This window comes from Onychomys torridus, chromosome 12, assembly GCF_903995425.1.
Source record: "Onychomys torridus chromosome 12, mOncTor1.1, whole genome shotgun sequence".
NCBI lineage: Eukaryota > Metazoa > Chordata > Mammalia > Rodentia > Cricetidae > Onychomys > Onychomys torridus.
The window spans coordinates 71,322,478-71,384,698 of NC_050454.1; the positions used below are offsets into that span (position 1 = coordinate 71,322,478).

At 50.6% G+C, this 62,221-nt stretch overlaps 1 protein-coding gene across 1 annotated transcript; it reads left to right on the forward strand.

Annotated features, from left to right (window-relative positions):
- Window positions 1-16,727: 16,727 nt before the first annotated feature.
- On the forward strand, window positions 16,728-60,748 carry Sim2 (SIM bHLH transcription factor 2). The gene is made up of 11 exons (XM_036203991.1): window positions 16,728-17,476; window positions 25,798-25,880; window positions 28,555-28,644; window positions 36,787-36,895; window positions 38,376-38,461; window positions 41,144-41,343; window positions 46,326-46,432; window positions 54,011-54,158; window positions 55,898-56,066; window positions 56,695-57,103; window positions 59,174-60,748. Exons 1-11 carry the CDS (start codon window positions 17,302-17,304, stop codon window positions 59,596-59,598), a joined length of 2,001 nt encoding a protein of 666 aa, XP_036059884.1. The 5' UTR covers window positions 16,728-17,301; the 3' UTR covers window positions 59,599-60,748.
- Window positions 60,749-62,221: the final 1,473 nt, after the last annotated feature.

Below are 62,221 nucleotides of genomic sequence, written 5' to 3' on the forward strand. Positions count from 1 at the left end.
GGAACAATTGAGGTGGGGCACACAGTGGGTCAGGTGGGACCCAGTGCACTGATCTAACACAGGAACAATTGGGGTGGGGCACACAGTGGGTCAGGTGGGACCCAGTGCACTGACCTAACACAGGAACAATTGAGGTGGGGCACACAGTGGGTCAGGTGGGACCCAGTGCACTGATCTAACACAGGAACAATTGGGGTGGGGCACACAGTGGGTCAGGTGGGACCCAGTGCACTGACCTAACACAGGAACATCTGGTGGGACAGACAGGAGACAGAGCATGTCGACAGCTATATTTGAAGGCTTCATCATTGGCTACTTTCCTAACACTGTGATAAAAACTCCATGGCCAAGGCAGCTTAGAGAAGAAGGGTTTACGTGGGTTATGTTCCATGGTGGTGGAGCAGAGGTAGTGGGCAGCTGGGCAGCAGCTGAGAGCTCACGTCCCAAACCTCAAACAGGAAGTGCCCCAACTAGGGTAAGCTGACAAACCTCAGAAGAATCGAGAAAAGAAAAGGTACTGTCTTAGGGTCTTCAAGGTCATTTTCTCTTGCCTTTTGAACAAGGACCTCACATTTTTATTTTATTTTGGACTGGGTGCAGAAATTACAGGATTACCTGTTCCTCGTTGGGACTTAAAGCAGAGCTCAGGAGAGGTAGATTTAAAGGAACAGAAGTGGGGTGGCTGGAGAGACGGCTGGGCGGCTGAGGCACGGCAGAGGACCTGGGTTGGGTTCCAGAACCCACATGGCTGCGCACGACCATCTTTAACTACAGTTCCACAGGATCAGGAGCCCTCTTCTGACCTCCCTGAGCACCAGGCATGTACCACATACATACAGGCAAAACACTCACATATGTAACATAAAGCAAATAAATCTAAATAGTGAGTGTAAATGGAAGCTTGCAGCTGAGCTGGGAAAGGCTTTTTCTACCCAAGATGCACTCTTCTTTATTTAAAAAAAAAAAAAAAAAAAGCCGGTAGATGGTGGTACACACCTTTAATCCCAGCATTCATGAGGCAGAGACAGGCAGATCTCTGTGAGTTCAAAGCCAGCCTGATCAAAAATTGAGTTTGTCTCAAACCCTGTCTCAAACAAACAAACAAACAATAAAACAAAACAAACAAATAAATAAATTTTTTAAAAATTTAAAGGAAAGATTTATTTTATTTAAATGTACAAGTGTGCCTTGTTCCTAAGGAGGTCAGAAGAGGGCTCTAGGTCCTCTGGAATTGGAGTTATACATCAACAGTTGTGAGCTGCTCCGTGGGTTCTGGGAATCAGTCTCCAGACTTTTGCAAGAGCATCAAGTGTTCTGAACCATGGAGCCATCTTCCCAGCCCCCTATTATGTATTACTAAACAGGGTACAGTCTGAACAACAGACCCACGTCAGGGGTGAGGGGTAGGGCTGTTTGTGAAAACTAAATGTTCTCATAAGTTCTTAGCATAGACTTTGCCTTTTAGATTTTTTTTTTTTTCATTTGAAAGTCATTTGGGAGTCTGGGGAGACAGTTTAGTTAGTAAGATGCTTACAGATGAAGAAGGAGGCCCCAAGTTCCACCCCCAGCACCTACATAAAGCTGCCCCTGCACTGCTACATGCTTCTAATCTTAATGCTGAAGGGACAGAGACAAGAGGCTCCCTGGAGCTCCCTCACCAGCCTAGCCTACTTGGCAATCCTCAAGTCAATGCTTCTGATCCCCGCACATGTGCACACACACGTGCACACACATGCACCATCATCTTTGAAATCCCCGCCCCCCTCACACTCACTCAAGACAGCTGCACCTGACCAGGTGTGACAGTATGGTAGGTACTGCCTCATCACTGTGACAAACCGCTTGACTTGAACAAGCTAAGGAGGGAAAACAATGGTTCTGGCCTCTGGCTGCCTGGCAGCAGGGGAATGTTCACATCCTAGCAAACAGGAAGCAGAGAATGGGACAGGAAGGGAAAAGATGCCCCCTCGAGGCTCCATCTTCAGAGACCTACCTCCTCCATCAGGGCATCACCTCTGAAAGCTTCCAGAACCCTCCCAGACAGCGCAATCAGCTGGAACCAAACCCCCAACCCATGAGCCTTTGGGGGACATTGCATTCAAATCCCAGGTGAGTGTTTTATGGTGCACATGAGGGTGCTGGGCTCACACAGGAGCAGCCTTAACCACGGATGTGTAAATGTGTGTCACCTGGAACACAAAGGGGCAAAGTTTCACCCTTCTCTCGGAAAGTGTGTGGGTCTTCAAGCACCAAAGTTGTCCAATCAACCCAGGCAGCCGAGACCTGATTGCAACAATATCACAGGTATCCACCTGCGGCGGCACAGGACTATGTCCCCTAGCGTTAACGGAAGTTCCAGTCAGACCCCGAGCTGAGCTTGGCCACCCCTCACCAGTGAGTCAGTCAAACACACAAGCAATAGTAACAAGCAGAGAAAGATGTTTTCAATGTGGCCACACATGACAGAGCAGTGAAAAGCTCCAGTGACCTCTCTCTCCATGTGAATGAAATTGTCCCTGTGGGCTCAGGCACTTGAATACTTGGTCCCCGGTTGGTGGAACTGTCTGGGGGAGGCTTAGGGGGGGTGGCCTTCCTGGAGGAAGTATGTCACTGAGGGCAGGCTTTCAGAATACATAGCTTCACCCTATTTCCAGTTTGCTCTCTCTGCTCCGTGCTTGTGATGGAAGGTGTGAACTTCCCGTCCCTGCTGCCACAACAGCCACTTGCTGCCAGGCTGTCAAGGCCAGGATGGACTCTTATCCCTCTGGAACCATAAGCCCGAATAAACCCTTCCTGCTACAAGTTATCTTAATCAGCACGTTTTGTAGCAGCAGCAGCAGAAAAGTAACTGATTCATACCCTCCCCCCCCCTGTCGCTGAGGTCTTGCTATGAGGTTTAGATTTAAATAGAGAGCAAGAAGTATGCAAAATTAAAGGTCCTGGTCAAGGTAACCCCCATAGATCTATCATTGTATAGGCTTCTGTGGATCCCGCCGCAAGGGTGTGACAAGTTAAACTGGGTGACATCTCCGTCTGGGAGATGGGCTTCTCCTCTCTGGACTCCGGGCTTCAAGCCTTTCCTTCTCCCAGCATGAAATCCATAGGGAAATGCTGGTTCCTTGGGCCTGTTGTCTCGATGCAAAGGAAGGACACAAGTGTCTCTCCAAAGTAGCTTCATCGCTATCAGGACGGTTGTGCTAGGGGCACCCAAGAAAGAAAGAAAAAAACACGGAGAAATATGGAAATCCCTGGAGATGTTTATGTGCATCACTTGGTAGTGGACCTCTGTCTGTCAACCCAGAATATGAAGGCCTTCAAGCATTTGTGACGATTGCTGGAGCCTTCCAGCGTGGGACACCTGGAGTTACAGTCTTGTTTAATGCACGGCCTCTAGAGGTACTTTAGTGGCAGGACAGACACCAATACCTTCATGGAATATCCCACAGTCCCCAGGTTCCAGGATTTTCCAAATGGCAGGAATCTCTCCAAGGAAATGTACAGAGAGCTGGTTTGCACTCACCCACACTCTGAGGGAAAGGAGAGCTCTCTGAGTGTGTCATCCTTGACTGTGGCTCCTGCTCCTCCTGACCCACTAAATTATGCAAGCGCATCAGGCACCAGTCCCTGGAAGCTAAAATTATCATTTCACGGGCCTTGCCAGAGAGTTCTTATGTCTCTGGTGGAAATTTTCCTTGCTCTTGTGACAGTATCCACTGATGTCCCCATCAGGAGAAGAAGAAAAGAATTGAGTTTCTTGCTTTGTTTTGTCCTACTGCATGGAAAATTGACACGTGGACAGCCCACTTGTTTTTTGGTGAGAATCCCACATTCTCTCAACAACTATTTATTGGTCATCTGTGATGTGCCTGACTCGAAGCAGGGTGCTAAGGGTGAAGACACAAGATGGGCAACATCATGTGCTGGAGCCAGGAGCCTGGGCCTCTGGGGCCAGCCCGACCTCCTGGCCACACGGTTTCCAGCCAAGCCTTGATAATCACATCTTGAGTATGCACTGGAAGAATTCTGAGGGAAAACAGTGCCCTACCCCATCAGGAAGAACATCAATCCCCAGCTCTCTTCCTCCTCAGCTGTGTGGCAGGAGCCAGAGGCCATTTAGATGTGATCAGGAAGGGAAAAGCAGCATCGGAAGAGGGGTCCACAGGCAGGATCAGAGGGAAGACACACGGCTCCTGCGTCTCCCGCGCTCTGGTGTAACTTTCCTTCCTGGAAACATAGTGTGATCAAGTTGTAATAGGACCACTAGATGAACAGCTCATCACGTGGCAGGGGCCTTGTGGCAGGATAGAACAGATCCAGCATCCAACTGCTAGAAGTTGTAATGTGAAAATACCATTGAGCACTGTAGAGCTGCTCCAGAAGACCCTATAGGTAAGTTTCTAGCAGCTGTGTCGGAGATCTCACAGCTACCTGTAACTCCAGCTCCAGGGATTGTGATGCCCCTTCCTGCCTCTAAGGGTGCCTACACATATCTGTGTACACACACACACACACACACACACACACACACACAGAGAGAGAGAGAGAGAGAGAGACAGAGAGAGAGAGAGAGAGAGAGAGAGAGATATTTAAGAAGAAAAAGGAGCTTCGTCTATGATCAGCTGTGCGATCAGGCAGAGGAAGCAGGAGACAGTCAAAAGCACGAAGTCCAGGGTGCCTGGGCAACAGGTCACATGGCACAGTCGCCTTCCTAGAAAGTGCACAGATTTCCTTGTGCATCTGGCTTGTTTCCAGAAACTCCATCTGAGCCTAGAGTTCAGCATGTCCCCAAATTACTGGCCAGTGATGTGAGGGTGGAATCTGCAATCACGTCTTCCATTCAGTACACTAGCTAGCCTGGACTTCTCTTCTTTTCTTTTTTCCTTTGAGACAGGGTTTCTCTGTGTAGCCCTGGCTGCCCTGGAACTCACTCTGTAGACCAGGCTGGCCTTGAACTCACAGAGATCCACCTGCCTCTGCCTCCTAAGTGCTGGGATTAAAGGTGTGCGCCACCACTGCCTGGCTCATACTTTCATTATAGTCTAAAAATTTCCTAACTTGTTTTCATGTCATTAGTGCAGGGTTAGGAAGAGTTGGGGATGTGGTACTTTAAACGAGAGTGGCCCTCATGGCACATATGTTTCAATGCTTGCTCCTCAGTTGGTGGAACTATTTGAGAACATTAGGATCTGTGGCCTTGTGGGAGGAGATATGGCACTGGGGTCAGGCTTTGAGATTTCAAAAGACCACTCCACTCAGTTCTCTCTCTCTCTCTCTCTCTCTCTCTCTCTCTCTCTCTCTCTCTCGTGTGTGTGTGTGTGTGTGTGTGTGTGTGTGTGTGTGTGTGTGTGTGTTGTGGTTGTTGTCTCAAGAGGTGAGCTCTCGGCTCCTGCTTCAGGTCCATGCCCACCTACTCTAAGTAGCCTTGGTCTATTGGCCTCACGACAATAGAACAGTAATTAAGACAGCAGATATATACACGAAGATACACAGTGCATGCATGTTCACACATGTACACATACACACATATACATATGCATGCACACATGTACATGTGAGCAATCTCAACCATATGTACCTACACATATGTTATGTGACACCATTTCTCGGAAGACATGAACCAATGTCGTCTACTCACTATAGATGGGAAATAGTGACAGCCCACAGGAAGGGCACCAAGTCCAACCTGTTGAGCCAATGAGTTTTATTGGGGTTATTTATAGGAGTGGGAGTGAGGGGTCACTTACAGGAGCAGACATGACTCAAAGACAGCCATGTTACCAAAGCCCCAGCTAGGGTGATGGGTCCTGAAAACTGGAAGTGTGGAGAGCCCAACAGCAAGCCCCCAGCTAGACAAGAATCTCTTCCAGGCAGCTCAGCTGTTCTGAGCCTCTCCCAGGTGGCTCCATCCATTTGAGTGTCTCTCATCAACCCTGACTGCTCACATAGGCTTGGGGAGGGCAGGGCCTAGTGAATCTGGTCAGTTTCAGGAACTTCCTAAAGCTTTTGAGTTGTTTACTCCTGGCTTTTAAGGAGCTTCCATCCACAGAACTTGTAGCTCAAAGGACACAGTTATACAACAAACAAGTACACACATGTACAGGTGTGCACACATGCACAGGTGCACACACGTTTGCATTCATCAACACAGAGTGTTTACCAGTGGTCCCTACCAGAAGAAACCAAAAAGGCAGCAAAAGTGTGACTTCTGTCTCAGTCCTTGAATAAGCACATCCAATTGGCCATACCCGATCCATTCAGGAATGCTGGCTACAGGGGAGTCTGGGAAACATACGTGTATATGGGAAGGCATTTATCATGCCATGTTGTTGAAGACTATAAAAATCTTTTATTAGCTGCATATCTTTTCATTGAACAATTACCAACAGCTACCCACTCCCACCCATTTAGGATAGTTCATTTTTAGAGCTTAACTGTATAAAGGTCCTAATGTTAGTGTTGTATTAATAATACTGTAAAATGATGCCAATAATAACATGTACAGTTTACTAAATGCTTCCTTCTCGTGGGTAGGGGGCGAGGCCCTTTGTCATTCATTATATCGATCAATCTTTCTTTTTTTTTTTTTTCTTTTGAAACAGGCCTATGTAGTCCAGACTGATCTCCAATTCATGATGCTCCTGCTTCAGCCTCCTGGGTACTGGGTTCACAAGTGTGTGCCATCACACCTGCTTTATAAATCATTTTAAAATGAAAACTTGATCTGGGCATAGTGGCACACACCTTTAATCCCAGCACTCAGAGGCAGAGGCAGGAGGATTGGAGGATTTCTGTGAGTTTGAGGCCAGCCTCTGTGTGTGTGTGTGTGTGTGTGTGTGTGTGTGTGTGTGTCCTTAACTGTCACACAAATACAGGTGCAACAAAAGTTGCTGTTTTGTTTGTTTTACATTACACATGCTCTCCACCGGTCACACAAGAGAATCAGTGATTCAAATGCTGCGAGCCTCGTCCAGGTCCTCTGTTTACAATATGTACAATCAGGCCAGAGTTGAAGTTGAAGTCCAGGCCAAGACTAAGAATGTTCTCAGCGGTAGGAACTCAGTTTGTCTTGTAAATGCCTGGCTGGGATCCAGGCAAACCGCTGAACAGATCCTGCCTGGGTCATAGCGTGAGCGAGCGAGCAGCCATGCTGAGGATTTCCCAATCTGAAGGGCTCCATTCCTTCAGGCCTCAAGCAAGTGTCACTCTGGACTGCTCATGAGAATGAGGAACGTGCCTGAAACATGCAGCCCTCTCTCTCTGAAGCCGCCTTCACACGCTAGGTGAGTCACAGCAGGAGACTAAAGCCATCTGGCAGGCCCGAAGTCATGCAGCCCAGGCACAGGGCACTGATTGGATAGTTTAAAATTTTTATTTTTAAATATATAAGGGAAGGGGGGCGGTGCACATGAGTGCAGTGCTTGAGGAGTTCAAAAGGGGGCGCCAGAGCCCCTGAAGTTGGAGTTAGAGGCTGAGTGCCGGAACCAAACTCAGGACCTCTGCAAGAAGACCTTCACTGATCAGCTGTCTCCCAGCTCCTGGATGGTTTGACCTTTGTTTTGTTTGTATTTATGTTGGTAATGAAAACATTTTTTCCCAGCAAGGGCAACTGCTTCAGTGTGGATTATTTAATAAGTTAATTGCTCTGTCATAAGCTAGTTCTCCACATAAACATTAGCCACTGACATAGTGTTACTCTCCACCAGAGCCTAAGGCAATGAGACCCTAACCTTACACTGCCACAGCCACTTGCAGCCTGAATTCAAGGCTTGCCCCTGTGCCTGGCAGTCATGGGGCAGGGAGGCAGAGGCAGGAGGATCTCTGAGTTCAAGGCCAGCCTGGTCTACAGAATGAATTTCAGGACAGAGAGGGCTGAACAGAGAATCCCGGTCTTGAAAAACAAAACAAAACAAAATATCACAAAACTTGGCCTACTCCTTGCAGGAAGAAGTAGAATCCTAAGCAGGGATTGCTAACATCAATCTTGTACAGCTGTAGATCATATACTGATTGCTTCTGTCTGCAGAGCCAATGGAGCAGCAGCAGGAGTGTTACTACTTACAGGCACTGAAGTTGCAGATTGCTACCTGAAACATCATGTGCCTGTGTTTCAATGAGTCCCTTCTGACTTCCTGTTTCCCGTCCTCCTGATAAAAAAAAAAGAAAAAGAAAAGAAAAGAAAAGAAAAAAAAAATCAATCCTGTCAATGATGGTGCATGCCTTTTAATCCCAGGCAGAGTCAGGCAAGATTTCTGAGTTCAAAGCTATCCTGGTCTACAGAGCAAGTCCCAGGACAGCCAGGGCTGTACAGAGATACTGCTGTTATTAAAGACACTCCTTTTTGAAATCATATCTACCTTCTTGGAACTTTTGAAGAAAAAATTAAAAAAAAACAAAAAACAAAAAAACAAAAAACTTGTCTTGATGAATGAATTCTTGAGCAGAAGAGATGACTGATGGGTAGAGGCACTTGCTATCAATCCAAACCTGGTCTGGTCTCCAGCATAAAACCTGAAAGTATAAGAGGAAACAGAAGGACCCAGGATTCATGAGAGTTGGGGGCTATCTTGGGCTACGTGAGACTGTCTCAAAAAACAAAAGGAATGAGAAGCTTCCAAGGCCGGCCTGGACTACACATCAAGGCTGTCTCAAAAAATAAAATAAAATAAAACCTAGAGAAAATCTCTTGGTTCCTGTACTCAGGCTAGTCTGTGTGATATCTGTCTATATCCGCTCCTCCTACCACAAGGACTGGGCTACTGGGAAGCAGCATCACCCAACCAGACTGTGGTTTTATGTATTCCACATGGCTCCAAAACATGCTTGAACACAGCGTGCTATAATTTTTCTGGTGATTTATATGAATCATTTTTTTAAAATTCTGGATAATGTTTTCAGAGACACTCCTGCAAAATTTTACCCAAAGTTCCCTTGATAGCCCTCACACAAAGCACCTCCAGTGAAGTGGCTTCCATGACCCACACAGAAAACCAACTTCAGAGCAGAGACTCCTAAAAGATCCATCAGCCATCTCCACCCTGTCACCACCTGCCTCACCATTTCCACATGCAAAGGGACCCTGAGAAGTGGGGGCCACAAACGGAGCTAGGAAAATGGACTCGCTCACGGCCAACTGGTGGTTCTAAAGGATGTTTCTACAGATATCAATTTCCTAACTTAATCTGGAAGCTCTGTTCTTCCCTCGTGGCTCAGAACTGTCCTTGTGTTTAAATGGTTCCCCTTTCTGTCACCCCATATTTTTTGAGTTTTCAAGCGATCCGCGGTAGCCACAGGCCAGCTTCCTGCCCCTTTGCTCAATTCAGGCTGCTCAGAAATTAGAACGTTTAGGCCAGACGGGGATCTCCACTTCCAGTCTTACTTCAGAAACCCAGACTGATGGATCTCCAACATCAAGGACGGTCCAAAGGCGGTGGGGCTGCAGCCAGAGCCTAGGTTTAGCCTGTAGGAAGCCCTGGGTTCTCTCTCCAGCAATGCAGAAAGCCAGGGAAGGCGCGTCGGTGGTGTCTTTAAAGACCCGAGGGTGGGGTTAGTCCTGGAATTCCAGAGCTGTCAGAATTGGCTTCTAAATAAATAAGTAAAATAAACAGAAATATAAATAAGACAGTCAGCTGTTACTGGGACACCAGTGCGGCTTAAACGGGGAAGGGGGTCCTTCCGGTCAGTTACCTTTAGCAGACATCAATAAGCACTATATAAATTATTTCTGTGTGGGTAACAATTGGCAACCCCCCAAAACTCCAGGAATAAAGGCAGGTCCGCACGCACGTGACCTTTCCAGCCTGCATAGCTCGGCTTAAATTATTTTAAAGCTATTTGAGACTGTTCCTTGGTCCAGACGCTGTACAGAGCTATCTGCTCTCTGAACGCGGCTCTGGACACCGGCACGCCTGCCCCCGCCCCCAGCAGGATTTACTGAGAAATTGGGGCATCTCAATAACCACTTCTAGAACTCTCTATCCCGGTTTCCCTGCGCCCAGCGCTGGGCCTGGCAGATGGAAAGTCTCCAAAAACAAACAAGTCTGAAGGTTTAATTGGCGTCCACTCGCTGATTCCGTTCCACTGCGCGGCTTTGCACCTGACCTCTTGTCCCTATAAAAGGACAGTGACCCGCAGCCTAGGTGACAGGCCCAGAACCCCGCCTGGTTCCAACTCATTTGGGAGAGAAACAGAGAACACTGTGATCCATAAACGATGCCCACATCCGCGGGTGCCAGGAACACCATCCAGGCAGTGAACACAATTAGTTTGCTTCTGTCCTGGGGGTGGGGGTGGGAAACGAAGGCGTCGGAGTTGGGGACCAAAAATATCCATAAATCGAAAGTCACTTGTCAGCTAACCGACGCTTCCACCAGGAACAATATTCTTTAGTTGAGGACGTGTCAATTTAAAAAAAAAAAAAAAAAAAAAAAAAAAAGACTCGGTTTAACCGAAAACTTGCTACCTCCGTGCCCGCCCGACTGTTCCAGGGTGCTCCTCTGGCATCTAGAGAGATCCCTCTCTTCTCTTGTCTCTCCCTCCCTCTGTATCTCTCCCCCCCCCCGCCCCCTCCAATTCAAACTTGGAGACGATTTGGATGTACAAGGCGCATTGGATTTAGTTCCTTAATCCGGAGCCACTCCGGAGTCTAACCCCAAAAGACTGATCCTTCAGCTCGAGCAAGAACTCTATGTAGGGCAGGGAACGTAAGAGCTGGGGACCGGTGCAGGGACCTCACAGACGCTTCAAAAACACAAACCAAAATAAAACAAAACTGGCTTCGAGTGCCACCAGACAGGCTCCCACCCACGGGACCGGCCTCACCCTCTGCGCCCACTCGACCCGAGTCTCAGCTGTCCCAGGCCACTGCTTCCCACAGAGCTTTAAAGAACTTGGGGGCGGGGGTCGAAGCGGGCCCGAGTGACCCGAATTTGGAGGGAAGATGCGTCCAGGCAGCTCACATCGGGGCCTCTGCCCACGCAGGAGAGACCCATGCAGGAGAGCCGTGGGCTAGCGATCCGGGCTTGCATTTGTTAACGCGAAGGTTTTCCGGCTTTAAAAGGCCAGAGACACCCAAGGATTTGGAGAAAAACCTCCTCACCAACTTGCTCCCGCCAGGAAGGCGGGCGTCCGGGAGCTGAGCCGCTTCCCCGGAATTGAGAACCCTCTGCGGGGCTCCTGCTCCCCTCCCACACCCTCACCCTCACCCCAATCCTTCCAGCCAACCCTGCGGCCCCCCAGTGTGACCCACAGCTCAGAAGCCCGCACACATCCACGTCCAGCTCTCATTGGTCCTGGGGTGCGGAACTTCTGGCCACCTCTGGCCTCAGGTCCCCTCCTCGAACGAAGGTAGAGAGTGTTCTAGACACACACCCCTTAGGAATCCTACCTTTCACGTTAGCCTTTAAAAGAAAGAGAAAAACAAAATGAAAATCTGAGCAAGTCAAGGAGAAGCCCGGCGGGGCTTGAGATCCGCTATGGCCGCCTAGGCCAGGCTGTGGCACGCCAGCCTTGCCTACCCGCCTTCCTGTAACTTTGAATGAATCCAGATTTGTTTAGAATAGGGAAGAAATTCCTCGCTGGCAACTTGCAAGTAGATAAAGCATGTTAATTAAACGAAACGACTTTCTAGTCTATAAAATACTGCGCCGTAGTCAGACCTACCTTAAGCCTTGGTGGCTACTATCACTTACGCGGTGGGGGCGGGGGAGCATCGTATCTGGCTTTCTTTGATGTCCAGAAATATTTATCTCAGGTGGATAGGTTTTGTTAGGGCTCTTAAAGGGGATTTTTTAGGTTGAGGTTTTTTGAAGGGCTGTTTCAGCGACGTCATAAATGAACTAATCGGTTTTCAGATTTCAAGGCGGTGTGTAATTGATGTAACCACTGAGGAATTTCAGTACACAGCCTACTAAGCCTCCTCCCACTTAGGGGTTTTCAAACGTGATCCAGGCCTCCCTGAAAGCCGTTTGTAGAGGAAAAGCGGGGCCTTGCCTAGTAGCAGGTGGGCTTTTGAGGTGGCTGTTTCTGTTAAGCCGCTCCAAGAGTCCTTTAGGAGAACCCAGCGGGTGGTGGCAGGTCAGGTGGCTTCCACTCTTGGACCAGGACTCCCCCCCTTCCTGTGCCGGAGCGAGCCTAGCTTGAAGCCTGGCAGCTAGGTGTGCCCGCAGCCTAGGCCCCCCAGGAGGTCACTGCAGGTCAGCGTCCCTCAGTGGAAGTCCTCACCTGCTGGTATCCTCCCAGGGACCAGGAAGGAAGCAAGGTCTGGCTAAGAAGACAGAGAGGGAACCGTTGGGGGTGGTGAGTGGGGGGCTCCCCCTTCATCTCCAGACAAAGTTGAAAGGATCCATTTATGTTTAGGAAAGACTCCTGATGATAGTATCCGCTCCCCTAAATGCAGCTTCTTGAGAGGAGGGCAGAGGAGGGCAGCACCTTCTCCAGCCTTTAGATGAGAGTAACTGGAACCCTCTGGAGTCACCATCCTGGAATCTGGAATCCTCCTGGATGACCAAATCTAAGGAGAATTGCTCTTCTCAGAATCCTGACACCACCCCCACCCCCCAGCAGGTGCCCGGGGTTTAGGAATACCTCTTTCCTCGGGGCCAGGAAAGGCTCCCAGGAACAAGAGCTGGTGTCTGACTGCCCGTGTGGCTGCTTTCTCCGGCTCTAACCTCAGACTCTGCAAGCCTGACCCCTGAACCCGGTGTGAGAAGACGCACCTGTCCCATTACTGGGGTCTAGTTAGAGAATTAGTGCCCAAAGCTAAGGCAAACACTTTCTCCCGAGAAGCCACTCTCAGTGAGGGAGGCAAGGGGGTGGGGGAGGGAGAGAGGTTTTACACTAGTTGGGAAGGAACAGTGTTACTGTCTTGACCTCTGCCAGAATAAATTACTCTGAAATTGCTCTGGCTACCTGTAATTATTTTTTAGACAATGTGCTTGTTGATACTGTAATTGGGAATAACAGTGACCCCAAGGGGAGTTAGTGTAACTTATACAAGGAGTGAGGACAGGGAGCTGAAGTGTTCTTTTTGGGTAGCTCCTACCAGAAAAGACTTCCAGTTGTGAGACAGTCACATCTGTGAGGCTGGACGGGAATGAGGCTTGCTGAGTAAGCACATCCCACTGGTTGCCTGTGTAGACAACGGCTTAGAAATCAAAGTTTCCTATCTCTGAGGCGTCAAGATTTTCTGTTTCCTCTGTTAGCTTGGGAGGTTGAAGTTCTTAAATTTCTCTTTGGAGACAAAGCCAGGGAAAGGCCGGTTCTCCTGCCCCACACACCTGGGTGGTGGCCAGCTCTCCCATCTCTGATCTCCTGGTATGCACCAGCTTTCCCAGAGCCCATCTTGAGATGACTGTCTGTGAGGGCCTCGGTCTCACCCAAAAGTTGATTTTTGCTGGGGATGGGCCTCAGGTAGGCACGGGGCGTGCAGCGTGGCAAGAAGGGTTGCAAGCATTTGAAGCGGAAAATCCAAACAGATGTGGGGCAGCCTGGCCCACCCCTTTCTTCTTGGGGCCCAAATTTCATCCAGATTAGTTTCCTGATGGAAAATTTCTAAGAGGTGGGGCTGGTGGGCTGTGCTTCTGATCTGGCAGATTGAGGGTGTGGGTGCCCTGCCAGCAGGCGGTCAGTGGGATCTTCACACCCGCCCTGTGCAGGCTCCTTCCAGCCAGAGGTCGGAGAGTGGCTTCTCGGTGGTACCTGGGATCCCAGGGTCTCTGCATTTCGGCTTCTTCCTTAGGGCCCAAGGCTGGTGCGGGCATTGTTGATTAGCTTTAGCCCCAATCTGTGGACCTCATTCGTTTACCATCATTCTACACTTTTCCCCCCATCAATAAGTCCCTGGTGGGGCAGAGGTAACTTCGGCTAATCTAACTTTGTTCCTGTATACGCCACACAAAACCCTGAGTGTATATATAGTAGGAAGAGGCTGGTAATCTGATCTTTGGCCAACTCCGGTCGGTCTAGGGGTCAGAGACCAGTAGTGCCTGTACTAAACTACACTCAGCTCCAAACAAAACTTGTCCGGAGCCTGATGAGACGGCCCAGTAGGTAAAGTGCTTATTACACAACGTGACGACCTAAGTTTGGATCCCCAAAATCAATGTAAAAAGTGAAGAGGGGACAGGAGCTCTATACTGTCAGCACAGTGCGCTGGAGACAAATGCGCAACCGGGGCTCTCCAGCCCGCGGTCTAGCTGAAATAAGGGGTTCCAGGTTCCGTGCAGAAACCGGTTCAAAAAATAAAGTGGCAAGCCATTCGGGAAGACATCCCCAGTGGATCTCTGGCTTCCTCATGCAGGGGGGGGGGGGGGGAGACTCTGACTGACTCTTTTCCACCTTAGACGGAGTTTCTAACTTAATACCGTCTCTCACCCACGTTATGGACGTCTAAGAGTCCTGTCTCAGGAGAGCTCTAGCCCGGGCCCCAACTACAGGCTGGAGCTCTTCATTATTCCGCATGGACCGTACACTCCATCCCAGATGAGAAACCTCTAGTACTGAGATCCCCGCCCAAAGACTTGTACTTTGGCTAGTTGGCCCTGGGGACCCTAGTTCCATAGCCCTGTGTGATGTTTGGGTGTCCGTTGAGTCGGGCTCTGGGCCTGGAGCTACCCCATGCCCACTTCAACCGCGTTTACCACCTCTCAAAGCCCGATACCCGAAACTGTCTTGCAGATGCTTGAAGATGCTTGAAAATCCCAGTCGCAAGAATTCAAAAGCGCCTTTCCTGTTAAAAACTGGGAAATTCGTTTGAGAAGTTTCAGTTCCTGTTTCTTGCCGGGTTTCTCCCACCTCCACTTAACCATGTTTCCACGATCTGGGTAATCCTTTCAAGCGGGAAAGGAATTCTCCGGAGTCCTTAATTGAGGGTCGGGAATCCTGGGGGTGGGGAAAGCCTTAAACCCTTCCGGTAGCCGCAGAGGTGCAGGAGCGCGCTCCAGGGAGGCCTGCGGAGCGGCGGCAGGGTGGGTCGGCAGCCCGGAGCGCCCGGAGCGCCCGGAGCGCCTTCCCGGCGAAGCCCAAGCCCGGGGCGGCCAAAGGCACAGCGCCGCCGCACCGGACTCCCGAAGACGGATGCAGGTTTGGACACTGGGTGCCCGTGCCGCTAGCAAACTGCCCCAACCCTACGCTTGCACCTTACTGCAGGACCCAGAAAGTCTCGTCCAACTCCGAACCCGCAAACGCAAAGCGCCAGGTCTTCTTCGCTCCCGCCTGGCGCGACTTCGCGCCACCCCGCCGCGCTGTCGTTTTAGCGGGGTGCCAAAGGCCCGGGTGTGTGCATCACCGCGTGAAGCCACGGCAGTCTACTGCGGGCTAGTTTATGCCTAGAAAGCCTTCGGGTTCTCAAAGGAGGTCCCAGGAAAAGGCCCGAAGCATCTGTCTGCGGCAGGCACAGCGGATCGGAGCTCAGCTCTCCCGGTGCGGAGGAGGGAAATGTGCAGGTACCAGGAGCCGGTCGACTGGCAAGCTCCTCTCAGACTGGAGTGGAGGCTAGAGAGAGAGGAATGGGGCAATGACACCAGGAATCGAAAATCCCCGTGTGGGGCACCGGGGCCCCAAGGTCAAACTCCCTGCAGCCCACAACTCTACAGCCGCCAAGAGAGCCATGAGGACCGTGGCTGCAAAAGGAGACCTGTCTGCGTCTGTGTGGGATCCAGGACGCCTGGGAAGCTGGCGTCTGACCCGCGTCGGAAGGCTCAGGCTCCAAAGGGGAGCGAGGATTCACGCGACCGCCACCGGCGGCCTGCACGACAGCGACCGGACACCTAGCCTGGTCTCACCAGCCCGGGAGACGCCACGGGATTGTTTAACGTAGTGTGACCCGGTGGGAGAAAGCTTCACTCTTGGCGACCGAGTCTCCCTTCTCCAACGGCCTTCTCCTCCATCTCCGTGGGTCGCATCCGCATCCCCGGGTGACCCTGGCTCTGCTAGGATCGCCCTGAAGCCCTGGCCCAAAGTCGGTTGCCCATATTCCCGCCGCCCTCTGGGTCACCAGAATCAGGGCGCTTGGGCCCTGTTTGCGCCAGCGCCGGGCAAGAGGCTTGGCCCTTGGGCCCAGCTCCCCCACCCCACCCCGTGCCCTCGGGTCCTCCCTGTGCACCCACGGCCTCTCGATCCTCTCTCGGGAAAGCGCCAGCCTCCCTTTGCCCCGACGAGAAAGGGCGGAAAGGTCACTTCGGTGCATGTGTGCCAGTGGATGAGGGGAAGGGGGTGACTTTCCCCCCCTTGGTGACCCCCTTTAGGTTTGCAGGCCTGTGACCCACGGAAGGTACGAGTGTGGGACCAGCTGCAGTACGGGTCCTCCCTGAGGGGCCCTTGGCCAGCTGTTGGCGCCCGGGGCTGACCTGCTTGGAGCCACCGCGGACTCCACCGCACCCCTCCCTCCTGGCTCCTTCGCCGCACCCCACCGCCCATCCTCTGGCCGCAGCCCTGCCACTCAGCCTCCGGAGCGAGCAGGCGCCGCGAGCCCTGTGCGCTCACTCACCCCGACTTACCCCCAGCACGGGAGCGCGCGGCTCTCCGGCGGGACAGTCCCTGGAGGCGGCGACGCGGAGGCGCGCGGGCCACTCCCGGGCCGCGGCGGGGTCGGAGGCGAGACTCAGCGCCCCCGCTGCGGCCCCTCCCTCCCCCCCCTCCCCCGGGCCGCCCCGCGCTCCGCCCGAAGGCGGGTCCGCCATAAACAAACGCCGCTCGGTCGCACGTGGAGCGCCGAGCCGCTGCTGCGCCTGGCCACAGCTCGCGGGCTCCGGACGCCCGGCCTCAGGCACCCGGAACCGCCGGGGAGGGCAGGAGAAAGCGCACCGAGCCCAGGCTTGGCCCCCGCCGCCGCCACCTCGCTCGGCTCGGCTGCCGCCCCATGGCTCCGCTGCCGCCGCCGCCCGTGCCGCCCCTGCGTTCCGAGGGCCTTCGCCGCAGCGGGTGCAAGCCCTCCTTTAAGGACTAAACAGGGTCGCCGCCAGCTCTTGCACACACAGCATCCCCGGGAAGGTCGAGGCCCGAGAGACTGGAGAAGAGGAGGAAAGGCGAGCAGAAAGCCAGGACTCGGGTCCACAGCGGACGGGCCATCCCCCGGCCTCGGGCGGAGAGCGGGGCTGCGCAGCTGGTTGGCGACGGATTCAGGGCTGGCGACTGTGCAGAAGCCGCGCCGTGCTCCGGGCCGGTCCCTCGCACCTGCCGGAGCCCGACAGCCTCGGACTCACCTGACCCCTGGCATCCCGATCCCCGTCCCGGCGGCTGCAGCCCGAGCCGGATTCCGCGGGCCTGGAGCGCGGCGAGGTCTAATATGCCCAGAGCCAAGGCGCGATGAAGGAGAAGTCCAAAAATGCGGCCAAAACCAGGAGGGAGAAGGAAAATGGTGAGTTTTATGAGCTGGCCAAGCTGCTCCCGCTGCCGTCGGCCATCACCTCGCAGCTGGACAAAGCGTCCATCATCCGACTCACCACCAGCTACCTGAAGATGCGCGCGGTCTTCCCGGAAGGTGAGGCTGCCGGTGGGCGTCTGGGGACGGGTGGGGGGGGAGGGGTTGCTGCAAAAAGGAGGCTCCGACGCGCGGGAGAAGCCCGCGAGGGCCCCGGCTACTGTGGCCGCGCCTGGTGCTGCGGCCCGGGCTAAGGGAAAGGGACATGGCTGCTCCCAGCCAGGAGTCAGTCACCTCTTCGCTCCGGGGCAGAGTGGGGGAAAAGCGTTATCCCTAGGTTGGTGTTTGCTGCCAAGCTGGCATGCTACTTTATTTGGGTTCTTTCCCCTTCCTTCCCAGCCCTTCTCACCTTCTCTTTCAGTCCTTCCTCCCAACACCAGTTCATTCTCTTCTCTTCTCTTCTCTTCTCTTCTCTTCTCTTCTCTTCTCTTCTCTCTCTCTCTCTCCCATTTTAATTTTATTTCCTTTTCCTTACTTCTTTTCTGCTTTGGGTTCTTCTTCTTCTTCTTCTTCTTCTTCTTCTTCTTCTTCTTCTTCTTCTTCTTCTTCTTCTTCTTCTTCTTCTTCCCCCATCTCTTCTCTCTTCTGCTGGCGGTAAAGGATCTCGCGGCTCTAGCATCTACAAGCGGTTGGATGCAGAGCAAGACCCAGGCACCGCAGGCCAACGCTGCCGATCCGAGCATTTGTGAGCAGCCGCCGGGGCCTTCCAAGGCTTGGATATCGCTTTTTCCAACTCTCCTCCCTTTGCTCTGGGAAACGATGACATGGAAAGGAGACAAGAGATTGGATGAGCCAGGACATAGCCGCAAAGAAAAAAGGGATTGTTTCAAAAGTGGCGGGCGGGCCTGAGTGTAACATTTCAGGATTTAAAAGTGCTAGGGTGCGCGAGTGTCCCTGGGCCGCAGCTCTCCTGCGGACTCGGGTTTGCAGGAAATAGCGGCCTACTGGGTGGGCACGCTCCAGCGGGCTTCCGAGGGTGACCAGCGGTTGGGTCAGGCACCACAGAGAATCAGGTCTCGGTCCGGGGCACTGTCAGGAAGCGCAGCGCTCCGAGGCCTGCTGCCTCCAGGACCTCCGGGCTCCAGGGCCGGCCGTGCAGAGCAGGCCTCTTGGAGAGCCAGCCGGGGAAGGAAGACAGGCTTTGGAGGGTCGTTGCCCCGGTGGCGACAGGTGTCCCTCGGCCACAGGATTGCTCCGTTAGTGCTGTTCACCGCCGGGCGCTGCACCCGAAATCGGCAAGACCCCCCCCCACCCCGCTGCTGCCACCCGCTGTTTTTCCTTTGTCTGAGTCTTAGCTGAATTTTCCTCCACCACCCTGGTGGAGCTCCGGCTTAGCCTCCAGTTCTACGCCCCGGAGCGCGGCCGACTCGGAGCAGCCCGGGGCGGAGGTGGCCGCAGGCGCAGGCTCGGCCGGGCCTCCCAGCCCCGCTTCGGAGCGCTCTGCTCCCGCCCCGCCGTCCTGAAACCTACCTAACTGGGCCCGAGGAAGGTTCCTCGGGACTTCTCTCCTTGTGCGGGAAGCTCTTGGTCTGGGAAGCTCTAGTCTTGACGGCCAACCGTGAGCCCCTTGGCCCGAGAGGTAGAATTGATTCCCGGCTGCCTGAAGTTTCTGTGGAAGTTAAACAACAAAAACAAGCAAACAAACACGAACTTGGTTTTGCAACGGCAGATTTTCTTCAGTCTCCTTCCCACACGGGAAGAGCAGTGTTGTTAGCTACTGTCCTGCGATCCGCCTTCATGTCCGCTTGCTACAAAATAGGTGTGGAGCTCGGGCCTCCTGCCTCGCCCAGCCATACTGGGTTTTAAAAAATAGAAAGAAATTATCAAAAAAGTAAATGATCTGTTGTCAATGAATTCGAACAAACCAGAGATTAGCTGGCAGGGAGGGCTAGGGGCAAAGGACTAACTGTAAGCCAGTCTTGTTTGGGAGCTGGCCAGCAAAGACTACAAAAACCCGGACAATGCTGTGTGTGCCACACAGCAGCCATTTAAACGAGCTCTGGTCTGGGATGCCCGAGAGGGCACTTGGCTGGGTCTTGCGACCCTGCGGGAGTGGGTGCTCTGTGGGTGCTGCCCTGAGCAGCTGGGGCCACCTCTACCTTATAGCCGGTGACTCTAAAGGTTGGCATTCCCTGAAGGGGTCAGCCTGGAGCTATTTGGCTCTAGAAATTTTTGGAAATGGCTCTGAAATTGTGGGGCCAAGGCGAGGAAGGGGGCAGTGCCCTAACTCCATCCCCTGCAATGCTGGCTTAGGAATACAGTCGAGAAGGGGTAGTCTACCCCCAAGGAGCTTGCCCACCCACTCACCCTCATGGTAACCCCCATCTTCAGGTGAGGAGTTAGGGAGCTGGGAGTCTCTCACCAAGAGCGGGTCCTGTGTTTTGAAATATCTCTGTTATACAAAATGAAGTACCCCCTCCTCCCTGTAATTGCTTGAACCTGTTTTGGGGGAACCCAGGTCGGCTGCTTTGATGCCAGTCAAGACTGTGGCTTTCAGGAGACTTGGCCAGGGCAGTCCTGGGCACTAACAAGACCTTTAGATTAGTTCTCCCTTACAAAAGATGCTGAGCAAGAACCCAGCTGCTGAATACAGGTTTGCTCTGAGCAAGGGTGTTCACTGGGTAAAGGAGAATCTAGAAGGCCAACTTAGGAAAGGAAGTAATGTCTTAGAGGACCCCTTCCTAGCTGGGGAAATTGAGGCCAAAGAGGGACAGGCCAGCGGCCAGCTAATGCTGGTAACTGGGAGGCCTGTACTCTGGCAGTGCAGAGGCCACCAGAAAGAGAAACCGGGAAGGGCCAGGCAGCACATTGGAGAAGTCCTGCAGCTTTTGAGGAATGCTTTCCATTTTTGCTGAAGGCTTGAGGGTAGGTGTTCTGAAACATTGTCTCTGTAAAACCGGCCCATCGAGGACTCCGTGTTCACACAGCATCGTTGTAGACCAAGTGAGAGAAAGCACAGAGGAACCTTGCAACAGACGTGGAAAACCACCCTTTCTCTGTGCCCAGAGACACTTGAATAGCGGGGAGGCAGGGGCAACACCTCATGTCAAAGGCTCTCCAGTTTCTACCCTTGTTCCCATGCTAAACTGATATGGAGGTAAACAGGGTGGGGAAGGCATCTCAGCAAAGCTAGCTTTGGAAGAAGGCCTAGAAATAGGGAAAAGGGGGCACCTTAGTGGGTGATTGGGGGTGACATAGCCTGAGCTCTGTTGAGTAATAAGGCCCAGCCTCTGGAGGGGCTTTGAAATATGAGGCAGACCCTACAGAGTGTACCCAGTTTCTACCCGCCAGACCCAGAGCACCCCTGCTGTGGATTCCACCAGTCCATATCCTCTAAGGGAGCTCCGATTGGGCTTCCTGTTAGTGGGTAAGGGTGGTTCGGACCCAGCACACTCATTATTCCTGGCAGGAGAGACTGGCCCAAGGCTAGGTTCAGGAATGGAATCTCCTCTGCTCCTTTTTCATGTTGGAAGGCGAGAAGGCATAGGCGTCTTATCCCAGTGTACTTCAAAGAAAGCAACACACACACACACACACACACACACACACACACACACACACACAGAGAGAGAGAGAGAGAGAGACAGACAGACAGACAGACAGAGACACAGACAGACAGACACATACACACACACACACACACAGAAAGAGAGAGAGAGATACAGACAGACAGACACAGACACAGACACACACACACACAGAGAGAGAGAAAGAGAGAGAGAGAGAGATACAGACAGACAGACACACACACACACACACAGAGAGAGAGAGAGAGAGAGAGAGAGAGACAGACAGACAGACAGAGACACAGACAGACAGACACATACACACACACACACACACACACAGAGAAAGAGAGAGAGAGATACAGACAGACAGACACACACACACACACACACACAGAGAGAGAAAGAGAGAGAGAGAGAGATACAGACAGACAGACAGACACACACACACACACACAGAGAGAGAGAGAGAGAGAGAGAGTGTGTGTTAGTTAGTTAGTTAGTTAGTTAGTTAGTTAGTTAGTTAGTTAGTTCAAGGCCTGAATTACACCAGCAACTGGATTCTTTGGAGTTAAATTCAGTTGCACACAGCCCCTCACCTCTTCATCAAAATACCCAGCAGGATTGGACTGACTTAGGTCATGCTTCCTTCCGTGGATCAAAATGATTTGATTTTGACACTTTGGTAAGGACACTCTTGCCCTATGCTTGTATGGAATTATAAACCCAGGAGGCGCTTGCTATCGAAATCCAAAAACATGTACTTTTTTTTTTTAATAAGACTAACATTTTAAGAGGTGTGTGTGTGTGTGTGTGTGTGTGTGTGTGTGTGTGTGTGTGTGAATTGTTGTCTTTACAACCTTCTCCCTCTCTCCACTTTGGAGCCTGGCACTCCCAGGTTGGTGCAGTCTCTGCCCCCATGCAGCTTTGGACGGGGAACTGGAGCGCTGGGGTACTGCGAGGGGCATGCAGCTGGTGGCTGCACCAGTGGGCATGGGCGCCTGGCTCTTCCGGCCGCTTTCTCCCGAGTGTGACGATTTATCTGCTAAGTACTTTTCAGCCCTGGAGGCTGCTGTCTTAGGGGCCTTCGCCTTGATGTCAGAGTGTACACTCTAGGCCAGGTGTTGTGGGATGCCCAAACCCTGAAGCCAACCCCTTTGTCCCACCAACCAGTAGGTGACAGCCCCACCTTCCGGACCCACCGTCTACAGATACATTACACAGTCCACCTTTGCCACCCGCTTTGAAATGGGGGTGCCAGAAGAGGCTTTTTCAGGGACTTGAGAGGGCGCAGAAGGACTCTGGGGGGGGCGCTGGTGAACTGGGGACAATTTACTGGCTTCTTGTCTACAAAGGAAGTGCATGAGGTGTACTAGCTGTTGGCCCTTCTGGGGAAAACAAGCCAGAGGGCCGGATAACAAGTCTGGCTTTTATACCCCTGCACAGGCTGAGGCCCTAGCAACTGCCCAGCCCGATTCAGGGCAAGGATTCCAGGTGGTGCTCAGATCCAAGTGGTAGATAGGGTCCAGGGGCAGGAGGTTGGGGTGGTGGTGGTGTGGGAGGTGGTGGTGGAGGGATGGACCTGTGTGCTCTTGGATGAAGACTACCAAGGAGCTGGCTCCTTGCCCCCACCCATTCTGACTGGTTTGAAGTTGCCTTCCCCAGAAACGAGGACAAGGACAAGGGACCATGGGATGTAGTAATGGTTTGCATGATGGCGCTCTCTAACTTAGTCCTAAAACAGTGTGGTTTTGAGTGGAGAAGGTCAGAGCTCCTGGGGTAGTCTGAAGAGTGGGAGATGACACCCTAAACAATGGAGGAAAAAGGAGGCCAGGTCTCCACTGTAGAGGAGGCTCCCTAACTGTGTTTTCACACTCTCTTTTTCTCTGCAAGGTAGGGGCCAGGCAGGCCTGCCCCCAGAAGGAGGGGGTATTAATTTCATTACATTTTCACTAGATCCCCGTGTTGGTACAGTGGTATCTGAAAACCCAGAGTCTCTGCACCTGAGTTGCAAGTGGGCAGCCAGCCTCCCAGGGAGAGATTAATTTCTCTTCCTGTCCTAAATCTCTTGGTTTGTGGTCCAATGTGTTGTAGTCTGTGGTTTGTCTGGAGGTACCCCCAAGAGCCTGGCTGAGACCCCCATAGTTACTCCTAAGTTGTTTGTTGACCCACTGACCAAGAGGCCAAGAGAGGAGGGACCCTATGTAGCTTCTTGATGTCAGTGGCCTGCTGGGGTTTAAACTGAAGAACAGGCAATACGGTGGGGGGTGGGGGGCAAGTACCGTACCGGCCCCAGGACAGCAGAGGAAAAACCCCTAGAAATGGACATGTGGGCTTGGCTCCCTCCCCAGCAGTCTCTCCCTGGGGTCTCACCATGTGACCTGGCCTTCTAACTGGGGGCTCCCAGCTTGTCTGTAGAGGTTAATAAGTTGAGGATCTCGATCTTAAGCCTGGGACACTGCTGATGAGGGTGGGGCCTCAGGCTCCCTTCCTGGGAAGAAGCCGGTTTAGGGTCCAGTGTGACCGACCACCATTAACTATGAATTCTGGGGCAGCCCAATCCAGTCTTCAACTCTACCCTTACTCTTCAAATAAATACGTAAATCCCTTGGGTGGGTCTAGATAAGGGCCATTCGCCTCTTCTTTTCATGACAAACCTTACTTTATTCCGTCTCTAAGTTCAGCCCAAAGTATACTTTTATGGGCTGAGTGAAAAGACCTCTCCCATAGCAGCTCCTAATGGAAGAGCTGGCAGAGTCACTGCTGTGGGATGAGGTGGCTGTGTGTGTGTGTGGGGGGGGGGTGGTGAGTGGAGGAATTGTCCCATGGAGCCCAGACACCTCTGCCAGATCCAAAAGAGGCACATTTTCGAGACGTTACAGGAAAATTATAGTGATGTACAAAAACATCCGGGTATTTGAATTATACCGAAAATAGTCCTATGTGCCCAGGGGCTCCCCTGGTTGTGGAGACAGGACCTTCCACAGGTTTCCGGGGAAGCCCGATTATGGAGGTGGCTGGTTTGGAGGTCATTCCCAAATGGGAAGGGTCCCTGGAAGATTCTGGGAGAAGTCAGAAAAGGGGGGAGGGGGAGAGGCAACTTTTCACTGGGGGGTCAAGAGTCAAGGATGACTTCATAGCCATAGTACCACTCAAACGAAGGAAGGCCCCAGAGGCAGGGGAGGGGACAGTCCCTAGTACCCATCTGTCTGACTTCAGCAATTAGATTTCCTAGACCCTTACTAAATTCGTTCTTCTGGGTGAACCTCCTGGAATTTTACACCGTGGTTCTTTCCAAGGATATTCCAAAGGGGACAAAGGCCTGGTGATGCCCAGCTTTCCTCTCCACAAAACAAAGGACCTAGCCTGAAGCGAGGGGTGCTGGGCTGGGGTTAGGTGGGGGGCGGTGTGTGGCTGCTTGGAAGCAGCTGATTTAGAACCACCTTGCTGTAGACAGAGGCTCAGGGGCCGGGATGACAAGCTGCATCCTTGCAGGGCACTGGGGGTGAGGTGGGGGAGAGAATGTGTGTTAACTAGCCACTTCTCCCTGAAGTGAAGACCTGGATGGGAGCAGAAATTAGAGGTTACCCTTTCCTTCAGTTTCCGAATGGTTTCCGGGAAGCTGTACTGGACTTCGGAGTACGGTTTCTATTTCCTAGGTTGGAGGCTCAGAGACCACGTGTAGGTAGGGAACCATACAGAGGGGGGTTGTAGCCACGCTATTTGCTAAGGCTAGCCAGGATGCCTGCTCAGTGTCCAGCCTTGTCAAGTGGCCGCTGACCTGTAGCCCCACACTTAAGGCACACGGGCAGGAGGAGATCTGGACTAGCCTACAGTTCACCAGAGGACGCGCCTGCTGGGTCCCAAGAGTGAACGCCATGGGTTCGAACTCCTGCTGAGAACTGGTCACCTGCCTTTGGAGTGGACAGAGGAAAACCTCTGCGGGACCACAGCAGCTAGCGAGGGTGGGGTGGGCTGGGGTGAGGGACGTGGGGAGAGGGAGACTGGGAAGGGCCGGGCTCTCTTTTCCCAGCTGCACTCTGGGGTAGAAATCTCAGATCTTAAGGGATCCCTGTAGGTGGAGAGGATGGGAGACCCCTGATTGTGTGAGAACAGACAAGTGCCCTGAAAAGCCACCTGAGAGTGCCTGGAGCTCTGGGATCGAAGAGGACCGAGTTCCGGAGAAGCTGTGGGCGCCCAGAAGACAGAGGGTCACGCGACCTGATGATCTTTGCGGGCTGCACAGGGTAGGGGTGGGAAGAGGGCGGGAGCGCAGGGGGAGTATTTACTGGTCAAATCAATACCCCCGTTTGGCTCCCAGGATCACCAGTTTCAAAGCAGATTAGATTACTTTGTGGCATTTCAAATAAAACCGCAATTTCAGAGCCACGAGCACGTGGGTGACCCCCGGGAGCGGTGGGTCAGGCAGGCTCAGGGAGCAAAGGCACGGGACCCCGGACTGGGCTCCCCACCCCGAGGAAGTTTGTCCTCGGGCTTGGGGGGGCGTTGTTTCTGTTTATTTGCTACCCCTTTGGTGTTTTTGGTTGGTTGGTTGGTTTTTATTTGAGACAGGGTTTCTCTGTAGCTCAGGCTGTCCTGAAATCACTCTTAGACCACCAGCCTGGCTTCGAACTCAGAGACCCTCCCTAGTGTTAGGATTAAAGGCACGCGCCACCGTGTCCGGCTGTGAAGCTTTGGGTTTTTAAACCCGGGACACCCGGCTGAGTCTGTGGGGACTCGGGAGCAGGGTGACGGATAGAGGTCGGAGCTGGGGGTGGGGGGAGCGCACGCAGCGGGGGTTCCACGTGTCTGGCCTGGAGCCCTGGCGTCTGTGGGTGCTGCGGCTAAATGGTTTGCTTTATTCCCTTGTCCCAGGTCTAGGAGACGCGTGGGGACAGCCGAGCAGAACAGGGCCCCTGGACAGCGTGGCCAAAGAGCTGGGATCCCATTTGCTGCAGGTAGAGCCAGTGTCGCGGGGCGGCTGCTGTGGGGAGGGGTTCCCCGCGGCGCCTCCAGGACGCAGAGGCGCGGGGCAAGGGGACCTGGGGTGTCTCTGGTCGGGAGTGCAGTCAGGCCTGCGCTACCCACACCCAGCCCTCCTCCAGCTATACCGGAGAGTCAGGCACAGGGCGGCGTCCGGAGCGGGACTGAGTCCTTGGCACTCTGCTTCGCCCTGTGGCAGACCCGGCCGGGCACTGGAGACCAAGCCAGTGTGCCCGCAGCTCGCAAGCAATGCGCCCCAGCTGTCGCTAGAGAAGTTGAGATGGCCGAGGCAGTGCGCGAATCTTTGACTCTCCAGGGTCCCCGATCCCAGGCTAGATTCTTTTAAAACCTTTTCATCTCGCTGCACCCCAACCCCCTATCCCCTGCACTCTGCATTTTATTCTGAGCGGGGAAATTGAGGACGTGGAAGTTATAAGTAGCATCCACGAGGTCGTAGCAAGAGTTGGTCCAGCTCTGTGGCCCTCATCAATAACCCAGATATGGGGCGTCCTCCAGGGCCATCGGTCTTAGAGCTCTTCCTTGATTTGGGGTCAGGCACTAGGTTCCCCAGAACCCTACCCCAACTTGCGGTTGGGGCTGGGCAGCCCCGGCGCCCGCGGCCACTTCCAGCTCAGCGGCTGGGGAAGCTGAGGACAGCGCCACCTTCCTCTCCTCTCAAAGGCGGTTCTCAGAGTCTGGTCAACGACGCGATTCATTCCCTCCCAACTCCTGTCATTTGTCTCTGCCACCGAAAAATGCCCACGGATGGCTATTCTGCATTTCCTTCTTCTATTTTGTGTTTTCTTAAAAAACAAAACAAAACAAAACAAAAGTTCGCGGAAGGCCCTACTGGTGGGAGAGCCAGCGTTGAGCAAACAAAACAGAAACTCCCATCTCTTTGAAAACCTGTGCTCCAAACCCCGGGTGTGACCTAAAACCTGCACTCCCTGGAGTTGGAGAAGGTGGGGGAGCGGGGGCGGTATTTGGAGCCTGGAGCCTTCACAGCCTTAGCGAAGGAAGTAGCAGCAGAGCCCGGTGACGGTGGCCGGGTGAGCCTGCGCCCTCGAGGTCGCTGGGAGCTCACTTGCAGCCCGCAGCACGCTGTTTGGCCGTTGGCTTATTTCAACCCCTTGCTACCGTGACCTTCATCCTCAGTGACAACTGAGACCTAGGCACCCAGAAGAAACCCGGTGGGTAAAGTGAACTCCTTCCGACTGGGTAATCCCTGTGGGGGTGATGCCCCACACTTCCCTTTAAGAACAGGATTTTTATTTATTTATTTATTTATTTATTTATTTATTTATTTATTTATTTATTTTTTTGAAGCTACTCCTGACAACTTTCAATTTTTAATCGTAACTCCACTCATTTCCTTAGACGCAGTGAGAGATCCGTTTAGTATTTCTTAAATGAATTTGAAGTCCAGCATCCAGATCAGAACGTTAGAAATTGACTTTTGGTTTTCATATCTGAAATGTCACCTATTCTGTCAGGAAAATACTATATAGCTGAGTTAAAAGTGGAATGATGTTTTTAAAAGTGATTTTACCTTTAATGTAGACAGGTTAGATGACAAAGAATTTTGGTAGCAAACTATGTGATAAAGCAAATGTAAGGGGATCTTCAAATTTCGTTTCTACGTCGTTCTTTTTACATCTCCTCCCCTTTGAAGGAGTGTTTTGAAGAAACTCAAAGGTAATCTGCTTTCAATTACATGCTGTAAAAATAGAATTTGTAGCCAGAAATTAGTTTGGAATATTTTTATGGGTGCACATTCTGAGATGTATGGAGCTTTTTTTTTTAACCAACTTTTTTGTCCCCTTTGGGGAGGGGGGTTCCTGAACTTAAAATACGAACAAATACAATATAGTTTCTTCTTTTCCAAAAGCATTTCGTTTTGTCGTTGACAGTTAGTTGTTACTTCCTTTGTTGGCTGAATCACTTTTTACAATCCCACGTTATTTCTGGAGGGTTAGCCAACTCAGACAGAAACCAGAATTTCATTGGAGTCCCTTTCATTTTTCAGAAATTGATACTTGTTTCCTCCCTGACTTTGGCAAAGGTCATTTGATCTCTTTCAAAGTCTAAAGCTTGATTCTGTAGACACGGTCTGGTAGAATAATCGGACATATTGTTTTATTTTCTGGTGAATGGCAATGGTAGGAATTTATTATTCAAGCGGTACTTAGGGGTAACTAGAAAACTGTGGCGAATAAACTGTTGGTCCTTGTGGTATAAGCTGCTGCCAATTCCCACATTAAGTAGTCTGTAGAGCGGTAGATGTTCCCCTAAGAACCATAGAACACCGGATTCGTTCTAAGTGCTAAAATAAGCCCAAACAACAAAGGCACGGCGGCGTTCAAATTGAGCGGGTTAGGACTTCTCAGACATTTTGCGTGGTTCTGTATGTGGATGTGAGATTGTTTTACAAGTGCTTTGAGAGCCTGGCTTGGGAAGTAGACTTTGAGCAGGGTACCTGGAGCCCCTGGGTTCGGTTCTTTACATAACAAAAATGCTCATACATAATTTTGTCCCAGGGCCCCATGCATGCTGAGCAAGCACCCTCCCCCACGAAGCAACGCCCCTCAGCCCTTCTCCTCACTGATGAAGTCTAATTGCATTCTCTACCCTGACACTTTCTCTTTACAGACCCTGGATGGCTTCGTTTTTGTGGTGGCCTCTGATGGCAAAATCATGTATATATCTGAGACCGCTTCTGTCCATTTAGGGCTGTCCCAGGTAGGTACTGCCTGATTCTACGGATCTATTGGAATAGTAAATGTTAACGGTCATGACAGTTTTCCCAACCTGAAATGAGTCTGCTTAAGATCTGCTTTGGTGTGTGAGCACAACCCATAATTGTAACCCCCTCCTGGGACACTACACCTTTCTTTTGGCTCCGAGGTCAATTCAGTGTATCTCAGCTGTGGTCAGCCCTGTACTGAGATTTTGCCAGATTTCCTGACCTGTCACTTAGCAATGTGAGGTGGCACCGGACAGAGCTTCCCCCGGGGGACCCTTCTGCCCTTGCTCCCTGTCTGCATGTGAGATCAGGCCTTGCTGTGGACTGAAAGGCAAACTCTCTTTCCACGTGGGTTTTGTGTGACATGTACACTGGGGAGACTAAAAGGGAAGGGTGGACTCGTGGGTCGTTCCCATGGAATTCAGGGTCGTTTTTTTCTGAGTTTTTTTTTCTGGCTCAGTGGTTGTTTCAGTAAAGTGTTTTATAGGCAGCACAGTCAGCTCACTACTACTGTGCAAGGCCCTGATTTCTTAGAACTTCTCCAGAGTACCATTCCTTATAGGAAGGAGGTGTCCCCAGCTTGTCTGTCCCCAGAGAACTTGCTAGGTGGCTTAATGGCATATCTGGCCAGGGAGAGCTGAAGGGTCACTCCTGTTTCCTCCATTCATGGCTGATGGTGACACGCTCCATTTTTTTTAAAAAAAAAAAGTTCTTTGACCAATGTCATGTGTGTATATAACGACTCCGACTCCTCTACCGCCCCACCCCCTCTCCCTCCCTCACACCACTTCCAACACCTTTCCCACATTCTGGTCTTTTTTCTTCCGTGTGGCTGCTAGCTTGAAGTGACTCCCTGGAGCCTGGTGGAGTCATCAGTGAGTAGACAAGGCACCGACTCCCCTTCTCTCGGGGATCTCTAATCAGTAGTTCTGCAGGGAGGGGAGGGGCCTCAAGCCCATCCCCCAGCCATGCTGGTCCCAGCCTGAGGATTCCCCAGAGCTCCTGAGCCTAAGAGGCAACGGTGGTAGAAATGTCCCTTTTAGGACTGAGAGGTCAACGTGACACATTCTCTGGAGCAGCCATGAGCCTGTGCAGTGACCACCTCTCAGTGCAAAGAAAAGCTGAGAGGAGCCTCTGTCTGCGGCCATAAACACCAATATTACAAGCTCACTTGGGAAGTCACAGTTTTTATAGAGGTAGGAACTCAATGTTTCTCTCTGTCAGTGTAACCGAGGTGGAAGACACTGGAATTAGTGATCATATGGAGAATGGGAGACACCCAAAGACACTGAACCCCAGGCTTTTTCCTGTAGTTAAGCAAAAATTAGCTTTCTCATTGAAAGGAAAAATCACTAAATTTGGAAACCCACTCGTGGTGCAGTTCCTTTTGTTTTTCCTTCGAGCGACACATTTGCAAACATTTTGTCACTGGTGTTTGACCTCCTCTGTGTTATGCCCTTCTCCTGTCCAAGGGGGTCTGTGCCTCTGTGCTGCTCAAGCAAAGTAAGTGAATTGCACATTCCAGTTGGGTGGAGGTTTCTTTTCCTCCAGATGCTCTCTCCTCCTCCCTCCCTCCCTCTCTCCCTCCTTCCCTCCACCTCCCCCATCCACTGCTTCTTCTCCCCCTCTTCCCACCCCCTTCTTTAGAAAATAACACCAGCTCTTCTGAATACAGTTTATACCTGGTGACTCATAGGATTAACATACTTGTAAGACTGGAAGTACTGTTGACAACATGAAATGTACTGTCTGTAGGGCTGGGAACAGAGCTCAGTGGTGGAACACAGACTGCACCAAGGTCCCTAGTTCAATTCCCAAAACGGGGAAGAAAGAAGGGCGAGAAGACGGAAGGGAGACTTGTCATGTGGTTATTTTTCCAGGAATTTTCTAGATCACTGAGTGCAGAACTAGCCAGGCCCTTGTACCCAGACTGGTTTATTCTCCTGACTTGACTTGGTGTGTGGTCAAATGACCTTGATCGGATTATTTTTCACTTTTATTTGTAATTTGTAAGATCACTGTTAGTCCTACAATGATGTCATGACTATGACAAAACATCTCCTGCACTTTTAGGCTGGCCGCTCAGCAATCCTTTAAAGTAATGAAGTCACTGTTATTGAAAGGTGGATGTAGATCTGAGCTGGGATCAGCTGTATTGCTTTCATTGTCTGGTTGGATGGCACTTAAGGTCTGGGAACCATAATTTAAGTATGAAAATCGTGCCTCTGACCCTCTCTCAAGGCACAGGTGGAATAAAAACATCTTGTAATTTATTAGCACCTTCGTTTGAACCCAGGTGTAGAGCCCTTTCGTGGGTCCCTGTTAGGACTGGCCAGTTATTGGGAACATGCTGGCACAGCCTGGGTCCTGGGGTGGCTACTTCTTTTCTAGGTGGCTTGGTCTAGGTCTAGCTTCCACTGGCCACTTTCCCCTTTGCATGTGGGAAATCGGATGGACTGGTCATGGACACTCAGTGAAGAATGACCAAAGCATGGTGACAGGCCTGATTTGTTCAGCAGAAGGAAAGGTAGGCGGCCATGAGGTGTGGGTCACGTTTCCTTTTGGTGAGGCAGGGAAATAAAACTTGGTAGCACCACTTTTGAAAGGGGAGAGGGGCCTCATGCTGCTATGTTGCAAGAAGGCTGGAGGGAGATGCCTTTTGATCATGCATCCCCGAAGAAAGGACAGTTTAGCTAGAGGGAAGGCAAACCAGTCATGTAGAAGAAATGGCTTCTTCCTGATTCCCAAGGGAGGCTGTGAGCCCCAGTCAGCAGCTCCAAAACAGGGTTAAGGCTGCTGCTCCTGCCCAGAGCCCCTCCCTCATCTGTGTCAGGGCTATCTTGGTGAGCTGTTTAAATAAGCCACAGCAAATCTGCCCCTAAACCTGCCTCCTGCTCAGGATTAATGCCACTGAGGGAAAGCTAGGCAGAGCAGATCGTCAGTGTTTTCTGTCTTCTTTACTTAAATAGTAAAGAGGAGTATTGAATGGGATACCATGCCTACTGCCCTTTAAAAACACGTTTTGCAGCTGGGCGGTGGTGGCACATGCCTGTAGCACTTGGGAGGCAGCAGCAGGTGGATCTCTGTGAGTTTGATGCCAGCCTGGTCTACAGAGCAAGTTCCAGGACAGCCTCCAAAGCTACAGAGAAACCCTGTCTTGAAAAAAAAAAAAAAAACCAACAACAACAGAAATATATATATATATCATCCTTTGGGTTATTTCTGTAATTACCCAAATTTGAAGTCAATATGATAAACATTGGTGTTATTACATTTATTTAAAGATGGTTCTTAAAGAAGATTACTAAAAGTGTTGGGGTTAGGGATGCATCTCAGTGGTGGGCATGCAGCATGGGTTCGATACCCAGAACAGGAAAATAAAATAAAGTTGCTTTAGTAAGATTTTAGAGAGCAAGCAGCTTAGCGATCCTGTGAATGCTGTCTGATGAATGTCAGCCAGAGCCATTCACAGCTTCTCCTTGCTCAGGGCCATCCATGCCGTGTGCAGAGAACCTACAGTAACATCATCCAGGTAGACGGAGCTCCTGGGGAGCCCAGGTTACACTCTGCAGTGGAGAGATCGTGGGGAGCACAAGCCCCATGAGCCACAACTATGCAAAAGCTCACAGAAAGGGATTGCTCTGTCAGAATGATCTGAGGTAAAAAGAATCCTGGATGTTTGAAGAATCCATCTGCATTTAAAGCCCATTATTAAACTTTAAACATAAATGTTGGAATAAGAAATCTATTTCTCAGGGGAGAATTTTTTCCTTTATTTTGATTTTCTGTTAGTAAACAAATGAGATCACTGCTGCCTAATTCTGGTTTAAAATGACAGAAATGATCACACACGAGCTGTGTCCTCAGCCCAAGTGCGGAAATAGAGACTCTTTAGGTCCAAAGTCTGCTCAGTGTTTGTGCTCATACTTAAAACACACAGACATGCTTAATGTCACTGGATGGGTATTTGGGGGGCATCTTTATCTGTGAACATTTATTAAAGGACTCCCCTCCCTCTCTCCCTCTTCCTTCAATTTGTTAATAGAATCATTTACTTATGTTTGATGAACATGTCGTGTATACATTTTAAGTATCCATATGGTTTAAATATAACCAAGTTATGTTATATAATGTCTAGGTAACTAATACTCATTTTCAAAGATGTGTACACATATGTGAAATAGCTGTTTATGAGACACATAAAGAAAAATGCAATATTTGAGAAGGATGCCAGAAACTGGCCAATAAAAATAGCAGCCACGGTGTTCAGGGACACGAGACAGAATCCCTTTTACTCTGGGAATAAAGGGCAGCGTCTCATGTTTGTTTACATAGCTTGAACCCTGAAGCTCAAACCATCTTAATTTAAAATGCTTCATCTGTTATACTCAGCAAAACGCCCCAGCAGCGCCGTGAACATTTCCCAGGGGTCTAGTGACTCTGCCTTTCTGCACGAAATCTGTCCCTCACTGTCGAACTTATCATATCAGCTTTCTGGGCAGGAAGAAACCATTCAGCAAAGCATTAAAAAGCTCTTAGCAGGAACGCCATTGCTTTTATAGCCGTCAGGGTTTTACAGATACTGAAACATCTCATTGAAGTTGTTTTAATAAGGCTGAGGTGGAGACCTAGGGAGTTTCACCGAGACAACGTGTATTGGGGGCTGGGGTGATATAGCCACGTTTCTTTCAGCATTCAAAAGCATGACTACATATATAAATACAGGAAGCAAGCCGGGCGGTGGTGGCGCACGCCTTGAATCCCAGCACTCCGGAGGCAGAGCCAAGTGGATCTCTGTGAGTCCAAGGTCAGCTTGGTCTACAGAGCAAGATCCAGGACAGGCACCAAAACTACACAGAGAAACCCTGTCTCGAAAAACAAAAACAAAAACAAAAACAAACAAAAAAAATTACAGGAAGTACCATGTCAACCATAATTTTGAGTTAAAGTCAGCACTGTTATATATTACTCCATATTTTTTCTGTGAAGACATTTCCATTCTTGAAGGCTATGGAGCTTCCCAGACAGCCTTAGAGTTATCCCATTCATTCTTATTTATTTATTTATTTGTTTGTTTGTTTGTTTGTTTGTTTACTTAGTTAGTTAGTTAGTTTAATTTTTGGTTTTTCAAGACATGATTTCTCTGTGCAACAGTCCTGACTGTCCTGGAACTCACTCTGTAGACCAGGCTGGCCTCAAACTCACTCATGGAGATCCATCTGCCTCTGCTTCCTGAGTGCTGGGATTGAAGGTGTGAGCCACCACCGCCTGGCTGCATTCATTGATAATGAACCCTGGAGCTCAAAAGACCGAGTCCTTCATCCACAAATCTTGGCTTTCCTGAGAACCAGAGCTCTGAAACCAGAGAAAGCAGTTTAATGAAAATGCAGGTCTGTTCTGCAATTACAGAAATCAAAGACATCATTTGAGTACGTACTTTTTTTCAAACAGAACTTTAACTAAGATTGAATGCTCAGTTCCTTCTCCAACAGCAAGTAAGGGAGAAATAACTGGGCAATATAAAATCCACTCCTGCCTCTGGTTTATTTTGTTTTTAAAATAAGCCATTGAAATTCGGGAGGATGGGGGTGCGAGTGGACGGGGAGGTTGGTGAGGTCAGGAAGGGAAACCAGAAGGAGCCAGTCTGTCAACTGCTGATTTGGACTCTCCCATGGCCTTCCCAGTGGATTTCCCCAGACACCTTCAGAGACAGGCAGTGTCCCGTCTTGGACAAGGTGGCTGGTTTACTCAACCTTTTAGGAATTAACAAAAATGCTATGCAAGAAAAATGCTTCGTTTTTATTTATTTTTTAGTGAAATCTTCTGGCTGAGGAGATGGCTCATTGGTGAGGGTGCTTGTCACCAGAGCTTAATCTTCAGACAAGTTCAATTCCCAGAACCCACTCTGTGCAAGGAGAGAACCAAATCAAAAAGCTGTCCTCTGGCCTCCCCATGTGCAAGCCTCCCTCCCAACATACCTCCACACCACACCTCCACATGTACATACCCCCCAACACACACACACACACACACACACATACACCATACCTCCACATGTGCATATCCCCCAAGACACACACATAACATACCTACACATGAGCATACCCCCAGCATACACATTCAACACACCTCTACAAGTGTGTACCCCCCAACACACACACACACAACACACCTCCACATGAGCATACCCCCCAACACACACACAACACACCTCCAACATACATACAACACACCTCCACATGAGCATGCCTCCTCACAACACACACAACACACCTCCACATGTGCATACCCCCAACACACACACACATACAACACACCTCCACATGAGTATACCCCCAGCATACACATACAACACACCTCTTCATGTGCATACCTCCAACACACACACACACACACACAACACACCTCCACATGAGCTTGCCCTCCCAACACACACAGCACATCTCCACCTGAACATGCCCACCAACACATACAACACACCTCCACATGTGCATGTCCTCTCAACACACACACACAACACACCTCTATATGGGCATGCTCCCCAACACATACATACAAACAAATAAACAAGTAACCAATAGCCAAATGTAATTTGAAGATGTTTTGAAGTCGTGCACTCTATTTTCACATAGGCAGATCTTCACTGGGGTCGGTTGTGAAGCCTCAGGTTTGGAGTGTGAGGGTTAAGTAGCTGGCAGGGAGAAGGTCTGCACTTGGATTCCCCATTGCTGTTTGCATAATATCCGAAGGAAAGACTTCACAAGTGATGTAGGAATACAATGGTGGATGCAGCTGGGGGCGAGGGAAGACTTAGAAATGTCATTTATGTCAAAAGGCAAAGTCACTCCCACATCTTGACAAACTGGAAGCACTGGCTAGGAAGGATGGGGGAAGTAGTCAGCTCTTCATGGCTTCGTGGCTGGGAGCTGGATGCTAATGTGAAGCTGTGGGTCCTGGGAAAGCATGTCACTAAGCTGTTTCCTGAGGTGGCACCGTCAGGGTCACCCCTGGACAGATGATCCTGTGACCCATAGCAACGATCTCTGGATACAGCCTCAGTACCACCCACTTAAAGTGTCTGAGGCCAGGGACAGCACCAGCAACACAGCCTCTCTCTGTCATCTTGACCTGCCCTTGCCTGGGCAGGACTAAGAAGCCTTCACATCACCTAAGGTTCTTGCCACCCGAGGGCACTTTCTGAGTGTGCTTTGAGTTTCTCCCTACACTGGCTCTGTTGGAATTAGTATCACCGCTCCTAGGCCCCCTGAGTAACACAGGGTATGATAACTCAATGTGCAAGACCCATCGACACTGCACAGAAAGCTGTTCCACGGCCCTGTCTGGCCCTGTCTGGCCCTGTCTGGCCTACAGGCCTGCTGTGGGATGCCCTGTGAGTGTGTCTGGGAGTTGGTGATGCCCAAATGTTGAGACAGCAACCTTAGGCAGTAACTGCTGTTTCCTGTTGCCTAAGCTCCGCCTCCTTAGGTCACAGTTCGTGCTGAGGGACACAGCCACACCTTGGGTAGAACCACAGAATAAGCAGTCAGCTTGGACCAGGAGGGTCAGAGACACATTCCTGGCAACGCCAGGGAGCTCTGGCAGTGCCCGGGGCATGGTTCAGTGCTGACACAGAAGGAGCCTTTGTCTGATAGCATGGGAGATCCCCAGCTGGTCAGCCTCTGAGTGGATGTGGCTCTCCAGAGGTGCCGAAGGCTCAAGGCAGCTGGACTCCAGCTGGCTCTTCCCCTCACACAGCATGTAAGTGAGGGTCAAGGACACGGCCCCAGCTTGAGTCTGTTGTGAGATGTTCTCTGTCTGAAGGACACTGCCCGGGCTTCCCTCTATGGGTACCACCTCCAGCCTTCAGTGAACCTCTTCTGCTCAGGACTCTCTGGAAGCTCAAACCTGTGCTCTTGACCTTTTCAGGGGGTGGGGTTGGGGGCACAGTTCAGAGCTCTGCAAACAGGAACATGTTTCCACCTCTGCATTTGGCCAAGGTGTGGGTTGCAAGGACAGACCCACATCCCATTCCTTAGCGTGGTGTGAGCCCGTGGCACACCTGGTCTGTCCTTCTGGCCCTTCCTTGCACCCGCTCTGGATAGACCTGTGACGTGTCGGACCCTTCCCTCCCTCTGCAGGTGGAGCTCACGGGCAACAGCATTTATGAGTACATCCATCCTTCTGACCACGACGAGATGACAGCTGTCCTCTCAGCCCATCCCCCACTCCACCATCACCTGCTCCAAGGTTCGTCCTCCACACCACGGGAGACCAGAATGAAGCAAGGTCGCGCTCTTACTCTGACCAGAGGGTTCCCGTGGGCTGGTTTGGGTCAGCTAACGGCAGCACCCCTTATGCTCGGGCGCTGCTCGCTTGCAGTGAGTGGGTCAAGCCCACGGCATTGTGCATGCTGGCTGAGCGCTCTGCCACTTCGTCCCCTGCTTGCCTCTGTTTTCACCAACAGTTGTGGAGTCCCCACTACGCGCCACTGGCCGTTCAGTATCAGGTCGCAGGCTGTTCCCCTCACAAGCTCCTGGTTTAAAATCCCAGTGCTGCCTACCATGAGTCTAGGTCCAGCCTGCCGCTTCTGAGAACAGAGTCAGGGACTGGAGGATGTGAGATATCTGGGGAAACTACATCTGTGTAATTTAGGTGCAATTAGCATTTTATTTGCACATGACTGGAGTCTTTCAACCATGCTGGGGTCATTAGAATCTTGGCTTGGTTACCACAGACATTGCAGATATGTCAAAACATTCATGCAGTGGACACTTGGAAACTTACTGAGTGATGAGGCCCATGAACAAATCTTAATTTAACACACGACGATTGCAGATAGTTATATTCATATTGCCATGTGTAGATATTTTTGGTAATTCTTTCCCCACAGAGCTGGTTTCTCTTGTAATCTGCTTCATGCATTTGGAAGCATTCTGAGCAGGGACTTTAGTTTGTGTGCCATGGCACACAAAAAGCTCTGGGCATCTCACACACGCCTCCTTAAATTACAACTGTGATGAGTGCTAGGAAGATACACAACCTATTCCAGAGGCCTTTCAACCCTCCCAGCAGCCCGGGTCTCCTGTGTTCCTGGGGCTACAGTTCCCAGCATGCTCAAAATCTTCCTGTGTGAGGCCTGGAAAAGGAAGGGAGGAAATGGTCAGCAGACGGCTCAGCAGGTAAAGGCTGAGCCGTGATGGGGGAGTTCTGGAGAGGCAAAGACTTGGGGAAGGGCATTCCAAAATGACAACCATCTTACCCAGCTATGGTGTCTCAGAGCCCACCATGTAGCTGGCAAGAGGTGACCATGGACAGGGGCTAAGTTGTGACTGGCACTTGGTACCTGCTGCTTGGAGGGAAGTTGGACACTTCTGGGCCTTTCCAACAACAGCTCAAGCAGCCACTGTGGCACCCAGTTCCTCTGTGGCCTTCAAGAGGGAAGATGCCACTGTCAGGCATCTTGGAAACCTGTTGGTTTCCAAGGCTCTTGCTATGGTGATGGCTCAGGCTGCATTGCTTCAAAGTTTTGGCAACCATATTGAGGTGGGCAAGGTCTCTTGCCCTCTGCATTCAGACTCCGGTAGATGGCAGAGCTCTCTGGGTCAGGGTCTGGCCATGGATGAGGAGGTCTCTGGCTCCTGTGTCTAGGGATTTGCTGGTGCAGTTTGGGAGGTTGCTGGGGACGGAGGCAGGACAATCACCTGTCTAACGGTGCCTCTGCTTTCAGAATACGAGATAGAGCGGTCTTTCTTCCTCCGAATGAAATGCGTCTTGGCAAAAAGAAATGCAGGCCTGACATGCAGTGGATACAAGGTACACTGGGTTCCTGGTGGGGATGGGAATGGTGAGCAGGGGTTTTTACTGAGCATTTTATATTCTCCTTCACACTTGAGGCAGGAGAGAGGGTGAGGGGAATCTACCATGTCCACCATGACAAAAGTATTGAGCAAGGCTCAGAATGGATTATGAGCCCAAAGACCTGGCACTTTACACGGATGTTCCAGGCTGGTTGGATTTCATCATGTAAGACCAGGATTGCGGTGGCTTAGCAGAGACATTTGTCCCTGCATCTATGAGTTCCACTTTGGCTGCCACAGATCAGCTCCACTAGACCATCCATGCCCCCTGAGTTTGTCGAGTATCCATCCACATTCCAGGGCAGGATCTCAGAGCAGCCGTGAGCAGTTGCTTTACAGAGATGTTGCTCTAATGCTGGAATGTTCAACTAAACCTGGTACCCAAGATGGTGTTTCACATAACCACCGAAGCCTTCCCACGTGCCAAGCAGGCTCTGTGGCTCCACTTCCAATGGTCATCTTGGCCTTCTGAAGGGTGTGACACTGGCTTTATCTTATCCTCAAGAATGGGAGGTAATTGGAGAAGGGGTAGGGCACCGAGCTGAGGTGCAGCTGAGACTTCCCGGCCTCGCCCACGTTTCTTCCTGAACTTCCCCAGGTAATGCCACTTGCTGAGGTTAATTCCAGAATCTAGGACCAGATCAACGACATGGCTAGTTGGCAATACCTCAGTGTCAGAGATGGTCATTTCCAGGTGGGAGGGTGGGTTCTAGACAACCTGCCAGGGACCCCTGCAGACCCTTCACCCCGTTCCTCACCCTCCCAGGAGTCTCCGGGGCTGTTTCTCCTCCTGGGGGAGTGGGGGCTGTGAACCATTGCTGCCCTGGAGCTTGAGGCCCTTATGCTGGTAACTCCTTCCACTTGCCCCTTGGAAAAGGAGGAAGGGGGGCTTGGGGTCTATGAGGCGTTTGTGCTTTTAGCTTCTCTTTTTGGAACACCCCTCGTCAGCCACAGGCTCTTCCTTCTGCCAGTGAACTCTTCCTGTGACCCTGGCCTTAACCCCACTTCTCACTTTTATTTTACGGAGTTACTTTTTGCATGGCTGGGATTAAACCCAGGGCCTGACCTGCACCAGGCAGACACTAACCACCAAGCTCTCCCATATCTCATGCTTCAACAGCTTGAGGGATACACTTGCTGTTTTTCCCAGTCACGAAGCCTCCTAGAGTCAGAGCAGGAAGCCCTTAGCTCTGCCCGAACCCTGGACTTCCAAATTCATGTCTCCCCTGTCTGTCTTGTCCTCAATTGACCCATCAGGAAAGTGGGAGAACAGGGAAGAACGGAGTGATTTTAATATTTCTGCCAGCTCCGTAAGTTTGTGAATCCTGTAGAGAGAATTTTTGAAAAGGGGATGTGTTAGGGCTGTGGATGTAGCCCAGTTGGTAGAGTGCTTGCCTAGCACCCAGGAAGCCCTGGGTTCGATCCCCACCCAGCACAACATAAATTGGGTATGATGCCTGTAACCCCAGCACTTGGGAGGTGGAGGCAGAAGGACAAGTCCAAGGTCATCCTCCATTATGTTGTGAGTTTGAGCTAGCCTAGGCTACATGAGACCTGGCACAGGGTCGGGTAGGGGGTAGAGACAGAGAACAGAAGCGCTAAGCACTCAGATGACCACTTTTAGCAACTATGGTCCTTGTAGGAGTTCATGTGTTTACATGGCAAACACACTTACTCAATTGTGGGTGTAAGATGGCTCAGGAACCTTCAGGTGCCTCATTTGCCCTGGGAACTGCACGACCTCTCCAGTATGGTCTTTGGCTCTCTAACTATTGAGAGGGCTTCTGTTCAAGAGTGGAATAGATAGATACTCTGGCTTATTGTTTATATTTGCTTATTTATTTAGTCTTTTTTTTTTTTTTTTTTTTTTTTTTTTTTTAGGCAGGGTTTCTCTGTGTAGTCCTGGCTGTCCTAGAACTTGCTCTGTAGACCAGGCTGGTCTTGAACTCACAGAGATCCGCCTGCCTCTGCCTCCTGAGTGTTGTGGTTAAAGGTGTGTGCCAGCACTGCTTGGTGGCTTTTTGTATATTACAATTAAAATTATAAACAAAATCAAAGTCCCATACATTGGCCTAGGAAGATGGCTCAGTTGGCAGAGTCCTTGCCATGCAGGCATAAGGACTGGAGTTTGAATCCTTAGCACTGGCCGAAACAATTGAAATAAATACAGATTTTACCAAGAGAATTTTTAATCTCCTGGAGTGATAAGAACATGTTGGGTGATAGAAATTTCAGGCTCAATCCCAGTGGGTGTTGGAAAACATTTTAATTACTGGCAAGCATTCATAGGAGAGTAAGTAGTCCCCTCGCATGTCTTTGCTGTGTTCTTGAGTCAAACTTGGCCACGAGCTGACATCCAAGTCCATCATGTGTTAGTGAACCTGGATCTGCAGCATCTCTCCCTCACACCTGACTGCATGAGAAGTGCTTGTTTCTTTAGGATGTTGTTTCTTAAGGCAGAGACCTAGATCCTTTCTCCTGAGCAAGCAGCCAACCAGGTTCTCTTACAGCATGTTGACAATACAACTCTGCAGAAAATGGGCTGAAGAATGTTCTAGCACTTAAAAAATAAACCAGACACGAAACCAAACCTGAGCCTCGAGCAGCAGTGCCCACTGAGCCTGTGCTCTCTTCCCAGGTCATCCACTGCAGCGGTTACTTGAAGATCAGGCAGTATATGCTGGACATGTCCCTGTACGACTCCTGCTACCAGATTGTGGGGTTGGTGGCCGTGGGCCAGTCACTGCCACCCAGTGCCATCACAGAGATCAAGCTGCACAGCAACATGTTCATGTTTAGGGCCAGCCTTGACCTGAAGCTCATATTCCTGGATTCCAGGTGAGTCTCGCACTTGCTATGACAATTGCTGTGACGGTCCATGGTGGGAGCTGGTCCTTGAGCGCTACATGTTAGTGAGGCAACTTGTAAGAAGTGAGAACTACTAAGAGTGTGGGTTAGCCAGGGGTTAGTCATGAAGGGAAAGCATTCACGACAGACAGGATGCAGGGACTTGTTTTAACTAATTACCTAACGTTTGAATCATCTTGCAAGCTTGTGATGAGAATACACATTATGATGTAAGAGAGCCCTTCCTTTCTTCCTTTCCTCTTCCCTTCCTTCCTCCCCCAACTTCTCACTTTCTTTTGAGATAGGGTTTCACGTAGCCCAGGCTGGCCTCCAGGTCGCTATGTATCTGAGGATGCCCTTGAGAATATTTGACCCTCCTGCCTCCTGCTCTGGAGTACGAGGATAACAGACATGTACCATCACATTTTGTTTTCCCTTCCTGAAAGCTTTACGTCCCTCCTCATCTCTCCACCGCATCGGTGGGACTTTGGAATCAAAGGTTTCCCATTCTGAGCACGTGTGAAACTCCTCCTTCTGTGACAATCACCTTAAGTCAGTGTGGGGAGCAGACAAGTCGCCTTCCTTGGGAGGAGGCTTGACCACAGCCTGTGGATACCGCGTCAGTGTTTGGCTGGAGAAGGGAAGGGTGACTGAGGCCGAGCATGGATTTTGTTTGCTGGACAAGGCCTTGCTGGAGCTGTCTCTGTCCTTACTCAGAGCGTGCTTCAGGGCGCCAGAGAGAAAAGGTTTGTGTTTGTTTGTTTTGAGACAGGATTTCTCTGTGTAGCCCTGGCTGCCCTGGGACCCATTTTGTAAACCAGGCTGGCCTTGAACTCACAGAGATCTGCCTGCCTCTGCCTCCCAAGTGCTGGTTTTAAAGGCGTGTGCCACCATGCCTGTCATTGAAAATTTGCTGTTTGATTGATAGCAGGTATTTTTATGAGACATCTGCAGTATTTTAATACTGGTGTACTACACATTCTGGAATGTCCCAGCCTCCACAGATCTTGAGGCCTTAGCAGGTAGGGCCTCTTCCAGTGTACTTCAGTGAAATGTCGTCGGTCAGCCGTGCCCACTACTCGCCGCTTGAAAGTCTTCAGAGAGGTGAAGGCAGACAGCAGATGTGACGCAGTTGAAAGCTCAAAGCTTGATGATTACCTGCAAGGCTGAGCTGCCGCTTGGCTTGTGGGTTCCTTAGCTGCATAGGCCAAGGTCCTTCCAGGAACTCCAGGGTTCAAGCAATCCTCCTGCCTCAATGAGAAGCCGAGGCCACAGGCATGTGCTGCAATGCTGGGCTACTGGGTTTTTTTTTTTTTTTTCTGTTCTATTTTGTTTTCAAGTTAATGAAATAGTGTAAAGACTCATATATGTTATTCTATTACTTGTGAAGCTGAGGCAGGAGGATTGCTGTGAGTTCCAGGCTAACCTAAGGCAGATTCAAAGCCAGCTTGGCTACAGAGCAAGGCTGTCTCAAATAAACCAAGCCAAAAACAAAACAAAACAAAACAAACAACAAAACCCCACAACTTACAAAGAAAGGAAAAATATTCATTATAATATCCCATGGAAGTGAGCATTTTACACACTTACTGATTCTATTGAGAAGAGACAAATCTATCTGGTCCCGGGTGGGACGGGAGACATGAAGTTAGTCAGGATCAGTCTTCATGTTCAAGCTATTCAAAGGGTCAAGTAGGAACGTGGCATTACAGAATGCACAGAGTCACCCTACAATTCCAAGCAAAGAGTAAACGGAACTAACTCATTGGCCAGAACCTTCTGGGACAGCTGAATGGCGGCAAATTCTGTTGTTTCCTGCAGAAGCAGAGACTGCAGGTTGAGGGGTGGGAGCTTCCTCAGAGTCTGGTAGGTACGATAATGAGGACTCCAGACAGTAGGCAGGACATGGGCTGTGCACGGTCACATCACGACTGAAGAAATGCAGAGGAAACGGCTGGTTTCTTCCTCTCTTTGCCTCTGTCCTCCTTAGTGCTGTGACAATCACCATGGCCAAAAGGCAGTCGGGGAGAAAAGGGTTTATCCAACTTACCCTTAAACTTCATCTCTGAAGGAAGTCAGGGTAGGAATTCAAACAGGGCAGGAACCTGGAGGCAGGAGCTGATACAGAGGTCATGGAGGGGAGCTGCTCACTGACTTGCTCCCCATGGCGTGCTCAGCCAGCCCAGGGATGGCACCACTCACCATGGGCTGGGCCCTCCCGCACTGATCACTAATTGAGAAAATGCCCTACAGCAGGATCTGATGGAGGCATTTTCTCAACTGAGGGTTTCTCCTCTCAGATGACTCTAGCTGTGTCAAGTTGACATAAAACCAGCCAACATAGCTTCCTTGTATTTCTCAGACAATTCAAGAAAACCCCAAGAGACCACTTGAATTTTCTCAAAGAGGAAGAAGAGATCATGTCCCCAGAAGAGCGACCCAAAATCTTTTCTGATTGGCTGTTCAGCTCATGGCACTTTGAAATGTGGAGGGCCTTTTCAGGGAAGGGTGAGGGCTAGCTCAGAAGCCAGGCTGCTGTCGTGTAGGAGACACTTAAGGGGATCGGGACCCTTCACAGTCGATTCCATGTCCGTCTTGTCACAGCAACATGATCTTGAAAGGCCTCTCGGCTAGAGCCAGCTCTGGGAGGCCATCACTAGTCAGGTCGGTGGTTCTGTCAGCACCCACGCCATGGAGCTAGAGCAGGGACGGGGTTGGCCGAGTTCCCCCAAGTCACAGGAGCAAGGGTGGTGGTCCTCGGGGAGCAGCTGCTGGCTGCCCACCCAGCATAATCCCAGACACAACTGAACTCGGTTTAACCTGGCGTTTGGACTCTCTGGGTTTTGTGGTTTCGCTTTGATACTGTAGCTGGTGCTTTCGTTAAGGCTGGGTGAAGCCAGCGATGTTTGGAGTCTGGCACATCTCTTTGACAGGTCTATAGACACTGGAGGTTTGAACGAACCCAGGAAGGCATCCTGCCAAGCCCCTTCCCTGCCCTTTAATTTTTAAAGTTGGTGAATAGTTGGATGAGAACGTGGTGCATGTGTTTCTGATTCTTTGTCACGTTCAGGTCCTTGCTGTATTAGCTCAATGGTCCAGGAACTGGATAAGCCTTTCAGTCCATGCTGCAGAGACATCTGGGTTTTTTGGGGGGTCAGCCAGCTATCTTCACCTTCCTCCCGCCCAGTCAGGAGCCAGTGAGATCTCCCACAGACTCACCTGGAGCCCCGTTCCCTCCCCACCTTAGAGGAACACCACGGGGATACATGCGGCAAACGAGAGAGCCACTGTGAGGAAATCTGAGGCTCTGAGAGAAGCATGAGCCACAGTCCGAGAAGATTGAAGAATGGAAGTGGGGTCACGTTTCCTGGTTCTGCCTGTGGCTAGCACTTCACAGCTGGCAAGCAGGGCCCTCAGTGCCAGCCTTCAGGAACCCCCATCCCTCCGCCATCTCCAGAACTGACTTCTCCCTGCCGCCACGCTGCTTTTGAAATCCTTTATCCTGCCCTTTCATCTGTCCTTAAATATCTGTCACCAGCATGCTTAGGGCCGCCTACCCTTTTTAAGGGCACAGCTCCCAGCTTGATTAGGCCAAGTCCATGAAGCCTACCTCTGCCACACACACTTTCACCCCCGGAAAGGGCAGCCCAACATGGTACTGATGAGGGCTCAGTTGCTGACAGCCATTTCTCTTCAAAGTGATGAAGTGGGAAATTAATATGTCTGGGACTTGATGAGAGGTGAGGGATCATGTCCCAGACGTTCTGGGACAGACTTCCACTGCAGAGGAGAGTGGGCACCTCACCTTTTAGCTGGAATATTTCCAGTCACTACACTGTTTTGGATAGGTCTGGAGGGTTCAAACAGTTACTCTGTAAATCCCGTTAGTAGGGACCATCCAACTGTAAGCTCTGGATTAACTGTAACCACCCAATTAACAATGTAGAACAGCCATGTGAACAGCCAACACAGAGCCTCAGCACCCGTCAACAGACAAGGAAATAAACAAAACACAAAACGTGGTGTCTACATCAAACTAAGTAGCAAGTAGACAGTCATAGACAGGCATGTTCAGGACACACGCTATGACAGTGCACCTTAAACACCTCATCCTGTGTGAAGGGAGGCAGAAGCCAGAGGGTCACACACATATCATTCGATTTAGGACACACAAGTTCAGGGAGACAGGAAGTTGAACGGAGGGCAAGGGCTTTAACAAAGGGACTGGAGGTATACAGGGAAGGCAGACTAAAAGGCATTATTCCGAAGGCGAGGCGTTTCTTCTGTTTGGGGTGATGAGAAAGTGTGGGAAGATGATCACCATACAGTGTGGATATTGTTGTTAATGCCACTAAATCATGCACATAAAATGGTTACGACAGTACATATTATGGTATGTATATTTTATTAGAACTAAACAAATAAAGGAGCCCGGGAGAAGGTTCAGTGGGCAAAGTGTCTGCTATGTGGGCATGATGACGGCCCGAGTTCAGGTCCCCAGGAAGCATGCACAAAAGCCACACATGGCAGTGCAGCCTATAACCCCAGCGCTGGAAGACAGAAGGGTGGCTGGGGCTTGCACGCATTTACCCACACATAGAACAAAACAGGTTCATGAAGGGCTCCAGCAACAGGACCCCAGAGCGGCTCCTCCCCATCATGCAGATTGTTTCAATGTTGGCATCAAAGCATTCCCCTTGGCACCCACAGACAGGCAGGGTTCAAGAGAGATCCAGTTGCTAAGCCATCCCAAACATGCCTGTAGCCATTGGTTCCAGGACATTCGCGCTCACAGTTCTCCATCCTACCCAGAGCTAAACTTCAAAGACTTCCTTCCTGTCAAAAAGATCATTCCCAAACCAACACCCCCCACCCCTGGGCCCCTTCACACTTGATTAGTAGGCAAAGCAAACAGCGGTTTAAAGGAAGGGCCCAAGGGCAGCTTGACTCATGGAACTACCATCCTTCCACAGGGTGACGGAGCTTACAGGCTATGAGCCACAAGACCTTATCGAAAAGACGCTGTACCATCACGTTCACGGCTGTGACACCTTCCACCTCCGCTATGCGCACCACCTCTGTGAGTATTGAGCCGCCGGGCCAGGGTGGAGGCCCCAAGGACAGGAAGGGACTGTGCTTGGGGCAGCAGTATGTGAGAATCATGAGGTACAGGGTGACTTCCTTCACCACTGCTGACAATGGCCCCTGCTGCCTGTTCCCCGCTACCCATAAGCATGATCCCAGTGATAGTGCCAGACCCCGGGGTCCTGGGTTCTAGACTTGCAGGCCCAGCTAATCTATGGAATCTAGACTCCAATTATGAATACCAGCAGCTTTAGTACAAGAACAGTGCGGAGCCCTTACTGTGTATGGCCTGGCACTGCATTAAGAAATTAAACAGACTAGCAACCTGTGAGAGAGATCTTATGTTCATAGTCTTCATTTTCCCTTCAAGGGTGGTGAAGTTCAGAGAGGGCATCCACTTGCCTGTGGTCATATAGACAGAACCGGGAGCCAAACCTCAGCGGAGTTCTGCTGCTGAGTCACCCCACTGCGACGCCGGAGCTCCCTTATGTTCTACCATAAGGGAAACTGGCTTCTCAAGTGAGCTGGCAGGATTCGATTTGCCCGTGGAGGCAGTTTGTGGACCCAGGGTTTGGAGCAGGTGTGCTTAAGAGATGTCACTTTGCTTCAAGAATCCGGAGACTAATTTGGGTGGGGTGAAATATTTTATCCTTCTACTGTCTGGGCCTATCAGGCCCATAGCAAATCCCGGATATTCAGTGGGATGCAAGGGTTGGGTAAACTGGGGGCTTCTATGTGTGGCCTGGGTTTATATGCTGGGTGCTTGTCTTGTTCTGGATCAGCTAAAAGATGTTAGAGGACATTTGCTGGCATCCCTGGAGGTAGTTGGCAGATCCAGTGGCTACACTGTCCTCTTGGCTATGCAGTGTTACCAGGGTTGGTGAACAAGATATCATCCGGCTGTTTTCCTCTCTCCAAGTCCATAGGGAGACCTACCGTGACCAGATTCCTCTTCCTCACCCCTTGGCACACAGAGATGAGGGGTTAGGAATAGTGTGTGTGTGTGTGTGTGTGTGTGTGTGTGTGTGTGTGTGTGTGGTGTGTGTGTGTGTGTGTGTGTGTATGATGTTCTGTGTATGCTGTATATGCACATGTGTGTGCACAAGTGTGAAAGCCAGAGGTCTCATGGGAAGTTTGCTATCTCAAGATATTACCCGGACCTGAGGGAACTCTGACAGGGAGTTGGCAACCCAGACTCCCAGGCCCTGGGTTCCATCCCAGTAGGATCAAAAGTTCAAGTCATCCTCATTTATCTATCTATCTATCTATCTATCTATCTATCTATCTATCTATCTATCTATGTATCTATCCAGGGTCTTACTGTGTGTTCCAGCTGTCCTGGAACACACTCTGTAGACCAGGCTAGCCTCTAACTCACAGATACCTGCTGGCTCTGCTTGCCTCCTGAATGCTGGGATTAAAGGCATGTACCACCATACCAGTCAAGCAGGCATCCTTATCTGTAAAGAGCGTTTGAAACCTGCCTGGGATACATGAGACCTTGTCTCAAAAGGAAAGCTGCTGCTGTCAGGGTTCTCGGTCCTGGGGTGCTCTGGGAGCCAGTGGGAGGCCCCCGCCTCAGCCTTGATTGAATAAAAGAGGGAAGAGTGGCCAACATTTCTACATGGCAGTTCCATCGTTCTTGGCTGAGAACTGCCTGTGAGTGATATTAATCCCCTGACTCATTCCATGTCTGGTCAGAGTGGGCTTTGCTTAAGCAAGGTCTCCAGCAGGAGAGCAGATGCCTGCAGCTGGAAGTGGACACCAGCCAGCACCAAAGCCAACTTCTCAGTCCCTCTTCAGACCCCCACTCCTTGTCAGCTGGGCTCTTGTATACAGAAGCAACACCTCTCCCTGGGGCCTCTCACCTTCCCTGTCTGAGGTCCCTGCTGACTAACCGGAGCATCCTCACAGCCATCCCCACAACCATACTCCTGCTCCACGAAGAGTGAAAGGTGCTGAGTCCCCCACCCCCACCCCAGTCGGATACCCACACTGCCATCCCTCCTCTCTAGACGTGTCTAGCTGCTGCCTGGTTCCCCAGAACCCTAGGAAAGCGGTCTGGCTTCTTGTTCTTGAGGATTCTTTCACTTCATGATGTTTAGATCCTTGTGGGGACCAGATGAGTTTCCTGGGGTTGCCATGGCAAACCACCACAGCCCAGGGAGCTGTAACAAGAGGCATTCATTTCTCCACAGTGCGAGGCTAGAAGTCTGAGCTCAAGGTGTCTGCAATGGCTCCTCCTGAGGCCTCTGCCCCGTGTTCTCATGTGGTCAGCGCTCTGTGTGTCTGTTCTCACGGCCCCATTATCTTATAAACACACTGGGCATACTGGGCCAGGACCCTGTGACCTCTGCCACCACATTTACCTCTATAAAGGCACTGTCTCCAAACAGTCTGCTCTGTGGTGCAAGGGGGTGAGAATTTCAGCTTAGAGTTTGCGTGGCACAATTCAGCCTGTAGCAGGGACATTCTCTGACACCTCTGTGATGCAGGCCCTTTTTTGTAACTTGGTAAGAAAGCCCCATTTTATAAGGAGGTCACCTCCCATGGTGTCATGGAGATGAGGAAAGTCGATGAGGCAATCCAAGTACCACAAAGGCACCTACTCTACTGCCTTGTCCATGCTCAGCAAGGCGGACCCCATCCTGACCACGCATGCAGCAGGGCTGGTTAAGAGAGAAGGCTGTTACACAGCAGGACAGAGGGGCGGTTGGTACACAGCAGGACAGGGGGGTGGTTGTTGTTACACAGCAGGACAGAGGGATGGTTGTTACACAGCAGGACAGAGGGGTGGTTGGTACACAGCAGGACAGAGGGATGGTTGTTGTTACACAGCAGGACAGAGGGGTGGTTGGTACACAGCAGGACAGGGGGGTGGTTGTTGTTACACAGCAGGACAGAGGGATGGTTGTTACACAGCAGGACAGAGGGGTGGTTGTTACACAGCAGGACAGAGGGGTGGTTGTTACACAGCAGGACAGAGGGATGGTTGTTGTTACACAGCAGGACAGAGGGGTGGTTGTTACACAGCAGAACAGAGGGATGGTTGTTACACAGCAGGACAGAGGGATGGTTGTTACACAGCAGGACAGAGGGGTGGTTGTTACACAGCAGGACAGAGGGATGGTTGTTGTTACACAGCAGGACAGAGGGATGGTTGTTACACAGCAGGACAGAGGGGTGGTTGGTACACAGCAGGACAGAGGGATGGTTGTTGTTACACAGCAGGACAGAGGGGTGGTTGGTACACAGCAGGACAGGGGGGTGGTTGTTGTTACACAGCAGGACAGAGGGATGGTTGTTACACAGCAGGACAGAGGGGTGGTTGTTACACAGCAGGACAGAGGGGTGGTTGTTACACAGCAGGACAGAGGGATGGTTGTTGTTACACAGCAGGACAGAGGGGTGGTTGGTACACAGCAGAACAGAGGGATGGTTGTTACACAGCAGGACAGAGGGATGGTTGTTACACAGCAGGACAGAGGGGTGGTTGTTACACAGCAGGACAGAGGGGTGGTTGGTACACAGCAGGACAGAGGGGTGGTTGGTACACAGCAGGACAGAGGGGTGGTTGTTACACAGCAGGACAGAGGGGTGGTTGTTACACAGCAGGACAGAGGGGTGGTTGTTACACAGCAGGACAGAGGGGTGGTTGTTGTTACACAGCAGGACAGAGGGGTGGTTGGTACACAGCAGGACAGAGGGGTGGTTGTTACACAGCAGGACAGAGGGGTGGTTGTTACACAGCAGGACAGAGGGATGGTTGTTACACAGCAGGACAGAGGGATGGTTGTTACACAGCAGGACAGAGGGATGGTTGTTGTTACACAGCAGGACAGAGGGATGGTTGTTGTTACACAGCAGGACAGAGGGATGGTTGTTACACAGCAGGACAGAGGGATGGTTGTTGTTACACAGCAGGACAGGGGGATGGTTGTTACACAGCAGGACAGGGGGATGGTTGTTACACAGCAGGACAGAGGGGTGGTTGGTACACAGCAGGACAGGGGGATGGTTGCTATGCAGCAGTTGATCTGGCTGTTACATGGCAAGATTGCTGCATCCCCTCTGCATATATTCCTAAAGGGGTTGGAGCCTCAGGTATGTTAGATTTCTGCTTCCCAACCTCCTATACAAAATGTTTTCCCAGTTAAAACAAAACAAGGGCTGGAGAGATGGCTCAGAGGTTAAGAGCACAAACTGCTCTTCCAGAGGTCCTGAGTTCAATTCCCAGCAACCACATGGTGGCTCACAACCATCTGTAATGAGATCTGGCGCCCTCTTCTATATACATAATAAATAAATCTTAAAAACAAAACAAAACAAGACACCTGAGTTTTCATTCTGGTTAGAAAACTCAAACCCCTTCTTTGTTAAAACTTTAGAAGAAGAAGAAGAAAAGCCAAAAAGAAGAAAATGATGATTGCCCATCATTTTACCAGTTAGATAACAATTCATGCATATGGAGCCCCATCTGTCTGCCAGTGTTTCTCACAGGAATGGTGTCGTCTTCACAACTGTATGTTAGTGACTGTGATTATCCTTCTACAAATGAGGGCTGAGGCACAGGTTGATGATGTCATATTTTTCTTTGGGCTGCCAGCTCACAAATAACAACACGGAGACTTATTAATTGTGAAAGCTCAACCTTAGCTTAGGCTTGTCCCCAACTTGCTCTTATAACTTAAATTAACCTGCTTCTATTAATCTACATTTTGCCATGTGGCTTTTCACTATTCTTTTATTCTGTTTGTCTGACTCACTCCCTGTCTTGTTGGCATCTCCCTGGAGCAATTCACATGCCTCGATTCCTCCTCCTCCTCTCTCTCCCCAGAACTCCTATCTCTCCTGCCTAGCTATTGGCCATTCAGCTCTTTATTAAACCAATCACAGTCACACATCTTCACACAGTGTAAAAGAATATTCCCCAACAGGCTAGTTGGTAGAGCACAATCAGTTTGAGTGGGCATGTGCCTGCAGACCCATTTTTAAAGTTAGGATTGCATCCTATTCATTTCTGAGTCTTACGTTTTCTCTTGCATCATGTGCATTGTCTACAGCAAGACAAACCCCTATTGATCACTTCAGTGTCTGCACAGTACTCCACAGTTATCTTACCTTCCCCCTTGAACACATAAGTCCCCTCCTCTGAAGTTCTGGAACCTTAAACAAGATTGCAGTGAATCTTTTTGCACATCGGTCTATTTATTTCATGCATAATTCCCACAGACCCATCCCTAGAAATGTGTGGCTTCAGTGAGCCACCAGACTGCTTTCCAAAAAGCTCTGAGTCATCCTCCACTAACCCTTTCACAGGCCTACATCACAGATCATCAGCTGGTATAGATTGCCACTTTTTCTTAAATAAAAGTCACACAATATAAAATCCAACTTTTTGACCATTTTCAGTGGGTTTTAGAATGTCCACATTACATCTGTCACCCTTATATCATCCCAGAACACTGTCACCCTCTCCAGAAGTGCCTGCTCTGTGTCCTTTATCCCTGCCCCTTCCTCCCTTGGAGCGCACAGGCACCATCAGCTCTGGCCCTATGGATTTGCCTGTCATGGCTGGCTCACATAATAGAACCACATGGTATTCATTTCTTTTTGAGAACCTGCCTTTGAATCAATAAGTTGAGCATTTCCTCATTTTGTCCTTTTATGTTTATTCTTTGGCAGTGTCTTGGGGTTTCTATTGCTGTGAAGAGACGCCATAACTATGGCAACTCTTATAAAGGAAAACATTTAATTGAGGTGGTTGGCTTATAATCTAGAGGTTCAGTCCATCATCATCATGGCAGGGAGCATGGCAGCATGCAGGCAGACATGGTGCTGGAGCTGAGTGTCCTTACATCTTGATCCAAAGGCAACAGGAAGTGAACTGAAACATTGGGCATGGCTTGATCATATATGAGACCTCAAAGTCCACCTCCACAGTGACACACTTCCTCCAACAAAACCACACCTACTCCAACAAAGCCACACCTCTAATAGTGATGCTCCTTATGAGCTTATGGGGGCCAATTACATTTAAACTACCACAGGCAATTTGTACATGCCCTTCAATCACATTGCTCTTAGGTCTAAATGCTTTTCATTAACAACCATGAAGTCTCTCTGTGTATTCAAGAGTATGTTCGTGTGTGCGTGTGGTGTGTGTGTGTGTGTGTACATGTCTGCATGTGCATGTATGTATATTGTTTGTCTGTTTGTTTGAGACTGGGTCTCATACTGTGGTTAGTCTGGTGATCACTCTGTAGCCCAGGCTAGCCCCAAACCTGTAGCGATCCTCCCACATGCTGGAATTACAGGTGAGGCATCACACCTGCCTGGATAAGACAGAGTTAGTTTATCCTAAATATTTGGAGAACCAAATCACAGACACTTCAGAGATTTTATTGCCTTTGATATGCAAGACTGACAGTCTCTTGACTATCAATCTATTCCACTGCCCTGGTGCATCAAAATGTCTTGAAGTGCTTGTTACAGCTGCTGACACAGATCCACCATGAACAGCAGGAAGCCTGGGGCATGCTGCGCAGGCTGGGGGCTCTGCTTGTAGACACCATGAGGACTGTTTGTGTTGGATGTGCACCTTGTTGTGTGTGGGGTCCTTTAGTTCCAGCGAGCCTCCCTGTCACAGCCTTAGCCCCTCTGTTTTCTCCCCTTGTAGCTGTCCAGGTGGTTTCCAGGTAGGGGTCCCAGGCCAGCCCTGGCCTGAGAAGCAGGAATGTTCTAGAGCTGGGGTGAAATCCCCGCCATGCCTGCCTTTGCTCAGCTTTCTCCCCTCCACTGCCCGCCCACAGCTTCCGGTACTTTTCTTCCTCCTGGGCTTTCCTCCATCTGCCTACTTGAGGGTTGCAAGGGGGAGTCGCAGTTTATGGGCGCACAGAGGCTTCAGGGGAGCCGCTCAGCTGCCCAGCCTTGGCACGCATGCACAGAAGGTGGTTCATGGGCCCAATTTTCAGGAGCTGTGTCACTAAGCAGAGGGCTTTCTAACATGAGCAGCACAGGAAATTAACAGCCCAAGGAAAATGGGTAATTGGGAAGAAAATATAAATGGCACTCAAGTCGGGAGCAGGTTCCCAGTGAACACACACATCCTGACAGATGGCAAATGTCAGCACCAATCTGACACTTGGCTGAAATGCACTGAAATTAGCGTTCTGTTTAAACAACATCATCCCTCTGCCGGTTAAAGGTTTGGGGGATTAAAACATAATTGGGGCATTTCGGTACTAAAAAGCTAATCGGATTTTACCACTCTGCAGGTACTGGTGATGTCTGGGGGCTTTTTCTCCCATGAAAACAGTAACTGTTCAATCAGGGCTCTTAACAAGAGGGGAGGGCTACTCCAGGGAGTGTGCAAAGTTATAGGTGACATTCCTTCATGTGTGTGTGTGTGTGTGTGTGTGTGTGTGTGTGTATGTGTGTGTGTGTGTATGTGTGTATGTGTGTATGTGTGTGTGTGTGTTCTCAAAGGTCCTTTGCCCTAGAAGGCTCTGTGTTGGGGGGTAGGGCAGGGCCTCCAGAGGCCCCCAGGATTCATGTCACCTTGTATTTACAGTGCTGGTGAAGGGCCAGGTCACCACCAAATACTACCGGCTGCTGTCCAAGCTGGGCGGCTGGGTGTGGGTGCAGAGCTACGCCACCGTGGTCCACAACAGCCGCTCCTCCCGGCCCCACTGCATCGTGAGTGTCAATTATGTCCTCACGTAAGTCAGTCCATTTGTTCTCTCCCTGCTCTCTCTTCTGTCCCTCGCCACAGCGCTCCAAGAAGTGGCACCTCCCACTCCCCTTGCTTTCTAAAGCCGTCCGTCTCCTCTTTTTGTCTTACTGGAATGATCGGTAGCTTGGGAGGTCCTAACTAGGAACCTGTGCCAGGGAGCGGCAGCGATGATGAGGGAGCCCTCTAGGCTATAGTTTAGATCCTGGGACAGAGCTCAAGTCGGGGCCCAGGAGGGGACAGCGTGTAAAGAGGGTGGATTCATGTCCGGTGTCAGGTACACACATCTGTGCTTCTGCCATTAGGAACAGACACCATCTCCCAGTTGTCTGTCTTCTTCCCACATATTCTGTTCCTAATGATGGTAAGTATTTGGTCCCTGAAAGACCCAAGTTTAATTTAAAAAAATTTTTTTTTGTTTTGGAGACAGAGTCTTGTCATTAGTCCAGGCTAGCCTCACCTTCATGATCCTCCCCCTTCAGCCTCCCAAGTACTGGGATTACAGGCATGGGCCACCAGATGACGCAGATGAGTATAAATCCACTAGAAGTCATAGGCACACCTTCCCGGAACACCTACACATGTCTCTCACTCTCTATGTCCCCAGCCTCAGCCAAAGAAAGGTCCTCCTCTGTGTCCTAAACACTGTGAGGATTCAGACTCTAGGTTCTTTCACAGGATGGTCGCCAGGTTACTTTGTGTTCTAGGACGATGATCTGGCAAAACCACGTGGGAGAAAATGCCTCTGCCCCTTAATTCACTAGCCAGGAAAGGCAGCATTCTGCAGCAGCTCTCCCTTTGGGAGTGTGACTTTGCCAGTTGGTTCTGCAGGCTGGACATGGGTCCATGTGACAGTGGGTGAGGTTAGGAGCTGGCTCCCAACAGGCTCATCCCTCCAAGCTTCTGGGGCACTCAACAGAGAACAGTTAGGCCCCAATTACACAATAAGGGCCGTCGGGGTCACTGGGGTTGGGGTCACTGGGGTTGGGGTCGCTGGGGTTGCTGCCCTTCAGCTTGGCCTTGTTAGCATGCCTACCCTTTGCCATGGTCAAAGAGCCCTTGGGAAGGGTACCTGGGCTGCATGGTGTAGCTAGAGAGTTTCTCTCTGGGTCCTGCCAAGCCCCCCACAGTCCCGCAGCCCACTTATAAAATAATCACTCAGACGCTTATATTACTTATAAACTGTATGGCCATGGCAGGCTTCTTGCTATCTAGTTCTTATATCTTAAATTAACCCATTTCTAAAACTCTATACCTTGCCACATAGCTCATGGCTTACCGGTTTCTTAACATCTGCTTCTCATGTTGGCCACGGCTGGCAGCGCATCCCCTGACTCAGCCTTCCTCTTCCCAGAATTCTCCTCAATGTTTGTCCCGCCTATACTATACTTCCTGCCTGGCTACTGGCCAATCAGTGCTTTATTTATTAATCAATCGGAGCAACACATTTTCACAGCATACAGAACATCCCATAGCAGCATGGGTTTAGAGAAGGCATATTACTTACCACCATTCTTGCCAGACAGTTCTGTCCTTGCTTAGCACTCTCTGGGCCACACTGGAACTGATGGTGGCTTTTGTCAGGATGAGATGTCCTTCTAGCCAACATCACACACATCCAGCCTCAGATAAGAGATGTGATGGGACTTGAGGGTGAGCTTGTTCAGGGCTCTGCTCTTCCCCCAGGCATGGGCTGCTGGACGTGACTTGCCATCTCTTGCTTTCCAGGGATATTGAATACAAGGAGCTTCAGCTGTCTCTGGACCAGGCGTCCACTTCTAAGCCTCAGGACTCCTGGAGAACCACCCTGTCTACCTCACAAGAAACTAGGAAATCAGCTAAACCCAAAAACACGAAGATGAAGACAAAGCTGAGAACAAACCCTTACCCCCCACAGGTAACACACACACATGGGGCAAGATGGCGTCTATCTAGGGCCCCAGGATACCTGGGCATGAACTAGTGAACTAGGAATCTCAGGCTCAGGGGTGTCCTTGCAGAGCAAGAAAAGGTCCCTGAGGGATGTTTTTGACGGTATGGTAATGACACCTTCAGATAGCAACACCCCAGGTAAATTGTCAAGAATGAGAAAAACCCAGCTAACTCAGAAGGGCACATGGGCCCTCTGAATCCATGTGAATACAGGCTACAGAACCTGTATATTCTGTTTTGGAGGTGTGGGGGGGGGGTCTCACTATGTTGACCAGGCTAGATTTGAACTCCTGCCTCAAGTGATCCTCTGTTCCATTCCTCAATAGCTAAGACAGGTGTGTGCTACCTCACTTGGCTTACTGGTAATATCAAAATGAAACTTTGCCCTCTTAAAATGTCATGACTGAGCTCTAGGGATGTGGCAAGTGTCCACAATCATCTGGCGTGTGGTCATCTTGGAGTATAGGATCTTTCCACTCAGGGACCTCCTAGTAACATTGGGGTCAGGGCCTCCGAAGATCCGGTCTTGTGGGAGTAGAAGGTAGCTTGCTCGTGGCCTCTGATGGCCTCTCATCTGTCTTTTTGCTGTGCAGCAATACAGCTCGTTCCAAATGGACAAACTGGAGTGCAGCCAGGCGGGAAGCTGGAGAGCTAGTCCCCCCCCAAATGCTCCAGCTCCCCCAGAACAGCAGCTCCATTCAGAAGGCAGCGACCTTTTATACGGGCCGCCCTACAGCCTCCCCTTCTCCTACCATTACGGACACTTCCCCTTGGACCCGCATGTCTTCAGCAGCAAGAAGCCAGCATTGCCCGCCAAGTTCGGGCAGCCCCAAGGATCCCCATGTGAGGTGGCACGCTTTTTCCTGAGCACACTGCCAGCCAGCAGCGAATGCCAATGGCATTATGCCAACCCCCTAGTGCCCAGCAGCCCATCGCCAGCTAAAAACCTTTCTGAGCCTCCTGTAAATGCTGCCCGGCATGGACCTGTGCCAAACTATGAAGGTGGGTCCCATTTGCATGAGGGGAAGGGGAGGGGGCCGGCATCAGCAGCGGTGAGTGGTAGATGGAAAAAGAACCTTCGTGCTTTGGGCAAACTTGGGCTTTTTCTGTTTCTAAGTAGGGATTACCTTGTTTCCTACTGCCAATCATGGCTTCACAGGAATGAGGAATGACTGGGTTACAGGTCACGTGTCCCAAGAACACCAGAGACAGTATAAAGAGCGAAGGGGAACAGAGTGCCCAGACCACCCATATAACTCCTGGCTTTATTCATGCTCCAACAGGGAGACAAAAATGATTTTCCAAACCAGCTCCCATGTTTGTCAACACCCCAGCTGCATCCATGAGATGCCTTTTCACTGTACCTCAGAGTTAATGGCAGAAACATTGGCTCTCTTCCTAGGCCAGTTTTCAAACTACAGAAAACCGAAGTAGAAATTCCTGGCCTTGTGTGTGTGTGGGGGGGGGGGGGGGGGGGGGAGCCATGAACACAGACCAATTAACATGGACTCTCCCAGCCTCTGTTTTTCTCTCTGTAAAATGGGATTGCAGCCTATGTGGTGAGGCTACTTAGCACACTCCAGGTGCCCGGCAGGGCTGGCCTTTTAACTTTCTCTGTTAGCAAGTAAGTGGGAAGAGCCAGCCCACTATCTGGGACACTGAGATTTCTGTTAGCACACTAGACCATCACCAGCAGAGGAGGAAAGTAAGTCCTGAGGCTAGCGGTGGGAAGATATAAACCAGTTCCATCTAGACCTGGTGGCTGCTCAGAGCACTGAGCAAGCTGGTTGGTGCAAATGGGCTGCAGGAACCCCTGAAGTGAGGGTAAATGTCATACTAAGATGCTACATATGCCCTAGGGGTAAAAAAAAAAAATCAGCATTTATTAAGAAGTTCCCTGAAATGTGTGCCCCCTTGACCCTGTTTTCTCTCTCCCATGGTTTTCCTTTCTGTGCAAACTCTGAGGATATGACCCCAAGTTGTGAGTAGTCTACATTTCAAGGCCAGATCTGAGCAGGGGGACAATCATGGGAGAACATGGTTTTCAAAAGCAGACAACTTAGAAGAGACCACATCAGCCACTCGGGCACCCTGCCTTAGCCACAGCCTGCCCAGCAGCCATGATCCCTCCTTGGGATGGTTGGATCCCCTATACTCATAAATGCAAGGGTCCCCCACAGTCAAGGAAAGAAAAAGTAAAGGTCCTTGTAAACATCCACGTGAGACAGACTTATTATTTCTTTGTATCTAAGGATTGGCTAATGATATAACACACAGAATTTGACTTTTATTACTATTTTACTATTTCAAAGAAAAAAACAGCCACCTACTTGTCTCATTTGATTAGAAGTGGGTGGGGAAGGACCAAAGGGGCTAATTTGAGGCGATTTGTGACCAACTTCCTTGTCTTCGGTATTAAAAGAAAACAAAGGCCTCATGGGAAAGCTCAGGGGAGTTACTTGAATGGGCATGGTTAATACTTTTAATTATGGGTCTACTAAACAGCCCAGAGCCGTTAACACCCCCTCCCTCCCTCCCACCCACCCACCCACACTGAGGAATTAGTGAGCCTGGCAGACCGGGCACTGTGGAGAGGACCCTGCTTAGCTTCCACTACTGTCCAGCAAGGTGTCCGCTAGCTCCGTGTGACTTTGGAGCATCTTTTAATACTGATGCCACGCTGGCGTGTTTGGCTCTGTTGTTTTAGGCGTATTACTTAGCATGAATCCCACCTGTTCCCCTTAAAGCTCCCAGCACGTTTCCAACAGCGTCTCCTGATTGGCACTGGTGGAGGAGGAGGAGGAGGAGGAGGAGGACTCTGTGCGCGATGGGAGCGGGTTGAGGAAGGCTGTGGCTCGGTGTATGACAGAGGGGGCACACGTGGCTCTGCACGATTGACTGAGGGCACGTGTGACTCCGTGCGTAAACGCGAAGGCCCGCGTGGCTCTCTGTGCGTGACTGAGGGCAGGTGTGTCTGCGTGCAGGGTCAAGGGTGCCTGTGGCTCCGGGCAGAGCAGAGGACTGCTGTGTCTCTGAGTGCAATTCTCTAACCTGTCTCTTGTCCCCCTGCAGCGCCCGCCGCCGCCGCCGCCACCGCCGCGCGCAGGTTCGGCGAGGACCCCGCGCCCCCAAGCTTCCCGAGCTGCGGCCACTACCGCGAGGAGCCGGCGCTGGGCCCCGCCAAGGCGGCGCGCCAGGGGTCCCGGGACGGAGCCCGGCTGGCGCTGGCCCGAGCGCCCCCCGAGTGCTGCGCGCCCCCCGCCCCCGAGCCGCAGGCGCCGGCGCAGCTGCCCTTCGTGCTGCTCAACTACCACCGCGTGCTGGCGCGCCGCGGGCCGCTGGGGGGCGCAGCGCCCGGCATGGCCTGCGGCCCGGGAGCCCCGGAGGCGGTCGGCCAGCTGCGGCCGCGACACCCGGGCCCCGTGGCCGCCTCTGCGCCGGGCGCGCCCCGGCCGCACTACCTGGGTGCCTCGGTCATCATCACCAACGGCAGGTGACCCGCTCGGGCCGGTCCCGCTCCGCAGGGCGGCCCACAGGGAGAAGCCATAGGCCAGGCCTTCTCTGGTTCCTTCCCCCCCCCCCTTTTTTTTTCTTCAAGGTCCAGCAGATGGAGGGGCGAACTGTATATGCATGATATAAATTAATTTATACAGAGAGAACTATTTTAATAGAACTCCGCAGCCGCCTTTTAGATTTTTACCGTAGATGCCGGTGGAGCGGGTCGGGATCCCAGTTGGGGATGAGGAGAAGGGACCGCCCATCCTTGTCACCAAGGGCCGGTTTTCAGAGGGCTGAGAGTCCAGATGCCAACGTGTGACCTCAAACTACCCAGTTCCCAGGGCAATCAAGCCGAGGCCCAACAATGGGAATTCAAGGCATTGTATGCAGCTTGGCGGAAGGATGCCACTTTAAGGGGACCCCCCCCCCCAAACCCATCCCATAGTCCGCCGTTCCAGAGGGGTGGAGTCGGGGTGGAAGTCCCTTCAGAGTCCTTTTGGACACTTAAGTAAACGCAAAATGTTATCCTTGTAAGTCCCACGAGCAGACAAGAGTTTCTGCGGTCTTTGAACTCACTCATGCATCTCATTTTCAAATTTAATCCTTTTAAAAATACAAAACCCAACAAGCCCAGGCTAAGAGGCCAGCGTGCAAGCCTATTGTGTGCGTGGACATGGGTGTGCTTCAGAAGCACATTAACAAGCTCGCTCTTTCCTGAGCCCGTAGGAACTCTTGGTAACACCCACAATTTGCACCTTCAAAATATATGGAGTAGGCATCAAATGCAAAAAAAAAAAAAAAAAAAAAAAAATATATATAGCCAGGCATCTTAGAATGTCCCTGACAAGCTTAATTCCCTGGCAAAGTCCCTCCAGCCCGCAAATCTGTTAGTCCTGCGCTTGTGTTTGCTGCAGCTAGGTACTACAAAAGCTAGTTGAATTGCATGTGCAATACAGAAACCTGAACGGACTGCACCTTGTGGAAGGTAAACATGCGTAAGGGAGGTTAATGAAAATGGTGTATACATTTAAGCGTTTTCTACATAGCGAGAGCTTCGTACAAACACGTCATGTGTAACAGGTGAATGGAGACCCTTTTTATAAACGCACCAGCAGTGTTTAAAAATAAACTTCCATTACTTTCGTTTCACACTTATGATTTATTTATGGGTGTATTTTTCTTTATGGGTGTGGCTCAGTAGCCCAGGCAGGGCTTGGGTGACAGGAAGATGCTGGGTTTAAACCCCAGTATGGAAAGAAAAATAAGAAAATCACTATTCAAAAATTCTGTCATGGCTCTAACCTGAACATCTGTCTTGTCCAACATCTGCATTACTGCCTTTCAATTTCTCTACATGGGAAATACTTCATCAATTTACTTTTAAGAAAGTTTACTACTTCAGGAAACTCCTCCCACCTGAATCCAAAGGTGTTGATTTTTTTAACTAACCCTTCTACAATCAATGGCATCAAGAGCTCTCAAAGTATGAACTTCAGTCGGCCTTCTGTTGCCACGTAGTGAGGACTGTTTGTTCTCTACAGTGTTGGCAAGGTTAGGGAGTCTATGTAGAAGGGACTGGGTCACAGGATGGCTGCACACACCCCTTGCTCATACTCAGCTGTGCCTCACTAGATGTTCTGTGACTGCACACAATAATAAGCTGATGGCGTTATCTTTTATGTTTATGAGTCACATAATTAAGCCATGGTTCTCAGAAAGTCTATGTTTGATTCTCGGGCATATTGACACCAACATTTTTCAATAAAGTACCACTTAAGTGCTTTTGGTTATTAACCTCTGGGGGCTGTATCCACTAGACAGAAGCCTTCTGGAGCAGGTTAACAGGTTAACTGAAGGGGGCAAAATGAACCTGTTACAGATTTACAAATGATAATGTAAACATAAGGGAGTTTATGTGTTCCTAAAAAGTAAAAATTTCCTTATTTGAATAAACATCATATTTTTATGATCTAAAACGGGAAGAAAGATTCCTCAGAAAGCCAAACTGGCTTACAGAGATTATGGATTCTGGCAAAGTTGCCAAGCAGTTACCATGGCAACCCAATACTGTTACCCTCATCCTCAAGATTCTGCCCGCAGAAGCCCTGGTATCATTTCTCAACTTTGAAGTTCTGACTGAAGAAGCATTTTAATAATGATGCCACTCTTTCACAAAAAAGAAGAAAGAAGGAGAAGAAGAAAAGCATAGTGGCCTACCTAAGATGTACCATATTGACAAAAATGCCAGATCAAATGGATTTGAAGCCTAAACCCAATCAAGCCTTTGGCTCTGCACAGGGCCTCCCAGGGAAAGGAATTCCTTTATGTTCTTGGAAGCCCCTTTCTAGAAAAGCCGTTCCTTTCATACCTCTGCAGAAACACGAAGGGGTGGAAGGGCCTGTCTCCCCACCCCCACCCCTTTCATCCTGTCAGAAGTCCAGTAGGACAGGCCTTCCTCCCTTCCACCATAAAGGTGGGGGGGGGGCTTTCTAACAGTTTATATATATAATCTAATCACGTCCTAATCTATCAGAACTGCAGGGTAGTTGCGGGTAGAGTGTGGGAGTTACTGCAGATAAAGTGGGATCAAAATAACATTTTTTTGCTTGAAATTTTGGAGAC

What these genes read in the sequence shown, in the direction of transcription:
- Sim2 (XM_036203991.1), top strand. Translation starts at nt 17,302, where the DNA reads ATGAAGGAGAAGTCCAAAAATGCGGCCAAAACCAGGAGGGAGAAGGAA. An exon ending in CCACCATCACCTGCTCCAAG is followed by an intron (nt 36,896 to 38,375) that starts GTTCGTCCTCCA and finishes CTCTGCTTTCAG; the next exon opens with AATACGAGATAGAGCGGTCT. An exon ending in TGACATGCAGTGGATACAAG is followed by an intron (nt 38,462 to 41,143) that starts GTACACTGGGTT and finishes CTCTCTTCCCAG; the next exon opens with GTCATCCACTGCAGCGGTTA.